Here is a 72,089-nt window from a genome sequence, read left to right on the forward strand (position 1 = left end):
AAATCTCTTTTATCTTGTGATAAAAGTGATTTTCTGTTGTTTGCAACCACAAAACCCTAACTAGTGGTGGCAGCTTGTATTAGTGACTTAAATCCTGCATAATCAGGAAAATTATATTTACACATTTAGATATCATGAGGATCAAACATGAAAACAAACTCAAGGGGTCTAGTATGCAATAGCCACAATAAATCCATGCCCTTTAAACTCAGGTGAACCTCCAACACAGCTCCGCAGTCTTTTTATTTGGTCTGGGCCATCTGCTTCACCAAATCCCCTCAGAGGGTTTTACAAACATTTACAATTTTCTTCAGGCTGCCCATTCTATCTCTACCTCAATCTCAACAGCCTGTCTGGAATGTTACAGGAGAATGTCAAGGAGATAGAGAGACCATGTTTGCAGAATCTCAGAAGACTTTTTTGATCTTGTGATTCATGCCAGGGTCATGATGTCTTAAAACTCGGTTTACAAGAATACACTTTTGAAAAAACACATTAGGACATTGATTAGAATCGCCTTACCAATACCTGCATCCTATAATAAGTGTTTTGCAATACTCAGGGAGTGGCTCAGTGGAGTGAGTGAGGTTGTAATCTGAGCTGCTACTGAAATCCTTCTTTATAATTTGATAGTGTTGGACTTGTTGGACTTGAAGGTCACATCTGGTTACACAGTAACTTACCATCTTACTGTGGGTTCTGGTATGCCAAAGAAGGCAGTACTCTCCAGCCTTTGTTTAAACAACTCTAGGATCAGAATGTTCCTGCTTTGTCCTGGTACCAGAGACACTGTTTGAAATTGTTTGTGTCTTCTTTTCAGTCGATCATTCAAACATTCAAACATCGAGATTACTTGCACTACAAAAAATGTATGTATGTCTTAATTATGAAAGCATTCTCAACATACCAAACTACAAATATATCAGCTATACATTTCTGCAATCTCAATATATATAAAATAGCACTATGAGATGAAGGAACGTTGATCAACTTGAAAAGATAGTTTTGGGGTATATAGAACCCAAGCCTCCAACCTTTCTCACTGATTTCTGGATAAGGAGGCCTCCTTTATGTATTTTTTTCTTTTTACCCTCTTTCTTTCCCTTCCTTCCTCCCTGCCTTTATAAAGCTACCTAAACAATCTAGGACTAGCATTAAGTTTGTTGGACATGGCATTTTTCTCAGTACAAATATTTCAATTTTTTTTCTGCTTAAAAATTAATTTTATATTTATTTTAAAATTAATTAATTTATTTATCTGAGATGGAGCCTAGCTCTGTTGCCCAGGCTGGAGTGCAGTGGTGCAATCTCGGCTCACTGCAACCTCCACCTCCTGGGTTCAAGCTATTCTCCTGCCTCAGCCTCCCAAGTAATTGGGATTACAGGTGCAAGCCACCATGTCTGGCGAATATTTTGTATTTTTAGTAGAGATGGGGGGTGGTCTCACCATGTTGGCCAAGATGGTCTTGAACTCCTGACCTCAAGTGATCTGCCTGCCTCAGCTTCCCAAAGTGCTGGGGTGCTGGGATTACAGGCGTGAGCCACCACGCCTGACCCCTGAAATTTTTTTTTTTTTGAGACAAATTCTTGCTCTTGTCCCCTAGGCTGGAGTGCAATGGCACGATCTTGGCTCACTGCAATCTCTGCTTCCTGGGTTCAAGCGATTTTCCTGTCTCAGCCTCCCGATTAGCTGGGATTACAAGTATCTGCCACCACACCTGGCTAATTTTTGTATTTTCAGTAGAGACGGGGTTTCACCATGTTGGCCAGATTGGTCTCAAACTCCTGACATCAGGTGATCCGCCTGCCTCGGCCTCCCAAAGTGCTCGGATTACAGGTGTGACCCACCACGTATCTTAACATTTAGAAACTCACGTTTCTAGCAGAGCGTGGTGGCACACACCTGTAGTCCCAGCATTTTGGCTGGCTTAAGCTGGTGGATCGCTTGAGCCCAGGAGCTTTATACCAACCTGGGCAATGCAGTGAGACCTCACTCTACAGTTGAAAGAAAAAAAGAAGGGCAGGGTAGGGCAGGGGAGGGGATGCGAGGGGAAGGCAGGGGAAGGGAGGGGAAGGCAGGGGAGGGGAGGGGAAGGCAGGGGAGGGGAGGGGAAGGCAGGGCAGGGAGCTCATGTTTCCTTGGATGAAATGTGTTTCTTCTTGTGGTCCCTGACCAGTTTTAAGCTTTAGAACTGTGGCACTGTGTCTGGAATTGGTGGGTTCTTGGTGTCGCTGACTTCAAGAATGAAGCTGCGGACCCTTGTGGTGAGTGTTATAGTTCTTAAAGATGATGTCTCCGGAGTTTGTTCCTTCTGATGTTCAGATGTGTCCAGAGTTTCTTCCTTCTGGTGGGTTCGTGGTCTCCCTGGCTTCAGGAGTGAAGCTGCAGACCTTTGTGGTGAGTGTTACAGCTCTCAAAGGTGGCACATCTGGAGTTGTTTGTCCCTCTAGTGGGTTTGTGGTCTTAGTGGCTTCAGGAGTGAAGCTGCAGACCTTCACAGTGAGTGTTACAGCTGATAAAGGTGGTACAGACCCAACGAGTGAGCAGCAGCAAGATTTATTGCAAAGAGCAAAAGAACAAAGCTTCCACAGCATGGAAGAGGACCTGAGGCAGCCTGCTTTTATTCTCTTATATGACCCCGCCCACATCCTGCTGATTGGTCCATTTTACAGAGAGCTGATTGGTCAATTTTACAAAGAGCTGTTTGGTCCATTTTGACAGGGTGCTGATTGGTATGTTTACAAACCTTGAGCTAGACACACAGTGCTGATTGGTGCATTTACAATCCTTTAGCTAGATACAGAGTGCTGATTGGTGTATTTATAATCCTCCAGCTAGACATAAAAGTTCTCCAATTCCCCACCCAACTCAGAAACCCAGCTGGCTTTGCCTAGTGGATCCTGTGCTGGGGCTGTGGGTGGAGCTGCCCTCCAGTCCCACACCAGGGCACCCGCATTCCTCAGCCCTTGGGTGGTGGATGGGACTGGCCGCTGAGGAGCAGGGGGCGGTGCCCGTCGGGGAGGCTCATGCTGTGCAGGAGGCCACCAGGTGGGGGGGCCTTGGGCATGGTGGGCTGCAGGTCTCGGGCCCTGCCCCGCAGGGAGGCGGCTGAGGCCCTGAGAGAGTTCCAGGGCAGCGTGGGCAGGCTGGCAGTTCTGGGGGACCTGGTGCACCCTCCACAGCTGCTGGCCCGGGTACTAAGCCCTTCACTGCCTGGGGCCACTCGGAGTGTGGGGCCCGCTGAGCCTGCACTCACCTGGAGCTCACGCTGGCCCACGAGCGCCAGGCACAGCCCCGGTTCTTGCCGGCACCTCCCCCTCCACACCTCCCTGCAAGCAGAGGGAGCTGGCTCCGGCCTCGGCCAGCCCAGAGAGGGGATCCCACAGCGCAGGGGCAGGCTTAAGGGCTCCTCAAGCGCAGCAGGAATGGACGCGGAGGCCAAGGAGGCGCTGAAAGCCAGCGAGGATTGCTAGCATGTTGTCACCTCTCAGCACTACTAACTGGCTTCTAGGCAGCCTCTCCTGCTAGATGGGTTTGAAGTACAGAAATGATTTCATCAGCCTGAGAATGGAGGCTCTAGAGATTCAAGCATGTGGAGAAGTTCTGGGTGCTCAATCTCAATGCCAATCATTTCACTGGTGAAAATAAGGTTCATAGCTTGAATAAGAGGAAACATCCATCCACTTGACATCAGGCTTCGTTCCTGATTAAGGGTACATATTGATACTGGAGTGCTGGAAAGGGAAGAGTGTGGTCCCTTTAAATAATACAAAAGGGAGGAAGGGAAGTGCTGGATAGAGAAAGGCATCGTCTCTGCCTAGGGCTCCACCCCACAGACCTAGATGAGGACAGGCGTTTCCTGCCCAAATCTTGCATTTCCTGCCCAAATGTTGCATTTCCCAAGACCACCCTGGCCTGCCACACCCCCATCCTGGGCCTGTAAAAACCAGAGACCTTAGCAGGCAGACACAGTGGCTGGACATTGTGAGAAACACATTGGTGGAAGAAGACGCAAGTGGCTGGTCGTTGAGAGGAGCACACCAGGAGAAGAGCACACCAGCAGGCACCAGCACACCGGCAGGCCACCAACTGGTGGGACACCACCGGCAGGCAGGATGAGGTGGACGTTGGCCAGGACAGTCGGAGGAGAGCTGGGGCTGCCGAGTGGTCCAACTCCGGGGGAAGACTATCTCCCTTCTGGCTCCTCCATGGGCTGAGAGCTACTTCCACTCAGTAAAACTTTGCACTCATTCTCCAAGCCCACGTGTGATCAGATTCTTCCAGTACACCAAGGCAAGAACCCAGGATACAGAAAGCCTTCTGTCCTTGCAACAAGGTAGAGGGTCTAATTGAGCTGGTTAATACAAGATGACAAACTAAGAGCATCCTGTAACACATGCCCATGGGGGCTTCAGGAGCCGTAAACATTCACCCCTAGACACTGCCATGGGGTCGGAGCCCCACAGCCTACCTGTCCGTATGCTCCCTTAGAGGTTTGAGCAGTGAGGCACTGAAAAAGTGAGCCACACCTCCATTGCATGCTCTGCGAGGGGGACAGGGAACCTTTCCCATTTCAATATCAACTTGCAAGTGAAAACAGTTTCTGATATTGTATGTGTATGAGCAGGCTGCTGCTGCATGTAGCTTGTGATTGGGCCTTATGATGTTATTCCATAATTATAATATTTAGTGCGTAATTATTGCATTATATGCAAATGTTGTATTGCATTATGAACTCTTGCTCACAGCACAGTTACATCATAGAAATGTGGGGACAAGAGCTGCAGGAGGTAGAGTGTCTGTACTAGAGACGTCCTGGGGGACATAGCTCTTAGAACTTGGTTTCATAACATTAGTTTCAGAGAAATTTAGGTCTGAAATCTAGAGCATTCCAGGGAGGAGTTGGTCTTGAACAATTTGTGTAGGAGTGGATTTGGTAAGGTTCTGAGTCTTGGGATAGGCACCATGAAGTACCTGAAGAAGGTGATGGCAGACAGAAGTGGATTATGAGACTGGGCGCAGCTCTTCCTTTTATATTTTCTGCGTAAACTGGTAATTAGGGTGAGCCTTCTGCTTTTAGGATGAGCTAAAACTATAAATAATGGTTTGGTGGACATATCAGTGGCTTCCTCTGAAAAAAAGGGAAGCTTTTGCCATTTCCACATTCCATCTTGCCTTTGCCCTAGGGATTGTACCAAATAGACACAACTCATTTCGGAGTTAAATACTTTTTAAAGTATTTGTTCGTTTATTTATTTGTAGAGATGGGGTCACCCTCTGTTGTCCAGGCTGGTCTGGAACTCCTGGCCCAAAGTGATCCTCCCACCTCAGCCTCCAAAAGTGTTAGGATTATACAGATGAGCCACCACATCCGGCCTGGAATACTGTTATTAAAAAATGTTTCTATTCCTAATCAAAAGCTCCCAGAAGTAATCCCCTCAAATAGAGCCAACACAGCTATCAGTTGGGAAACCTGTGGGACTTTCAGACTCTTGAGCAAGGAGTTGGATATAATAATGGAACTGAAAAAAGAGAACAAACCTAGGAATTTGGATTTGGAAGTCATCAGCATACAGAGATGGCAGCTAAGGGCAATGACAGAAAAAGTTAGAAAGAGAGAGTGTTTAGAATAAGAAAAAAGAGATGAGGACTAAATTGTGAAAAATACTGACATTTATAGAGAACTAAAGGAAGAAGGTCGGCAGTGGATAAAAGCCAGGGAAGAATGGTGTCACACTAGTCAAGGCAAAAGAGAGTCAAGGAAAACAAGAAGGTATAGAGTGAAACCTCAGAATATAGTTTCAGAGTATCCAGAACCAAGATAGGGAAATAATTAGTAAAGAGGAATTAGTCAAATTGTAAGAGCAAGAGGGTAATGGATGCAGCAAAGTTCCTGAAGAAATGGGAGAAGATCATAAAGAATACAAGGGAAGTTTGGTAGTCAGCCTCCAAGATGGCTCCCAATGATCCTTCCTCCTGGTAGTCATGCCCTTTTGTCAGCCCCTCCCACAATTGTCCGAGTGACTAATTGAATATGGCAGAGATAGCATTATGTCATTTCTGAGATTAGGTTATAAAATATACTGTGGCTTCTGTCTTGGTGACTTTCTCTCACTCGCTTTCTCTCTCTTCCCTGATCATTTGCTCTGGGGGAAGCCAGCTGCCATCTGCGGAGAAGCACATATGGTGAGGAACTAGGGGGTTCTTGCCAACAACCATGTGAGGGAGCTTGGAAGGGAATCCTCCAGTTCAGTTAAGTCTTCAGACAATGGTAGCCCTAGCTGACATCTGGCTGTAATTCTCATGAGACATTCTGAGCCAGAACCACTCCACCATGTTGCTCCCAGATTCCTCAAATCCGAAATGGTGTGAGATAATGGACTTTTGTTGTTTTAAGCTGTGAAGTCTGGGTAATTTATTATATAAAAATAGATAACACAGGAGGGATTGGTTTTGAACAGGAGGGTAGACTGCTTCCTCTGAGAAGTTACCATGTATGGTCATTTTTGTAAAATCTTGTTCTTCAAGTTTACCCTTTATTGCTTAGGCTTGGTATCTTAAAATATTTCAAATTCTAAGTTACGACTAGACTTAAGCCATTTTTATTGCTCATCAAAAAATATTTTAGACTGGATGTAGTGGCTCACGCCTAAAATCCCAGCACTTAGGGAGGCTGAGGTGGAAGGATTGCTTGAGGCCAGGAGTTCAAGACCAGCCTGGGCAACATAGCGAAACTCCCTCTCTCCAAATATATATATATATATATTTAAATATATGCCTTTAAATAAATATATGTTGATATGAATGTATACATTTATATATAAATACATATATAAAATTAGAATTTCCTACTTTTTGTAACAGCCTACTCAAAGTTGGCTATAATACCTATTTTCTTAGGTGATATCCATTTAATCATTCATTTGATAAATATTTATTGTATGTGACATTAGTATTAACTTTATAGAAAGCAATGTTGCTTTTAAAGTGATTAGTAGGATGATAAATGAGCTATTTGCTAGTATATCCAAGTTATCTAATAATAAGGGTTTACTGAACAAAGAAGTATGGGTAATAGCATAAAAGTATAAACAAATACCCAAACAGTATACATGAGAAGTTAATCATCTTGGCAGAAGAAAATGATACATACAAAAAACCCAAGAATGTGTGAAGAACAGTGTGAGAATGTATCCAGCCAAAATTATATTCAAAGTGAAAATCATGTTTGCATGATGAACTGTATAGCATGAGTTAAAACAAATGAATACCCCTGATCACAAAACAATGAGAAATTCCTGCAGCAAGTGGGCATAACTGCCAAATGGGATAATATAAAAGAAGTATGAAGGGAAAACTAATTTTGAGGCTGTAACCATGTGGAACTGAAGCTAATTCTTCAAGTTCTGCTTCAGGTTATCAGGAATTGTGCTCTCGTAATTTAACCATTTATGATAAGTATAAGATTTTCACACAGAAAAATTATTCTGCTGGTGGAATGTGAACGATTACGTCAAACTTGTAAAATTTTCTATCATTTTCATTATTTATCTCAGACTTTGACTCTTGTATTCTTTTCAGGAAGGACTTGTGTGCAATGGTGCAAAGTTTGAAATACCAAATGTGCCTTAAAGAAATTAGAGTTGTTAGGCTGGGGGCGGTGGCTCACGCCTGTAATTCCAGCACTTTGGGAGGCTGAGGCGGGTGGATCATGAGGTCAGGAGATCAAGACCTTCCTGGCGAACATGGTGAAACCCCGTCTCTATTAAAAAAAAATACAAAAAATTAGCCAGGCGTGGTGGCGGGTGCCTGTAGTCCCAGGTACTCGGGAGGCTGAGGCAGGAGAATGGCGTGAACCTCAGAGGCCGAGCTTGCAGTGAGCCCAGATCACGCCACTGCACTCCAGACTGGGAGAGAGAGCAAGACTCTGTCTCGAAAAAATAATAATAATAATAAAAAAATAAAAAATAATTTAGAGTTTTAGTCACCTTCTGTTCTCCTTTGTTGTATTTTGGGTTTTACTGGGTGCTGGAGCTGCTGTACCACAGTGATAGCCTGGGGCTTGGCCAGGTCATGGAGCCTGGGCAGAGGTGGTGAGTTGATGAACAGATCCAGCTGTCAGCATAGCAAGGAGGTCCAATCCTGTGGGCCGGGGACAGTCCTCACGGTTTGCAATTCATCATCTGTAAGAAAAATTGTACTACTTGAAAGACCTTGACTTAAATTCTTGCTTTACCATTTAATAACTCTGTGATACTGAACAAGAGACTTTACCTCTGTGAACCTCGATGTCTTCTCCACAAAATACCGTAGAGGACTACGTGCTCACAAACGAGGCGTTCCCGATAAGTCCTGCTCTTGCAAATGAAGCAGGGCATTCCCAATAAGTCCTGCTCCTACAAATGAAGCAGGGCTTTGGGGGCTTGTTTATGTGTAAACATCTTGAAAATCCAGAAAGTCAGGGAAAGGCCAGCAAAACAACAATGTGTCTTGTGACTTGGCAACATTCCACAAACGACTGCATAAAATAAAGCAGAGCCAGCCATTCGAGGTGGCTGCCATGTTTGTCTTGTCTTGTGTTGTCTTGTGTGTTCATTCCTTTGTTTAGGAAACACGCGGACCCCAACATCTGGCGCAGCGAGCAGGGTCCGTGGCTCCACGAGAGCAAGGAACTGGAGAGGGAACACCCTGGGCAGGTAAATAAAGAAAGGGGGACCCACGGGAAAATTATGGGGAATTCCACCTCTCTGGCCTCTGAATATTTGCGGTTACTCCAGGGACTGTTGATGTCTATAGGAGTAGAAGTTAGTTAAGGAACATAGGACTTTGAAGCGATTGTTTGCCCATGTTGAACAACATTGTTATTGGTTTCAATATCAAACCAAAGTGCAGTTAAATCAAAAGGAATGGTTACAAGTGGTTAAAGTCCTGCGTCGAGCTCATCAGGGAGGGCAAACGATGCCTCTGACTTTGTGTAGTTCCATTACTCAGGCATTAGAGTTACTTGAAACGGACTCAGAGCGTGGTGATACGGCCACAGGAGGTGAGGCATCTGAACCTTTAGAGAGGAATGATCCTAGAGAGGAACATATTTAAGCCCCAGTTGTTGAGGACAAGGAATTGGAAAAAGAGCTAATGCCTCCTTCATCTGAAGGAAATTCTGATTTGCAGCGCATTTTAGAGATGTTACAACAGTTGTTAAAATTGCAAGGTACCGCTGCTCCTGTTTCTCCTATCTCTCTACCATGAGCCTTCCCTGTTACCTTCCCTTCTGCTCCTTTGGAAAAGGATTTCCCTTTGCCTCTACCTACAACCTCTTTGCCTATGTCAGATCAGGTTTTCTCTGTGCCTCTTCCTCCTGTAGGAGAAAATAAGGAATTGAAGGAGAAGGATGATTTCGAGGAATTAGATTTATTCCCAATAACACGGGCTGCTTTCAGCCCCAAAGCTCAGTTCCGAAACGGTGGCCAGAATGTGACTTTTACAGCCCAACAATTTAAATTTTTGAAAGAAGTGAAAGCTGCAATTTCTAATTATGGACCTCAGTCACCATTTGTTCTTGGTCTTCTCGATTCCTTCTCTTTAGAACATATGATGATTCCTATTGACTGGGAAACGTTGGGACAGGCTGTCCTTGATCATTTGCAATGGCTTCAATTAAAAAGTTGGTGGTGGGAGGAAGCAAGAGTACAAGCTAGAAAAAATGCTACCCGAAATCCCCCAGAACCTACTGAAGAGCAGCTTAATGGGTTCAGGACAATAGGCCACTCTTAATGCTCAGGCAGGCCTAGATGATATTGCTCTCACTCAGATTAAAGCCTTGTATATAAAAGCGTGGACTAAGGTTGAAATAGCGGGTAAAACTTCTTTATCTTTTGTAAAGATCCTACAAGGAGCCACTGAGCCGTATCCAGATTTTGTAGCCCATCTTCAAGATGCTGTATTAAAGACTGTAGGTTCAGGCCCTGCTGCTAAAATTCTTTTGGATACTCTGGCTTTTGAGAGTGCTAATCTCGAGTGCCAAAAATTGCTGCGTCCTCTAAAAGCTAGTGGAGCTGATTTAGCTGAATACATTTGGGCTTGTGCAGGTGTTGGAGGAGCTATTTACAATGCTCAATTGTTTGCTGGGGCACTTTCTAAGGCTTTAAAAGGCAATTCTAAATAAGGTATATGCTATCAATGTGGGAAACCTGGTCATTTTAAAAAGGAATGCCAGAAAAAATTAGGCTCTTCTGCTCTAAAAGAAAAAAGGTTACCATCTGATATGTGTAAACAATGTGGCAAGGGTCGACATTGGACCAATGAATGCCGTTCAAAAACTGATAAAAGTGGGAATGTATTGTCACCCCTCTCAGGAAACGGGAGCCAGGGCCCACAGGCTTGGGGCCCCAACAACTACAATGCAGGCCTACCCCAGTACCCAGTGAGCAGTGGCTTACAACATCAAGGAATGACCTCGAGTCCTCCTTAAAGACATCTTACCCTACCCCAGTTTCTCAGCTTTATGCTGCCACTAAGCAGAGTGCCGCTGCTGACCTAGCTATTGTCCAACCTTATACTTTATCTCCTAATGGAGGAATATATAAGTTGGCTACCGGAGTGTGTGGTCCTTTGTCAAAGGGACATGTAGGACTTTTACTAGGTTGAAGCAGCAGCGCTATGCGGGGGTTAATGGTAGTCCCAGGAATTATTGATCCTGATTTTACTGATGAAATCCTTATTATGCTACAAGTTTCACAATTTATGCTCCTAGAGGCAGGGGAACGTATTGCACAATTGCTTTTATTGCCTTTTTTTTCCCCTTTCTTATCTAGAGATGTGTCTCGTCAAGGAGGTTTTGGTAGTACTGGGAAAACTGTTTTCTGGGAAACTTTAGTTTCTGATCAAAAATCTTTATGTTCATTGCAAATTAATGGGATACTTTTTGAGGGATTAGTCGACACAGGAGCGGATGTATCTGTTATATGCTTGGCTCAATGGCCTGATCATTGGAAAAAGAAACAAGTATCAGTTACTCTATCCGGCCTAGGTACTGCTTCTATAGTCTACCAAAGTGTCGAGCCCCTGAGCTGTGTAGGACCTGAAGGACAACAAGGAAAAGTGTTCTTTTATGTTGTTCCCAATAATATTAACCTTTGGGGCCGTGATCTTTTACAACAATTTGGTGCCTTTTTAAGCATTCCTCATATTTCTTCAGCTGCCAAAAATATGATGTCCAAAATGGGCTACAGTCCTTTAAACTCTTAGCCACCGTCCACAAGCCTCAAACTTTACAATTGAAGTGGAAAACTACAACTCCTGTTTGGGTGGAACAGTGGCCATTATCTAAAGAAAAACTTAAGGCTTTAAAGAATTTAGTTAAGGAACAATTGGCCGAGGGGCATATTGAACCAAGTACTTCTGCATGGAATTCCCCTGTGTTTGTCTTGTCAAAAAAAAAAAAAAAAAAAAAAAAAAAAAAAAAAAAAAAAGGGAAAATGGCACTTATTAACTGATCTTAGAGCTGTAAATACTTGTATTCAGCCTATGGGGACTTTATCCCCTGTAGCAGAAGAAGAATTGTCAATTGTAGAAAATAGAATTAGTGAAGCTCACCTTGATTATATTGCACCCAATCTTCCACTTTTGTTGTGTCTTTTTCATACTCCCCATTTGCCAACGGCCGTTTTACACCAAGATAATAATATTCTGGAGTGGCTGTTTTTGGCTAATAAAGCCATTAAGAAAATTCACCCATATATTGATAAATTGGCTGAATTAATTATTAAAGGATGACATCAAGCTTGTCAGTTGCTTGCTGCTGACCCTATAAAAATTATTACCCCATTATCTAATCAATACATTGAATCTCTGTTGGAAATTCATAAGGGTTGACAAGTGGCTTGCGCTGAGTATACTGGTTCTTTTTCTCAGCATTATCCTAGTAATAAATTATTTGCTTTTCTGCAACAATATTCTTTACTACCATATAATCCTATCTCTTACACTCCAGTTAAAGGTCCCACCTTTTTTACTGATGCTTCAAGCAATGGAAAGGCTGGATACTGGACTTCAGACAATTCAAAAATTTCTCACTATCCATTTGAATCAGTACAACCAAGGGGAACTTTTTGCCATTCTTATGGTTCTACAAGATTGGTCTCAAACCCCTTGTAATATAGTTAGTGATTCCCAATATGACCATTATTTCCTCAAACTCCTTTACAAAAATTATTTTCTTTATTATTTGTAACTCTTACTTCCCGCACTGCCCCCCTTTTTATCACTCATATTCGTTCTCATTCAGCTTTGCCAGGACCTTTATCTTTTGGCAATAGTCAGATTGATTCTTTACTTGTTGACAGTGTCCAGTGGGCTCAGGATGAGCACCAACTACATCATACTAATAGTTTAGGATTACAACGGTGATTTTCTATAACACGCCATCAAGCCTGAGCTATTGTCAGAGCCTGCCCATCTTGTGCTCCTATTATTGCACCTTTTTTAAGTCCAGGTATTAATCCTTGAGGCACTCAACAAAATCACATTTGGCAAATGGATGTAACTATGTTCCTTCCTTTGGTCGTTTAAAATATGTTCATCATACTATTGATACATGGTCACATTTCCAGTGGGCTATGCCATTACCCTCTGAAAAGGCTGACTCTGTTATTACTCATTTACTTACTTGTTTTGCAGTTATAGGAGTCCCTGCTGAATTAAAAACTGATAATGCCCCTGCTTATTGCTCTTGCAAATTGGCTGCTTTCCCTCTTTATACCATATTCATCATTCCACTGGTATTCCATTTAACAGTCAAGGTCAAGCAATTATTGAAAGAGCCAATACTACCTTAAAATTACAACTTTTAAAACAAAAAGGGAGAGATGGGCGAGATTCCCCAAAACATCAAATTCTGAAAGTCCTTTTTACTTTAAATTTTCTCAACCATTGGCGCCAATTACAGCAGTCTGCAGCGGTGAAACATTTTCAACAGCCTTTAGAAAAGCTGCAAAACAGTAATCTGTGGGTGTATTATCCTTCATTACAAGGGAAATATTTAAAAGAAAAGTTTTACAACGGGGCCGAGGCTATGCTCTTGTCCGTACAGGTGCCGAAGACGAGTGGTTTCCATCTCGACGGTTGAAACAGTGCCATGGCGAAGAGGAGCTGATCCGAAGAGTTCCTGAAGGAATTCCAGGAGCTAAATATGAGCGCTCAGAGAACATTCACCTTTGGAACTCGACGTGCGGAGGCCCCGACATGGGGACAACTGAAAAGGTTAAGAAGCTGAAGGGGTTGTTCAACAAGTTGGGCAGCCCAAAACCCCACTGACTTTATTCCTGGCTATGCTGACTGTAGTAAATTGTCAGGTAACAGCTGGAGAATTTACATACTGGGCTTATATTCCTTTTCCACCCTTATATCAAGGTGTGGCCTGGGGAGACAGAGAAGTCCCAGTATTTACTAATGATACTGCTTGGATGCCATTGCCTTTTTAAAACCAGGATCCTGAATTAAACACTGGCACAGTAAATAGTTCATATCAATTTGGGGTTGAAGGGTTACCTATATGTCTTGGGGGTAGTCCACATTGTCTGCATCTTTCTCATGAGGCTTGGGCTGTTCGCTATAACCATAGTCATATCTCTGCCTTTCCTATGATTATTGTGGCTCAAAGTTTTAAGTATAATCATACTGCAGTACTTAATGATACTCTGCCAAGTACATTATCTTTATGCCCCATCCCTGATGTGTCCGGAGGTGTTTCCCAACTAGAGTGGACTAGATGTAGAGGTAGTGGGCCACGATTGTTGTTAGAAGTAAAAGGGAAGAGTTGTAAATACCTTGTTACAGATTGGAGTGTACATGGAGATTTTCAGACTAAATTCAGCCATGTCAACCTGCGTTGGCATAAAGGTAATCATAGCATTTCTGCAGATGACAATGAAACTATTATTTGGCATGATGGTGGTCTATCACCCCCTATGCCACATTTGGCTAATACCTCACAAATACAAGGTCATATTTGGAACTTGCTAGCTGCTGGTAAACCAATGTTCACTTTCATGGGAAACATGTCCTTAAATCTTACTAATATTGCTAACCCTTTCCATATATCTTTGCATCGAAATAGTTCTAGATATGTTATTGCATGTGTAAGAAAGCCTTACTTGTTGTTGACAGGAATTTTTAAATGGGATAATAATACAGGAGTAGTTAACTGTACGGACAATTGTACATTCTTAAGTTGTATAAATACTACTTGGTGGAATAATAATTGGAATGAGTCTCATTCCGATTTATATATACTAAGAGCCAGAAAAGAAACCTGGCTACCTGTAAACTTAACACATACTTGGAGTGAATCTGCTGGGGTTACTCAAATTTACAAGGTTATGCAAGATCTTGTCTACTGCAGTCGGAGGATGGTTGGAATCCTCGTGACTGCGGTGATAGGACTTGTAGCAATTGCTTCCACTGCCGCTGTTGCTGGATTAGCTCTACACCAGAGTATACAAAATGCAGAATTTGTGCAACAATGGCATGAACAATCACATTTGTTGTGGCAGCAGCAACGAGACAGATGCTCATTTGACTGAATGAGTGGATAATCTGGAGCAAGTGGTTTCTTGGTTGGGAGATCAGCTAACAGTGTTGAATACCCGAGCTTTGTTGAAATGTGATTGGAACACTACCCAATTTTGTATTACTCCTGTTCCTTTTAACAGCACTGTACATAACTGGACTGAGATAAAGAGACTTTTAATTGGTCATAATAATCTTTCCCTAGAAATACAAGAATTAACACAGAACATTTCTGAAACATTTTGCAATCAGTTACCATTGCTGACTGGTGCAGATTTGATGACTGGTATTGCACAAAGTTTGACATCTTTGAACCCTATAAGCCCTGTAAAAACTTTGCTGACCTCTCTTTCTAGTAATGTATTGATTGTTGTTCTTGCCTTTGTCATTTTCACAGTCTGCTGGAGATGGTGCCAAAGGGCAAACACCGAATCCCAGTGAGCCCAATATGTAATGATGGTTTTAAAAGAAATTGAAACTTGTAAATAAGGAAAGGGGAAATGTAGAGGACTACATGCTTGCAAACGAGGCGTTCCTGATAAGTCCTGCTCTTGCAAACGAAGCAGGGCATTCCCAATAAGTCCTGCTCTTGCAAACGAAGCAGTGCGTTGGGGGCTTGTTTATGTGTAAACATCTTGAAAATCCAGAAAGTCAGGGAAAGGTCAGCAAAACAACAATGTGTCTTGTGACTTGGCAACATTCCACAAACGACTGTATAAAATAAAGCAGAGCGCACCATTCAAGGTGGCCGCCATGTTTGTCTTGTCTTGTGTTGTCTTGTGTGTTCATTCCTTTGTTTAGGAAATACGTGGACCCCAACAAAATACAGCTGAAAAAAATCAGCTGTAATTATATCCTGTTTTTCTTCTTAAAGGTCAAATGAGCCTGGCATCAAATATTTGTGAAGTCTTTTTTTTTTTTTTTTTTTTTAAAGATGCAGTTTGGCTATTGTTGCCCAGGCTGGAGTGCAATGGCACGATTTTGGCTTACTGCAACCTCCACCTCCCGGGTTCAAGCAATTCTGCCTCAGCCTCCTGAGTATCTGGGATTACAGGCATGCGTCATCATGCCCAACTAATTTTGTATTTTTAGTAGAGATGGGGTTTCACCATGTTGGTCAGCCTGGTGACCTGACCTCAGGTGATCCACTTGCCTCAGCCTCCCAAAGCGCTGGGATTACAGGCATGAGCCACTGTGCCAGGCCTATGTGAAGCCATTTTTTAAAACTTAACACTCCTATAAGAAGAATTTTTTTTTTTTTTTTTGAGACAGAATCTCACTCTGCCACCCAGACTGGAGTGCAGTGGTACGATCTTGGCTCGCTGCAACCTCTGCCTCCTGGGTTCAAGTGATTCTCATGTCTCAGCCTCCGGAGTAGCTGGTATTACAGGCATGTGCCACCATGCCCAGCTAATTTTTATATTTTAGTAGCGATGGGGTTTCACCATGTTGGCCAGGCTGGTCTCAAACTCCTGACCTCAGATGATCCACCCACATCGGCCTCCCAAAGTGCTGGGATTACAGTTGTGAGCCACCTCACCCGACCTTAAACAGAATAATACTGTTATCATTCCTTTATGCTTGAATCTTTATGTTCTTGACAAAAGCTCATATAGGCTTTAAGCTATGAATACAACTTGGGAAAGGCTAATAGCTAATTCTAAAAAAAGAGTCCTGGCACAGTGGCTCATACCTGTAATCCCAGAACTTTGGGAGGCCGAGGAGGGTAGATCACGAGGTCAGAAGTTCAAGACCAGCCTGGCCAAGATGGTGAAACCCATCTCTACTAAAAATACAAAAATTAGCTGGGCATGGTGGCAGGCACCTGTAATCCCAGCTACTTGGGAGGCTGAGGCAGAGAATTGCTTGAACCCAGGAGGTAGAGGTTGCAGTGAGCTGAGATCCCGCCACTGCACTCCATCCTGGGTGACAGAGTGAGACTCCATCTCAAAAAAAAAAAAAAAGGAAAACCATCTTTTCTAAAAATCATTAAAACAATTGAAGTTAGTTTTTGAATAAGAAAATAATGGCTATAACAACTCTATATCACTAGGCAACATTAAATCTTTATCTCCTTAAGATTACAAAGACTTTCTATTTAGTATACCAGAAAAGGACCAATTTTTCCAAAACCAAAAAGCCAAGCCTGTTAGCACTTACTATCACAAATGGTTGCCACAAAAACAAAATAATGAAGGTTGAATTTATGGCTTAAAAGGGAAGCCTCTAGGATCTTTAAAAATATTTTTTCTATTTTTAAATATAACATATTCATTGTAGTAATTTTGGAAACATAGTACAAGTATAAAGAAAATTTTTGTAACTTATAATCACATTGCTGAGAGATAACATTTTGTTAATGTTTTTGCATAGTTTTTTTTTTTCCAATTTTTATCTTCATCTTGTCAGCTTTTTTCCCACATATTTTTTATTATGAGCAGTACCATAGCATTACATAAGCTTTTTTCTTTTTTTTAAGATGGCTTCTCACTTTGTTGCCCAGGCTGAAGTGAAGTGGCTCAATCTCTGCTCACTATAGCCTCTGCCTCCTGGGTTCAAGCAATTCTCCTGCCTCAGCCTCCCCAGTAGCTAGGATTACAGGCGCCCGCTACAAAGCCTGGGTAATTTTTGTATTTTTAGTAGAGATGAGGTTTCGCCATGTTGGCCAGGCTGGTCTCGAACTCCTGACCTCGAGTGATCTGCCTGCCTTGGCCTCTCAAAGTGCGTGAGCCACCATGCCCAGCCAGCATTACATAAGCTTTCAAAACATGATTTTTACTATCATATTCTAACAGGTTTTTTTTTTTTTTTTTTTTTCTTTTTTGAGATGGAGTCTCGCTCTGTCGACCAGGCTGGAGTGCAGTGGCGTGATTTTGGCTCACTGTAAGCTCCGCCTCCCAGGTTCACGCCATTCTCCTGCCTCAGCCCCCTGAGTAGCTGGGACTACAGGTGCCCAACACCATGCCCGGCTAATTTTTTGTGTTTTTAGTAGAGACAGGGTTTCACCGTGTTAGCCAGGATGGGCTCGATTTCCTGACCTCGTGATCCACCCATCTCGGCCTCCCAAAGTGCTGGGATTACAGGCGTGAGCCACCGTGCCCAGCCAAAAGATTATTTTTTTAATCTGAAATTATTTCCAAGGTAAATATTTTTCTTCCAGGTATTTTCCTAAGGACCCAAGTTCAAAACCTTGCATTACTCTGGTCCCCCTTTCTTTTTATTTTGTCTTATGAGAAATCAAGTCTGAATTGATTCGGTTCAGAATTAAACCTGAATCTGATCACTAAATTCTATTAATTCTTTTCTTTCTATGTCTATCCACATAGCTCTGGCCCGGCCAGGCCCCTGTTTCCTCAACCCAGATTATTGAAGTACTTTTCTGATTTTTTTATTTCTTTGTAGCCTCTTTTCTCTATGGTAATCTATTTTACATATCTCTTTGCATCATTGCCCTGCACAAAAATATTGACTGCCTCTACCTTATACAGCAGAGGTCCCAAACTTGAGCTCCAAGGCTGAACGTAGTCTACAAATTTGTTTTACTACAACTCCACAGTGCTCTGACCATTATTTTTAAATTTGTTGGAATCCTTTCAGTGGGCCGTAGGTTTCACTGATTTGTGTTACCTGCCTGGCCTCTAGGCTTCCAGGTATGGTTGAGTAGACTTTCCTTTCTTTTTTTTCCCCCCTGAGATGGAGTCTCCCTCTGTTGCCCAGGCTGGAGTACAATGGCACAATCTTGGCTCACTGCAACCTCCACCTCCTGGGTTCAAACGATTCTCCTGCCTCAGCCTCCTGAGTAGCTGGGATGACAGTTGCACACCACCATGCCCAGCTAATTTTTGTATTTTTAGTAGAGATGGGGTTTCACCATGTTGGCCAGGCTGGTCTTGAACTCCTGACCTCAGGTGATCCACCCGCCTCAGCCTCCCAAAGTGCTGGGATTACAGGCATGAGCCACTGCGTCCAGCCGACTTTGCATTTTATAACTGTGCACATAACATCTAAAGTTGTGCAGTGCACAACCTATATAATCTGTACAACTCTACCCGGTGGCCCTATGGAAGCCTATGGACGTTTAGTGTGAACTCTAGTTTGTAAAACTAATGTCCTATCTAGCCCTGCCCACCATATCGACTAATCAAGCCCATCCTGTACCATAGTCTGGAAAAGGCTGACATTCCTAAAAATTTTGCACTCTAAGATAAGCCACGAAAACCAGAAATATTTGGAAAGCCTTGAATTCCAAGATAAACCATAAAGTTATTTTTTATGCAAAAGACAGAAACATTTTATTTTTCTTTTTATCAAAACTGACCCCAAAGTTATCCAATCAGAATTATTGACTAATATATAACAATCTGAGCTATCTCCTGACTTTGTGATTTTTTTTTTTTTAGACAGAGTCTTGCTCTTGATGCCCAGGCTGGAGTGCAATGGTGCGATTTCAGCTCACTGCAACCTCCACTTTCTGGGTTCAAGCGATTCTCCTGCCTCAGCCTTGAGAGTAGCTGGGATTACAGGCACCCACCACCATGTCCAGCTAATTTGTGTATTTTTAGTAGAGATGGGGTTTCACCATGTTATAATTCAAATACTTTTTTAAAAATTAGATGTGCTAGTTCTGTACCAACTTGTCTTTTTTTGCAAGTTAAAGTGCTAGTCGGTTCTCAAATTTGTCTCTGAATTTTGCAGGATAGAGTATAACATTCCTTAAATCCTAATTCCAAGCTCTTTACAATATGTGCCCTACATCTCTAAAGTTTTCTCCTTTGCATAAATACTACACTTGAGACAGACTAATTGTTTTCCCCCAACATAAACTTTACAATTCTCTGTTGCATTTCTACTCTCCAATACTTCTGATTCTTTCTCTCTCTCTTTTATCTGCATCCCTTCCGTTCTTCAAAGCCCATTTTGGTGGGTTTTTTTTTTTTTCCTTTTTGAGACGGAGTCTCGCTCTGTTTCCCAGGCTGGAGTGCAGTAGTGTGATCTTGGTTCACTACAACCTTCACCTCCCAGGTTCAAGTGATTCTCTTGCCTCAGCCTCCAGAGTAGCTGGGATTACAGGCACCTGCCACCACACCTGGCTAATTTTTGTGTTTTTAGTAGAGATGGGGTTTCACCATGTTGGCCAGGCTGGTCTCAAACTCCTACCTCAGGTGATCCGCACGCCTCAGCCTCCCAATTTGCTGAGATTACAGGTGTGAGCCGCCCCACCCGGCCTTTCAAGGCACATTTCAATCCCACCTCCTTCACAACGTGTTCTTCAGCCACCTTCGTTTTAATCTTTTTTTTTCTCTGCACTCTTTCTAACCTTATCATTTACTTGACACTATGCAAATTCTATATGTATATGTATTTCTCATTCATTTTTAGTAATTATCTTTTTTCTTATAAAAGTAATACTTGTCCAATTTAAAATACAAAAAGTATTGAGAAACAAACTGAAATGTTGAATCACATGTGATACACACACACACACACACACACACACACACACAAGTTGGCTGAATATCTGTTACTCTTGGGATGGGGAAACAATCATCTAGTCATCTGCCAAAAGGTATAAACCTAAAGTTTAGAAACAGAAATCTGACTTTATAAATGTTACAGTTCTATATGATATTTGTTCCATGGAGTAAATCACAAAGTTTCTCTGTCTCTGTTTTTTGTTTGTTTATTTTTTTGAGATGGAGTTTTACTCTCCTCACCCAGGCTGGAGTGCAATGGCACGATCTTGTCTCACTGCAACCTCCACCTCCCAGGTTCAAGCAATTCTCCTGTCTCAGCCTCCCAAGTAGCTGGGATTACAGGTGCCTGCCACCACACCTGGCTAATTTTTGTATTTTTAGTAGAGACGGGGGTTTCACCATGTTGGCCAGGCTGGTCTCGAACTCCTGACGTCAAGTGATCCCACCCACTTTGGCCTCCCAAAGTGCTGGGATTACAGGAGTGAGCCACCGTGCTTGGCCACAAAGTATCTCTTTTGTCAGGTGAGTTTTTTAACTTTTAAAAACAGGTCACAAAGTGAGCCAAGGATGGTGGCTCAGCCTGTTATCCTAGCACTTCAGGAGGCTGAGGCGGGTGGATCATGAGGTCAGGAGTTTGAGACCAGCCTGGCCAACATGACAAAACCTCATCTCTACTAAAAATACAAAAATTAGCCAAGCATGGTGGCGCACGCCTGTAGTCCCAGCTACTCGGGAAGCTGAGACAGGAGACTCACTTGAACCCCAGGAGGGAGATGTTGCAATGAGCCCAGATTGCACCACTGTACTCCAGCCAGGGTAACAGACAGAGTGAGACTCTGCCTCCAAAAATAAAAAAATAAAATAATGAAAAGCTATCAGATTGGTTATTGATACTTTCCACATCTGAAGAAATCTACCTTATTTTCAAAAGGCCAAAAAAGGAAGGGTTCCCTACCCCAGGTTAAAATATAGTAAAATCTCTGAGTAATTCATAACAAATAAAGCACCTTCACACTACCATAAATCTCCACGCTGTGTTCCAATCTGTTGAGTGCCTGAAGCCAACGACAGCTTTGGGGGTCCCCTCCCTCCATAATCTCTGTGCAGACCTCCACTTCACCCCAGATGCCTTTTGGAGTTTTCATTCTTTATTACAAACAATTGATAGTTTCTCAAAGTTTTATACACACAGCATAAAGAAAATCCGAACCCTTACTACTACACTGGGGGCACAGGGTGGGGAAGAGACTCAAAGAATAAGAGCCACTGTTTGCTGAACATCTGTGTACTGAGAACATTCCATCCTCAGAACCACCCTTATAAACTGTTACCATCCTCATTTTACAGATGAGGAAAACGAGGCTCGGAAGAGTTAACTAACCTAAGAGACCCTGAAGTCCTAGCATTTTCCACATGGAACCTGCAGGTCCCCTTTGCCTGCAGTTGTTCCTTCCACCTCTTCCTGCGCAGGACCTTAGCCCCTAACAGTTCATCCTGTCCAGGCTGATAAATCCAAAGTGCCCAATGGCTGCTCATCTGCAACCACGATTCCTCCCTCTTTCAAGAATCTCTTTGCCCAACTCGTCCCCAAACTAGCTGCATTCTGGCTGACAACCCCCTCTCCCACTCCAGCTAAAGTTTCATAAAATTCTTGCTGTTTCCTCCCCAAGACAGGCCATATTTTAGCTCCTTCTCAGGCCTGACATTTTGAATAATGTCTATGCTGATGGTGCTCTGGCTGGTTTTTTTTTTTCCACATTAATTTCGCCAAAGCCACGCAACTTCCCACACAGTGAAGAGATTGAGACCCTGATCTCTTCACTGCCGTACTATATCGGTAGTTTTCAACTTTAAAATCACTGGTTGAATTGTTTGTTTGCAACTTGAAATGTCCTTTCTTATAGAAGCGATACCATGGTCTGAAGCCAGCCTTTTCAGCTGTTATAATCATCCTGAAGCTGCCATAAGTGGAGGAAATAAGGCAGTAATGAAATAAAAGATTGCATTTAAGTGAATGAAAGAAACAGATTTTGGTAGAGTGACCATATAATTTACTATCCAACCAGGATACTCCGGAGAGTGAGAAGGTGCTATTAATAATTACACCAGGACGACAGGCATAAACTGAGGGCTGTCCTGGACGCATCAGGACATATGTTCACTCTAGGTTTAGGTCACAGCAGAATGGCTTTGAGCAATCCACCCTAACCTCCTTGAGCCTCAATTTCTTCTTCTTCTTTATTTTTTTTCTTTTGAGACATAGTCTCATTCTGTCATGCAGGCTAAAGTACAATGGTGTGATCTCAGCTCACTCAGCCCCAAACTCCTGGGCCCAAACAATCCTCCTGCCTCAGCCTCCCTCATACCTGGGACTAGAATTGCCCCACCAAGCCCAACTAATGAAAAACAATTTTTTTTTTTTTTTTTTTTTTTTGAGATGGAGTCTCACTATGTCGCCCAGGCTGGAGTGTGGTGGTGCAGTCTCGGCTCACTGCAAGCTCCGCCTCCCAGGTTCATGCCATTCTCCTGCCTCAGTCTCCCGAGTAGCTGGGACTACAGGTGCCCACCACCATGCCTGGCTAATTTTTTGTATTTTTAATAGAGATGGGGTTTCACCATGTTAGCCAGGATGGTCTTGATCTCCTGACCTCGTGATCCACCCGCCTCGGCCTCCCAAAGTGCTGGAATTACAGGCGTGAGCCACCGTGCCTGGCCAAAAACTTTTATTTATTTTTTTGTAGAACTGGAATCTCATTATTTTGCCCATGCTGGTTTCAAACTCCAATCCTCAAATGATCCCACTGCCTCAGCCTCCCAAAGTGCTGGGATTATAGGTGTGGGCCACCATCTCCAGCCTGAGCCTCAGTTTTTTTATTGTGAAATGGAAGGATTAACATTATGGGGTGATTGTGAGAATGACATGGGTCAGAGTCTATCATGCACAATTGAATTTGTAAAGTGCCATATAAATATACTTTTTCAGATAATAGTTATGACTAATACTATTACAGGAAAGGGGTCCTGATCCAGACCCCAAGAGAAGGTTCTGGATCTTGCACAAGAAAGAATTTGGGGTGAGTTCATAAAGTAGAGTGAAAGTAAGTTTATTAGAGAAGTAAAAGAATAAAAGAATGGCTACTCCCATAGGCAGAGCAGTGGCATAGGATGTTCGACTGAGTACACGTATAGTTATTTCTTGATTATATATTAAACAAGGGGTGGATTATTCATGAGTTTTCCAGGAAAGGGGCAGGGATTTACCCTAACTGAGGGTTCCTCCCCTTTTAGACCATATAGGGTAACTTCCTGATGTTGCCATGGCGTTTGTAAACTGTCGTGGTGCTGCTGGGAGTGTCTTTGAGCATGCTAATGCATTATAATTAGCGTTTAATGAGCAGTGAGGACAACCAGAGGTCACTTTCATCACCACCTTGGTTTTGGTGAGTTTTGGCTGCCTTCTTTGTTGCCTTGTTTTATCAGCAGGGTCTTTATGACCTCTATCTTGTCCTGTGACTAAGAATGCCTAACCTCCTGGGAATGCAGCCCAGTAAGTGTCAGCCTCATTTTACCCAGACCTTATTCAAGATGGAGTCCCTCTTGTTCCAATGCCTCTGACAATACTGCTGCCCTGAGGTGCCTGGTGCTAATTAGACCGCGATCACATGCATATTCGCTGTTGATTGATGTTGCTCTCCTCTGTGCCACTCTCCCTATGTGGGCAGTCTCCTCTACCTGTGGGAACAGCAAACCAACCAGTGAGAAAGGCCATCATCATTGCATTCTTTTGTGTGCCAAAGCACACAAACCACTTAGAGAATATTAGAGAATATGTTCTATTTCCTTCCAGAAAAAAAAAAAAAAAAAAAAACACAATTTTTTTTTTTTTTTTTTTTTTTTTTTTGAGACAGAGTCTGGGTGGAGTGCAGTGGCGCGATCTTAGCTCACTGTACCCTGCGCCTCCTGGGCTCAGGCAGTCCTCCTACCTTAGCCTCCGGAGTAGCTGGTACTACAGGCACATGCCACCATACCTGGCTAATTTTTTTGTATTTTTGGTAAAGATGGGGTTTCACTGTGTTGCCCAGGCTGGTCTCCAACGCCTGAGCTCAAGCCAGCTGCCTGCTTTGGCCTCCCAAAGTGCTGGGATTACAGGCATGAGCCACCGAGCCTGGATTCACACATTCCGTTTTGATTGAAATATAAAATGAGTTAGTGTTGGTGAGTGAAACATGAGATTTATAAACCCAAACCCCCATCAGCAAGCTAGTGAGAGACAGTGCTCGGCACGGGTGCTCAGCACACAGGAAGTCCTTGAGCACAGGCTCAGCTCACTTTTCACTTACAGTGGAAAATCTGCACTCAGGTTATGTCATCTTTGGATACTCCCTCCTCAGACTTCTCCCCAGATCTCTGTGCAAGGGGGCACTAATTAGACCAACATGCTTTGCAGCCCTTGTTGACTATTTCCCTCACTTCTCATCATAACATTGCCTTGAGGAGGAGACACTTCTACAGTAACCAGGACATGCTCGGGAAGTCCCACTTGTCTAATAGATAATGTGTCTATTAGACAAATGATAATAGGTGTTATGGGAGAAAATTATTGCGGCGTAAGGAGGACAGGTAGTCCAGAGGCAGGGGTGTGGAAATACTGCTTTACACACGGGTAGTCTGGACAGCTCCACCGTCAAGGTGATATCTGAATAGAAGTGAGAGAGCAAGCCATATGGATATGTGATTAAAGTGTCCCGAGTAAAGGGATGAGTAAGTTCAAAGGTCCTGAGGTGGAAGCATGCTACGCTCAGGGAACGGAAAGGAAGCCCATGTGTCTGGAGCTGAGGGACCAAGAGGGAGAACATAAGGAGAGGAGGTCAGGGAGGCCAGCGATGGGTGTGGGTAGTAAAATCATGAGTGAGATGGGAAGTCACTGGAGGTTTTGAGCCAAAATGTGACCTAATCTTACTTGCATTTTCATAAGATCCCTCAGAATACCATAGGAAGAACAGACACAGAGAAGTATAGCATTAGGAAGTTATCGCAATCGTTGAGGTGAGAAATGATGATGGTTTAGGCCACAGTAGTAGAAGTGAAGTGGTAAGAAGTGGTCAGTTATATACCATCATGAAGAATAAATGGAAAAAGAAAAGAAGTAAATTACTAATTAAAAAAAGAAGTGGTCATATTATGAGTATTTTGTTTTGAATTTAAAGTTAATCAAGTTTGTTAAATGATTCATGTAGAGTATGAGAGAAAGAGAGAAGCTGAAGATGACTCCAAGAGTTTTACCCTTAGCATGTAAAAGAAAAGCTTTTCTCCACTGAGATGGGGAACGCTTTAGGAAGAAAATTAGGAGGCTTTTTTTTTTTCTTTTAGATAAATTGAGTTTGGCCGGGCACAGTGGCTCATGCCTATAATCCCAGCACTTTGGGAGGCTGGGGCAGGTGGATCACTTGAGCCCAGGAGTTGTGACCAGCCTGGGCAACATAGTGAGACTACATCTCTACAGAAAAAAATTTTTTTAAAATTAGCTGGGCAGGCATGATGGCACACATATGTGGTCCCAGCTGCTCTGGAGACCGAGAGGGGAGGATCACTTAAGCCTGAGAGGTCGAGGCTGCAGTGAGCTATGATGGAGCCACTGCATCCCAGCCTGGGTAACAGAGCGAGATCCTGTCTCAAAAAAAAAAAAAAAAAAAGAGTTAGAGATACCTATCTAACATCCAAGTGGAGATGCTGAATCCACAGGAGTTCAGAGGAGAGACCCAGGCTGGAGGTCTAAATTGGATTATCAGCTTGTAGATGATCTTTAAAGCCATATGACTAGTTAAATCCACCTAAGGAGCAAGAGTAGACAGAGAAGGGAAGAGGTCCAGAGAGTGAGTTCTGGGCCTCCCCAGAAAAGAGTTGGGAGTGATGTGGAAGAATTAGCAAAGGATATTGAGAAGCAGCAGCCGGGGAAGTAGGAGGAGAATCAAGAGACAACGATGGGCTAGGCGTGGTAGCTCACGCCTGTAATCCCAGTACTTTGGGAGGCTGAGGCAGGCAGATCAGCTAAGGTCAAGAGTTCAACACCAGCCTGACCAACATGGAGAAACCCTGTCTCTACTAAAAACTCAAAATTAGTCAGATGTGGTATTGTGTGCCTGCAGTCCCAGCTACTCAGGAGGCTGAGGCAGGAGAATTGCTTGAACCCGGGAAGTGGAGGTTGCGGTGAGCCGAGATCGCAACATTGCACTCCAGCCTGGGCAACAAGAGCGAGACTCCATCTCAAAAATAAAAAAATGAAAATAAATTAAAAAATAAAAAGAGACGGCCAGGAGCGGTGGCTCACACCTGTAATCCCAGCACTTTGGGAGGCTGAGGCGGGCGGATTACCTAGGGTCAGGAGTTTGAGACCAGCCTGACCAACATGGAGAAACCCCGTCTCTACTAAAAATACAAAATTAGCCGGGCGTGGTGGCACATGCCTGTAATCCCAGCTACTCTGGAGGCTGAGGCAGGAGAACTCGGGAGGCGGAGGTTGCCGTAAGCCAAGATCACGCCATTGCACTCCAGCCTGGGCAACCAGAGCAAAATTCCATCTCAATAAATAAATAAATAAATGAAAAGAGACGATGATGTTGCAGAGGCCAAGTGAAGAAAACGTTCATAATCATACTCTAAAATAATAGGCTTCCTTGGCAGGGCACGGTGGCTCACACCTGTAATCCCAGCACTTTGGGAGGCCAAGCGGGCAGATCATGAGGTCAAGAGATGGAGACCATCCTGGCCAACATGGAGAAATCCCGTCTCTACTAAAAATACAAAAATTTGCTAGGTGTGGTGGCGGGTGCCTGTAGTCCCAGCTACTCAGGAGGCTGAGGCAGGAGAATCCCTTAAACCCAGGAGGTGGAGGTTGCAGTGAGCCGAGATCATGCCACTGCACTCTAGCCTGGCAACAGAGCAAGACTCTGTCTTTAAAAAAAAAAAAAAAAAAAAAAAAAAAAAAAAAAGCCTTCCCTTTTTTTTTTTATTTTGTCACATGATATTAATTTACTTGTATATCTCCTTATATCTCCTTCACTAGACTGTTAGGTTTTGTGGCCTGGTAATATATCACATCCATTACTCATCTCTAGAGCTTATGCTTAGCTCAGTGCCTGACACATGTTAGACTTTTCTCCTTTTATTTATTTATTTATTTATTTTTGAGATGGAGTCTTGCTCTGTCACCCAGGCTGGAGTGCAATGGCATTATCTTGGCTCACTGCAACCTCTGCCTCCTGGGCTCAAGCAATTCTCCTGCCTCAGCCTCCAGAGTAGCTGGGATTACAGGCGCCCACCACCACGCCCAACTAATTTTTTATTTTATTTTATTATTTTATTAATTTATTTTTAAGACAGGGTCTCACTCTGTCACCCAGGCTGGAGTGCAGTGGCATGATCTCGGCTCACTGTAACCTCTGCCTCCCGGGTTCAAGCGATTCTCCTGCCTCAGCCTCCCAAGTAGCTGGGATTATAGGTGCCTGCCACCATGCCTGGCTAATTTTTGTATTTTTAGTAGAGATGGGGTTTCTCCATGTTGTCCAGGCTGGTCTCAAGCTCCTGACCTCAGGTGAGCCACCCACCTCAGCCTCCCAAAGTGCTGGGATTATAGGCGTGAGCCACTGTGCCTGGCCTAATTTTTGTAGTTTAGTTAAGACCAGGTTTCACCATGTTGGCCAGGCTGGTGTTGAACTCCTGGCCTCAAGTATTCTGCCTGCCTCGGCCTCTCAAATTGCTGGAATTACAGATGTGAGCCATAGCGTCAGACCTAGGCTTTTCTCGATGGGAACGTTTCTCCTTCTTTCACAAAACCTTTTATTTTGAAAACAATATAAACTAGAGAAAAGTTGCAAGAATAGTAGCGCAATGAACTGAAACGCCCTTCACCTAGATCACTAATTGTTAGTAAACATTTTGCTACAATTGCTTTTTTTCTCTTTCTCTCCATTTGAAATTAAGTTATAGATATCACGACCCGACGTGCCTAAATAATTTATTGTCTATCCTTGAAGAAAGACATTCTCTTACAAAACCACTGTACAATCACCAAATTCAGGACATTTAACATTGATACACTATGATTATCAATATAGAGTCCATATTCAAATTTTGCCAATTGTCCCAATAATGCCTTCTGTAACAATCCTTCTCCCTTCACACCTTTCATTTAGTTCCCGTGTCTATTTAGGTTCCTTTAATCTGGAACAGTTCCTCAAACTTTGTTTTCTATGACACGAACATTTTTGAAGTGCACAGTGTTGACAAAAAGAGTCAAACTCTGTAAAATATTTGAAGAAATTTATTCTGAGCCAAATATAAGTGACTACGGTCTGTGACACAGCCCTCAGGAGGTCCTGAGAACATGTGCCCAAGGTGGTTGGGTGCAGCTTGGTTTTATACATTTTAGGGAGGGCATGAGACATCAATAAATATGTTTAAGAAATACATTGGTAGGCCGGGCGCGGTGGCTCAAGCCTGTAATCCCAGCACTTTGGGAGGCCGAGACGGGCGGATCACGAGGTCAGGAGATCGAGACCATCCTGGCTAATACGGTGAAACCCCGTCTCTACTAAAAATACAAAAAACTAGCCGGGCGAGGTGGCGGGCGCCTGTGGTCCCAGCTACTCGGGAGGCTGAGGCAGGAGAATGGCGGGAACCCGGGAGGCGGAGCTTGCAGTGAGCTGAGGTCCGGCCACTGCACTCCAGCCCGGCGACAGAGTGAGACTCCGTCTCAGAAAAAAAAAAAAAAAAAAAAAAAAAAAAAAAAAGAAATACATTGGTTTGGTCCAGAAAGGCGGGACAACTCAAAGCAGATAGGGTGGGTGGGGGGCAGTCAGGGGCCTTACAGGCTATAGGTAAATTTAAACATTTTCTGATGACAATTGGATGAGTTTGTCTAAAGACCTGGGATCCATAGAAAGGAAATGTTAAGGTTAAGATAAAAGATTATGGGGACCAGGCACGGTGGCTCACGCCTATAATCACAGCACTTTGGGAGGCTGAGGTGGGCAGATCACGAGGTCAAGAGATGGAGACCATCCTGGCCAACATGTAGAAACCCTGTCTCTACTAAAAATGCAAAAATTAGCTGGGCGTGGTGGCGTGCGCCTGTAGTCCCAGCTACTCAGGAGGTTGAGGCAGGAGAATTGCTTGAACCTGGGAGGCAGAGGTTGCAGTGAGCCGAGAGCAGCACTGCACTCCAGCCTGGCGACAGAGAGAGATTCTGCCTCAAAAAAAAAAGATTGTGGAGACTTGGCCAGGGCCGGTGGCTCACGCCTGTAATCCCAGCCCTTAGAACGGGAGCAGCAGCTCATGCCTGTAATCCCAGAACTTTGGGAGGCCAAGGCAGGTGGATCGCCTGAGGTCAGGAGTTCGAGACCAGCCTGGCCAGCATGGTGACCATTCTCTGCTAAAAGTACAAAAATTAGCTGGGCGTGGTGGCAGGCACCTGTAATCCCAGCTACTCAGGAAGTTGAGACAGGAGAATGGCTTGAACCCAGGAGGTAGAGGTTGCAATGAGCCAAGATCGCACCACTGCACTCCAGCCTGCGCAACAGCGTGAAACTCCGTCTCAAAACAAACAAAATTAGCCGGGTATGGTGATGCATGCCTGTAATCCCAGCTACTAGGGGGCCTGAGGCAGGAGGATCAGTTAAACCTGGGAGGTGGAGGTTGCAGTGAGCCTTTGGAAGGAGACCACTACTACTCCTGCTGCCCTCCTCCCCTCACCTTGCCTAGTTCACAAGACAGAAGAAAAAAGAGAAGGCAAAAAGTTAAAAAGAAACAAAAGTAAAATAAATAGCCAGACAACCTTGACACCACCACTCAGCCCTAGAAGTTAAAAAAAGTAATAATAATAACATCAAACCCTGACCTAAACTACTTGTGTTATCTGTAAATTCCAGACACTGTATGAAAAAAGCATTGTAAAACTTTTTGTTCTGTTAGCTGATGCATGTAGCTCCCAGTCACGTTTCCCACGCTTGCTTGATTTATCACGACCCTTTCACATGGACCCCTTAAAGTTGTAAGCTTTTAAAAAAGCCAAGAATTTTTTCTCGGGGAGCTCGGCTCTTAACACGCGAGTCTGCTGATGCTCCTGGCCGAATAAAAAACCTCTTCCTTCTTTAATCCGGTGTCTGAGGAGTTTTCTCTGTGGCTCATCCCGCTACAAGCCGAGATGGTATCACTCTACTCTAGCCTGGGCAACAGAGTGAGACTCCATCTCAATTAAAAAAAAAAAAGATTGCGGCAACCAAGGTTCTTTTGAAGTCTTTTTTTTTTTTTTTTGAGACAGAGTCTCGCTCTGTCGCCCAGGCTGGAGTGCAGTGGCGCAATCTCGGCTCACTGCAAGCTCCGCCTCCCGGCTTCACGCCATTCTCCTGCCTCAGCCTCCTGAGTAGCTGGGACTACAGGCGCCCGCCACCGCGCCCGGCTAATTTTTTGTATTTTTAGTAGAAACGGGGTTTCACCGTGGTCTCGATCTCCTGACCTTGTGATCCGCCCGCCTCGGCCTCCCAAAGTGCTGGGATTACAGGCGTGAGCCACCGCGCCCGGCCCTTTTGAAGTCTTATAGTGGCTACCCTTAGAGAGAATAAATGACAGATGTTTCCTATTCAGACCTTAAAAGGTGCTAGAGTCTTAGTTAATCTCTTCTGGAGTGCTCCATTCGGCAGCACATATATATAACAATCTCTTCAGGATTGGGAGAGCCTGGAAGAAAAAGATCTAGCTTTGTTAATAGAGATTCTTTACAGATGCGAATCTTCCCCTTCAAAGGACAGCTTTGCAGGGCCATTTCAAAATATGGCAAAGAAACATGTTTTGGGGTAAAATATTTTGCCTTTCTTCTTTGTCACGTAATGTTATGCCAGAGTCAGATTGGAAAGTAAGTCACAATATACAGGGTTAAATCACACCTCTGATGAGAATTTATAGTTTGTAGGACATGACTCTCCAGACCCTTAAGATAGGAATTTGGGCAAGAGAAAATAAATAAATAAATAAATAAAAATAAAAATAAAAATCAGAAGTTAGTCTTTACAGACAAATATATTTTTAGAATGTTCATCAATTTAGGTTTTCTAAATGTCTCTTTGTGATGAGGTTTCTTCCATTTTGGGCAGTAAACTACATAAATGATCTTGTATGTATATATTAGAAATACAGGCCCACAGCGGTGGCTTATGCCTGTAGTCCCAGCCCTTTGGGAGGCTGAGGTGAGCCTCACTTGAGGCCAGGAGTTCAAGACCAGCCTGGGCAACATGACAAAGCCACATCTCTACTAAAAATACAAAAATTAGTTGGGTGTGGTGGCATGTGCCTGTAATCCCAGCTACTCAGGTGGCTGAGGCAGGAGAATTGCTTGAACCCAGGAGGTGGAGGTTGCAGTGAGCCAAGATCATGCCATTGCACTCCAGCCTGAGAGACAGTGAGGCTCTGTCTCAAAACAAAAACAAAAACAAAAAACCCCACAATGTTGGGTAATTCACTATTAAAGAGTAATTTATCAATTAAGAAAAAATATGGAGCACGAATTTCCATTTCAGCATGTCATCCTCTCACAGGAGGCATGCTAATCTACTTTGTATCATCCAATTTTAATATATATGCTAGGCCGTGTGCGGTGGCTCACGCCCGTAATCCCAGTACTTTGGGAGGCCAAGGCGGGCAGATCATGAGGTCAGGAGATCGGGACCATCCTGGCTAACACGGTGAAACCCTGTCTCTACTAAAAATACAAAAAATTAGCTGGGCGTGGTGGCAGGCGCCTGTAGTCCCAGTTACTGAGGCAGGAGAATGGTGTGAACCCAGGAGGCGGAGCTTGCAGTGAGCCAAGATCGCGCCACTGCACTCCAGCCTGGGCGACAGAGTGAGATTCTGTCTCAAAAAAAAAAAAAAAAAAAAAAATTATATATATGTATATGTATATATATGCTGAAGCAAGCACAATTTACCAATTTTTTAAAGGAGAATTATGTCAAATCAAAAACTGTGATGGGACCAGGCAAGGTATCTCATGCCTGTAATACCAACACTTTGGGAGGTCAATGTGGGAAGATTGCTAGAGGCCAGGAGTTTCAGACCAGCCTGGGCAGTATAGCAAGATCCTGTCTCTTAAAAAAAAAAAAAAAAGGAAATTGTGATGGGTGTGAGACCTTATCCTACTTGTATAGTCATAAATAAGCACATAGAGATGATAAATAAATAGATACTAGCCGAAACATCAGGTCTCGGAGTCAAAGATCAGAGCTTTACTCCCAGCAATAAGAGTAGCCACAGTGACTTTGCTGAGTTGTCCTCAAGCCTGAGAGTTCATATGGGAAAGAGACTCTCCTCAAAGGAGAGGGAAAAAGCTTTGTTCCCTAAGGTAAACATATTTTCCTTAGGAACAGATTCTCACCTTTTGGAATCTAAATCTCTATCTCTACTGGGAAGATAAAACCAGCCTCTTTGAGGCTTTTCTCCACTTTTGACATGAAAAGTCATGGAGAGAGAGTTCTCTACATTCTTTCAGAAGTCTTTCTAGGGAGGAGGGGAAGTTCCCTATCCTGGAATGTAAGGCTCTGCCTCCAGGTAAGATAAGAGAAGTTTTATTATCCTTTAAGTGGAAGCCAATGGCTCCATAATGAAGGTTGTAGAGAACAAATATTTATGGGGGAAATGAAAGTAAGCATTCTTATTTTAATAGTAGATCAGTATCTGTGGTTCAAGAGGCTGAAGTTTTGCAGGAACACTGAGTAATACAGGGAAAATGTATTTCCCACAGACTACAGGGCAAAACTTCAGAATAGATAAAAGTTGACTTTCGTAACACACGGACATCCCTTCTGCCCTCCTTCCCCCACATTTACTGCATCTTTTCTTTGATCTTTGGTGCTCTCACGGGACTCTACCCTGTACTTCTATTTTGGGGTATGGATCCCCTCCCAAAGACTCTGTTACAAGATTACTTTTCCCATATTTTAAATCCCATACTTTTAGAGTAGCTCATCTCAGCTAGTTGTTAGAAGGAAAGCAAACTAAGTCAAAATTAGTCATCAGTGAATTATTAGCTTTTACTACTGCAGGAGATATATTTTTTTCAAGAGTACCAATACTTGTCATGTGGATGGGAGATACTGTAAAAATAAAGTGAGGTGGAAAAAAAAAGTTTGTGAAAGTATACTTGTAATACATAAAATACCGTATAAATGAAAGTAGATTTGTGTAATAATTCTAAACCAAAAATAAAATTCTAAGGCCCCCCAACCATCTGAATGGACTTTCTCCTGGCCAGGGCACTTTTTTTTTTTTTTTTTTTTTTTTTTTTTTTTTGAGACGGAGTCTCGCTCTGCCACCCAGCCTGGAGTGCAGTGGCCGGATCTCAGCTCACTGCAAGCTCCGCCTCCCGGGTTCACGCCATTCTCCTGCCTCAGCCTCCCGAGTAGCTGGGACTACAGGCGCCCGCCACCTCGCCCGGCTAGTTTTTTGTAGTTTTTAGTAGAGACGGGGTTTCACAGTGTCAGCCAGGATGGTCTCGATCTCCTGACCTCGTGATCCGCCTGTCTCGGCCTCCCAAAATGCTGGGATTACAGGCTTGAGCCACCGCACCCGGCCTTGAGCCACCGCGCCCGGCCTGCACTTTTAAAATTTAACCGGGAAGACTGGTTTAGGCCATAATGGAAAAGTGGGGGCGGGGGTCAGACATGCCTTGTTATACCTCTCTGGCATTAACATCAACACATAATTCAGTCCGATAAGAAATATTTTACAGCCTATTCTCTCTGAAGCCCACTAACTGAAGGCCTCCTCTGCAAATCAGAACTTTGGTCTCCATAATCCTTCATCTTAACCCAGACATTTCCTTTCTATTCATCCCAGGTCTTTAGATAAACTCAACCAATTGTCAAGCAGAAAACTTTTAAATCTACCTGCAGCCTGGCAGCCTCTCCTCTAACCCCCTTCCAGTGGTCTCGCCCTTCTGAACCGAACCAATGTATTTCCTAAATGTATTTGATGGAAGTCTCATGTCTCCTTAAAGTGTGTAAAACTAAGCTGCGCCCCATTAGCCTTGGGCACACATTCTCAGGATGTCCTGAGTGCTGTGTCACGGGCCATGATCACTCAAGTTTGGCAGAATAAATTTCTTCAAATATTTTACAGTTTGACTCTTTTCATTGACATAATTATGCACCCAGACCTGGGAAAGAGAAGACACTTATTGCAGTGTATTTTAATACAAATTGTGTTGACTTCCTGCGTTTTAGGGCATAGGTCTTCATTTTCCTGCCTCTGTTTCATGACCACAAGATAGCTGCTGCACCCACATGTCAGGCCTCTGAGCCCAAGCTAAGCCATCATATCCCCTGTGACCTGCACGTATACATCCAGATCACCTGAAGTAACTGAAGAATCATGAAAGAAGTGAAAATGGCCCATTCCTGCCTTAACTGATGACATTCCACCATTGTGATTTGTTCCTGCTCCACCTTAACTGAGCGATTAACCTTGTAAAATTCCTTCTCCTGGCTCAGAAGCTCCCCCACTGAGCACCTTGTGACCCCTGCCCCTGCCCACCAGAGAACAACCCCCTTTAACTGTAATTTTCCACTACCCACCCAAATCCTATAAAATGGCCCCACCCCATCTCCCTTCTCTGACTCTCTTTTTGGACTCAGCCCACCTGCACCCAGGTGAAATAAACAGCCTTGTTGCTCACACAAAGCCTGTCTGGTGGTCTTTTCACACGGACGTGCGTGATACCACAGACTCACATTTACATTCCTGGCAGAAAGAGGAATATAAAGTAAAGGATGAAGAGGCAAAAAAGCTTGTCTTTTTATTCTGAAAAGGACACTACCCTCAGAAACCACCACCTTCATCTTACTGCTAAGCGCGGCGCCACATGACTAGCACAAGTGCAAATAGGATGGGAAAGTGAGTTTTTAAATTGAACACATGGCTATTTCAAATAAAAGCAGGGTTGTATTATGAAAAATGGTGTCTCTCTCTCTCTCTCTCTGTGTGTGTGTGTGTGTGTGTGTGTGTGTGTAGAGGGGATATTTTTTAAATAGGAAACTAATAGCGTTAGCTCCATCCAGCAATTTTACCTCCAGGCATTTATCCTATAGTGATATTTGAGGACTAAGCTCTGATTTTTTTCCCCCAAATTCCTACCTAAGGGGTCTGGGGAGTCATGCCCTACAAATGATCAATTCTCATCAGATGGGTTTTATTTAATCCTGTATGTTGTGACTTACTTTCCAATCTGACTCTGGCATAACAAGGAAGAAAATCAAAATATTTTTACCACAATACGTGTTTCTCTGGCATGCCTTGAAATTGCCCTGCAAAGCCTCTTGTGGGAAAAATCCACATTCCGTAGAGAATCCCCTTCCTCCTTTGTTTTCCTTCCTTCCTTTCCAGATCCAGGAGATAATCAGCTAAGAGCCAGGCACCCTTCTAAGTGCAATAAGAAACATTTTGCAAACTGCTCTCCCTGAAGTCTGCTATCTGAGAGCTTCCTCTGCACAATAAAACCTGGTCTCCACAATCCTTTATCTTAATCTGAACATTTTCTTTCCATTGATCCCAGGTCTTCAGATAAACTCAACCAACTATCAACCAGAAAGTGTTTAAATTTACCTGTAGCGTGGAAGCCCCGGCTTTGCGTTGTCCTGCCTTTCTGAACCAAACCAATGTATTTCTTAAATGTATTTGATTGGTGTCTCACGTATCCCTAAAATGTATAAACCCAAGCTGTGCCCCAACCACCTTGAGCACATGTTCTCAGGACCTCCTGCAGGCTGTGTCATGGGCCATGGTCACCCATATTTGGCTCAGAATAAATCTCTTCAAATAGTTAACAGAGTTTGACGCTTTTCATCAACATATCCACCGTGGCAGAATCTGTTGGTGTCCCCACCTCAATCCCTGGGGATCCCTGGTACCATTTTGTGGTGCCCATTCCCCCAGGAGCTGTGGGCACTGCTGGTAATGGTTTCTACCTACAACCCCAGGGGATTGGACTTGCATGATTAGAGCCATCTGGACATGAGGTTCATGGGAGTCATGTGCTGCTTTAACCAGTGACTGTCTATGGTGGGGTACAAATGTTCTGGTCTCTTGCCTAAGGACAGACAGATTCTGCTTGCACTTTATGCTTCAGGGCTCCCGGTAGGAACAGGCTGAGTCTAGACTTCCCCTGAAACCATCCTTGCGTTCCTTCTTCCCCTCCCCTGGCCTGCTTCCCTCCCTCAGTCTCCTAGATTTCTACCTAGACTACTTTCCTAATAAATCACTTGCCTACTAAGCTCCACCAGTCTCAGCTTCTAGGGAAATAGACTGAAGACACTCACGCATGCACAAAATAACATATACAAGGTTATCCATTGCTTCATTATTCATAATAGGAAAAGACTGTTAACAAGCAGATGTTCATCACTAGGCTCCTGGTTAAATAAAATACAGCTGCCCCAGGAAGGAAACTAGGGGTTCAGGAATAGGGTGAAAAGTAAACTTTCACTGAACTTTTAGTTCTTTCTGAATTTTTTTTTTTTGAAACAGAGTGTCCCCCTCGCCCAGGATGGAGTGTAGTGGTACGATCTCGGCTCACCACAACCTCCACCTTCTGTTTTCAAGTGATTCTCATGCCTCAGCTTCCTGAGTAGCTGGGATTACAGGTGTGCATCGCCACGCCCGGCTAATTTTTGTATTTTTAGTAGAGATGGGGTTTCACCATGTTGGCCAGGCTGGTCTCGAACTCCTGACTTCAGGTGATCCACCTGCCTTTGCCTCCCAAAGTGCTGGGATTACAGGCGTGAGCCACTGTGCCCGGCCTCTTTCTGAATTTTGAAGCATTTGGATGTATGGCATTTTTTTTTTTTAAGATGGAGTCTCGCTCTGTCACCAGGCTGGAGTACAGTGGCGAGATCTCGGCTCACTGTAACCTCCGCTTCCCGGGTTCGAGCGATTCTCTTGCCTCAGCCTCCTGAGTAGCTGGGACTACAGGCGTGTGCCACCATGCCCGGCTGATTTTTTTATTTTCAGTAGAGACGCGGTTTCACCATGTTGGCCAGGATGGTCTCAAACTCCCGACCTCAGGTGATCCTTCCGCCTTGGCCTCCCAAAGTGCTGGGATTATAGGCGTGACCCACCACGCCTGGCCTGCTTTTTTTTTTTTTTTTGAGACAGAGTCTCACTCTGTCGCCCAGGCTGGAGTGCAGTGGCACAATCTCAGCTCACTGCAAGCTCCGCATCCCGGGTTCATACCATTCTCCTGCCTCAGCCTCCCGAGTAGCTGGGACTACAGGCGCCTGCCACTACGCTTGGCTAATTTTTTGTATTTTTAGTAGAGACGAGGTTTCACCATGTTAGCCAATATGTTCTCAATCTCCTGACGTGATCCGCCCGCCTCAGCCTCCCAAAGTGCTGGGATTACAGGTGTGAGCCACTGCGCCCGGCCTGGCCTGCTTATTTTTTTAAAAAAATAAAATTAATGTTAAAATAATTAATTAAGGCTGGACACAGTGGCTCACACCTGTAATCCTAGCACTTTGGGAGGCCGAAGCAGGTGAATCACTTACGCTCAGGAGTTCAAGAACCAGACTGGGCAATATGGTGAAACCCCATCTCTACAAAAAGTAAAAAAAATTAAGCGGTGTGGTTGTGCATGCCTGTATTCCCAGCTACTTGAGAGGTTAAGGTGGGAGGATCACTTGAGCCTGGGAGAGCAAGGCTGCAGTGAGCTATGATTGTACCACTGCACTCCAGCCTGGGTGACAGTGAGATTCTGTTTCCAAAAAAAAAAAAAAAATTAATCAAAAAATCCACTAAACAAGTAAGTTGGATACTCAGGTGAAAATCTTAAGTGTAAGTACCTAAACAGTCTATTGAATGACCTGTGAAGCCAAGGGCTCTTAATGCTATGACCAAAGAGGGAAGCTCCCTATAAGATGCCAGCCCCTCAATAGTGCACTTTTTCTGAGAAGATATAAGACAGCCACTCAGAATTATGATGTAATAATTGACTGGTAAGGTGGGGAAGTAAATGTGTCTCAAAGTTTTGCTTTTTAAAAATGACAAGTAAATAGTAATAACAAAACTGTTATTTATGGAGGGATGAGTCTGTGGCCTATCTCTCTTCCCTTGTGTGTCTATGTTTCTCACAGTCATCTACACTCCCTGTCACCTTGTACTTATTCCTCTGACACTGCAATCTAGCTTCATCCTCTTCCCCAAAATGACTCTTCCCAAGGCTATCAATGACTCCTTTGTCTTTCCCTCCAGTGGCTGTTTTTTAATCCTCGTATTCCTCAACTCTCAGCAGCATTCTGTGACATGATGCTCTCCTGGTGTTCTGCCTACATCTTTTTTTATTTTATTTATTTTTTTTTTTTGAGACAGAATCTTGAGAAACTTGGACATGTGAAGACTGGCAGAAGCTATAATCCCAGCACTTTGGGAGGCTGGGATTATAGCCTCTGTCTCTCTGTCCCCCAGGCTGGAGTGCAGTGGGGCCATCTCGGCTCACTGCAAGCTCCGCCTCCCGGGTTCATGCCATTCTCCTGCCTCAGCCTCCAGAGCAGCTGGGACTACAGGCGCCCGCCACCGTGCCCGGCTAATTTTTGTATTTTTAGTGGAGACGGGGTTTCACTGTGTTAGACAGGATGGTCTCGATCTCCTGACCTCATGATCCGCCTGTCTCAGCCTCCCAAAATGCTGGGATTACAGGCGTGAGCCACGGTGCTCTGGCCTTTTTTTTTTTTTTGATACAGAGTTTCGATTAGTCCAAGCTGGAGTGCAGTGGTGCGATCTCAGTTCACTGCAATCTCTGCCTCCTGGGTTCAAGCGATTCTCCTGCCTCAGCCTCTCCAGTAGCTGGGATTACAGGCACCTGCCACCAGGCCCAGCTAATTCTTTTTTTTTTTTTTTTTGAGACAGAGTCTCTCTCTCTATCCCCCAGGCTGGAGTGCAGTGTCGCAATCTTGGCTCACTGCAACCTCCCCCGCCCAGGTTCAAGTTATTCTCCTGCCTCAGCCTCCTGAGAAGTTGGGTTAGAGGCGTGTGCCACCATGCCTGGCTAATTTTTTATTTTTGAGATGGAGTCTTGCTCTGTCGCCCAGATTGGAGTATAGTGTCATGATCTCAGCTCACTGCAACCTCTGCCTCCTGGGTTCAAGCAATTCTCCTGATTCAGCCTCCCCAGTAGCTGGGACTACAGCTGTGCGCCACCGTGCCCAGTTAATTTTTGTATTTTTAGCAGAGACAGGTTTCACCATGTTGGTCAGGCTGATCTCGAACTTCTGACTTCAGGTAATCTGCCCGCCTCAGCCTCCCAAAGTGCTGGAATTACAGGTGTGAGCCACCACGCCCAGACAATTTTTGTGTTTTTTTAGTAGCTACGGGGTTTGACCACGTTGGCCAGGCTGGTCTCAAACTCCTGACCTCAGGTGATCCGCCCGCCTCAGCCTCCCAAAGTGCTGGGATTATAGCTTCTGTCAGTCTTTACACGTCCACATTTCTCAAGATTCAGACTTAGGCAGGCTTTTCTTATCTCCTCTCTCTTTAACCATATCCATGGCTCTGATTACCACATGTGGATAAATACATCCCCAGTTCTCCTCTGAGCTCCTATTTTCTTTTTCTTTTCCGTTTTCTTTCTTTCTTTTTTTTTTTTTTTTTTTTAGAAGGTCTCACTCTGTCACCCAGGCTGGAGTATAGTGGTGCCATCGTGGCTCATTGCAGCCTTGACTTTCAGTGCTCAAGTCATTCTCCTGCCTCAGCCTCCCAAGTAGCTGGGACTGCAGAGATGAGCCACCAAGCACCAGCTAATTTTTGTATTTTTTTGTAGAGAAAGGGTTTTGCCATGTTGCCCAGGCTGGTCTCAAACTTCCGAGTTCAAGCAATCCACCTGCCTTGGCTTCCCAAAGTGCTGGGATTACAGGCACAAGCCACAGTGCCCACCCTCCGAGCTCCTATTTTCCTTTCCTTTTTTTTTTTGAGACGGAGTCTCACTTTGTCACCTAGGCTGTGGTGCAGTGGCGCGATCTCGGCTCCTGGGTTCAAGCCTCCTGGGTTCAAGCCATTCTCTAGCCTCAGCCTCCCAAGTAGCTGGGGCTACAGGCATGTACCACCATGCCCGGCTAGTTTTTTTTATTTTTAGTAGCGATGGGGTTTCATCATGTTAGCCAGACTCATCTCAAACTCCTGACCTCACATGATCCACCCACCTCAGCCTCCCAAAGTGCTGGGATTACAGGTGTGAGACACCGCGTCCGGCCTGAGCGCCTATTTTCAACTGCACATTTAACATTTCCACTTGGATATCCCAGTGAATGGCACCAACATTCACCCAATTTCTCCTTTCAGGAGCTTGGGGACCATCTTTCTCTTTTAGTACTCATATCTAACAAATCACCAAGTTCCATCAGTTTTATCATTTAAGTATCTTTCTAAACTGTTCATTTCCTTCCATCTTTACTGTCACCACCCTCATTTTAACTACCTCATAGTTTCTCACCTGGATTAGTCCAAAAGCCTTTTAACTTCTTTCCGCTGTCAATCTTGTTTTTTCTCCATTGCATTCATCACACTGCACCCAGAATAATCTTTTTAAAATGTCATGTCACTCCCTTCAGTAAAATCTTGCCATTGATTTTCAGTGCATTTCAAATGAAGTCCAAAGTTCTCACCGTGGACTCCAAGGCTGTGTGATCTGGCCTTTGCCTGCCTCTCCCATCTTGTTTCACAGCCCTCTCCCTTTGGCTGCCTGTAGGTTTCTTCCTCAGTAGTGGTTCTTTATTGTCTCAGGGCATCTGCTTTTGTCGTTTCACAGTTGTTAACATTCTTCTTTCTGCTTTCATGTATTTGGCCTTTTCTCAGTGTTCAAGGGGAGGGGGGAGGGATTGCATTGGGAGTTATACCTGATGTAAATGACGAGTTGATGGGTGCTGACGAGTTGATGGGTGCAGCACAGCAACATGGCACAAGTATACATATGTAACAAACCTGCACGTTATGCACATGTACCCTAGAACTTAAAGTATAATAATAAAAAAAAAAAAATCACTTTCTCAAAAAGCCCTCTCCAGGCTGGGCACAGTGGTTCACACCTGTAATCCCAACAATTTAGGAAACCAAGGTGGGAGGATCACTTGAGCCCAGGAATTCAAGACCAGCCTGGGCAACATGGTGAAACTCCATCTTTACAAAATTTTTTAAAATTAGCTGGATGTGGTAGCGTGCACCTGTAGTCTCAGCTACTCAAAAGGCTGAGGTGGGAGGATTGCCTGAGAGGTTGAGGCTGCAGTGAGCTAGGATTGCAGTACGGCACTTCAGCCTGGGTGACAGAGCAAGACCCTGTTTCAAAGAACAAAAAGCATCTTATTCTTGGTACTTGTAATCTGTAAACACATTTATTTACACATGCACATACGTCTATACGATTACATATTAAACATGTAATTATGTATTCATGTGTTTATTATCCATCTCCAACACCCACCTCTATCCCAAATGTCAACTTCATAGAGGCAGGGACCTTATTAGTCTTGTTTACCAGTGTATTCCTTTTAGCTAGAATAATGCCTAGCACGCAGCAAGAAAAGTAAGAAAAATGATGTGGGGAATCTTTTAACAAATGTTTATTCATTCAAAGATTCCCACATCATTTTTCTTTCTTTTTTGCCTTCTAGTTACATTGGCTTTCAATTCTTTTTTTTTTTTTGAGACTGAGTCTGGCTCTGTCGCCCAGGCTAGAGTGCAGTGGCACCATCTCGGCTCACTGCAATCTCCGCATCCCAGGTTCAAGCGATTCTCTTGCCTCAGCCTCCCGAGTAGCTGGGACTACAGGCACCCGCCACCACGCCCAGCTAATTTTTTGTATTTTTAGTAGAGACAACGTTGCAGCGTGTTGGCCAGGGTGGTCTTGGTCTCCTGACCTCGTGATCCGCCCACCTTGGCCTCCCCAAGTGCTGGGGATTACAGGTGTGAGCCTCCGCGTCTGGCCTCAGCTGAAAATTTTTTAAGAATTCAAAGCTTGCCCGGTGCGGTGGCTCACACCTGTAATCCCAGCACTTTGGGAGGCCGAGGTGGGCAATCACAAGGTCAAGAGATTGAGACCATCCTGGCCAACATGGTGAAACCCCGTCTCTACTAAAAATGTAAAAATTAACTGGGTGTGGTGGTGGGCACCTGTAATCCCAGCTACCCAGGAGGCTGAGACAGGAGATCACTTAAACCTGGGAGGCAGAGATTGCAGTGAGCGGAGATCTCGCCACTGCACTCCAGCCTGGCAACAGAGCCAGACTCCATCTCAAAAAAAAAAAAAAAGTTCAGCTGTTACGGTGGCTTATATCTATAATCCCAGCATTTTGGGAGGGTGAAGCAGGAGGCTCACTTGAGTCCAGGAGTTCAAGATAAGCCTGGGCAACATAGTGAGAGCTCCATCTCTACAAAAAAATACAAAAATAGCTGGGCATGATGGAGCACACCTGTGGTCCCAGCTACTCAGGAGGTTGAGGTGGGAGGATTGCTTGAGCCCAGGAGTTTAAGGCTCCAGTGGGCCATGATTGCGCCACTGCCCTCCAAGCTGGACAACAGAATGAGACCCTGTCTCGAAAAAAAAGAAAAGAAAAAGTTATGTAACTTTCTCTTTCACTTCCTTAGAATATGCTATTTGCTCTGCCTGATAAGCTCCCTGCCACCACATATTTAGTTAATGACTACCTACTTTCTAGGTCTCAGTGTAAATGCTACTGCTTTAGCTTTGCTACTCCTAACATTGTAGAGAAGGTGAGGTCACTGTTATGTAATCCTCTAAAACCCATCTTTTTCCTTCATAGCACTTATGATTTGTAATTATTTTTATTTATTTTTGTTTGGCTGGGTTTTTTTGTTTGTTTGTTTGTAATTATATTTTCTTGTTGGTCTGTTTGCTCTAGACCAGAGATCAGCAAACTCCAGCCCATGGGCCAAGTCCAGCCTACCACTTGTTATATAAATAAAGTTTTATTGGAATACAGTAAAATTCATTCATTTATGTATTGCCCATATGGCTCCTAAAATATTTACCATCTGCATTTTTTTTTTGTTTTGAGATGGAATTTCGCTCTTTTTGCCCAAGCTGGTGTGCAATGGCGCGGTCTCAGCTCACTGCAACCTCTGACTCCCAGGTTCAAGCGATTCTCATGCCTCAGCCTCCTGAGTAGCTGGGGTTACAGATGTGCACCACCACACCCAGCTAATGTTTATATTTCTAGTAGACATGGGGTTTTGCTATGTTGGCCAAGTTGGTCTTGAACTCCTAACCTCAGCTGATCTGCCTGCCTTGGCCTCCCAAAATGCTGGGATTACAGGCGCGAGCCACTGTGCCCAGCCACCAGCTGCTCTTTACAGGAAAAAGTTTGCTGACCTCTACTCTAGACTAGACTATAATCTCTGTTAGGACAAAGATGATCTTTTCTTACACACTACTAAAATTGAAAGAATTTCAGTAAAAACTAGTGAAATAAAATGAATAGTAATCACTCTGCTAAGTACTTTACATGTATTACCCACATTAATTTTATGAGAAAAGTATTATTATCTACAATCTACACATGAGGAAACTGAGGCTCAGAGCCATCTGGTGAGTTGCCCTAAGGTCACACAGCTGATAAGTAGCAAACTGATGTTTGAATCTAAGTTTAAAACAATGTTTCTTTTTAAATTTTTTTCTTTTTTTTGAGACAAGAGTCTTACTCTTGTCGCCCAGGGTGAAGTACAGGTGTGAGCCACCACGCCTGGCACTTCTTTAAATTTTTAGACGTAATTAATTGATACTACAACTAGTCAGTGAAAGTTCGATAAGGAGCATCTTATCAGAACACAATTAATTACTATTAATTAACTACAAAAGAAAAATAGTAATTGACAGTGAAAGCACCAATTAATCAAAGTTAATAGCACCAATACTGGGGCAAGCCGACATCATTTTCTCCTGCTGTACTGCAGTGAGATGGTCGTAATAGCTCTTATATAGTTTTTCTGCCAAAAATGAAAAATCTGAATCTAATCAAAAGGAAATATCCAACAAAGCCAAATTGAGGGACCTGTTACAAAATTCAAAATGTCACATAATCCAAAAGACAAAATTTTAAACTGTCAACATCATGAAGGAGAAAGAAGAGCTAAGGAATTTTTGCAGATTAATGGAGACCAAAGAGACATGACAACTAAATGTACTGTATGAACCTAGATTGGATCCCAGACCAGAGAATCTTCTTTTTCTATAAAGAACATTATTGGGACTATTGTGAATCAGTGTTACAAATTGTGGGTAATTAAATATAGCTACAGGGAACTGGGCAAGATGGCTCATGCCTGTAATCCCAACACTTTGGGTGGCCGAGGTGGGCAGGTCACCTGAGGACAGGAGTTTGAGACCAGCCTGGCCACCATGCTGAAACCCCGTCTCTACTAAAGATACAAAAATCAGCCACGCATGGTGGCAGGCTAATCCCAGCTTGGGAGGCTGAGGCGGGAGAATCGCTTGAACTCAGGAGGTGGAGGTTGCAGTGAGCCGAGATCGCGTCACTGCACTCCAGCCTGGGCAACAGAGTGAGACTCTGTCTTCTAAATAAATAAATAAATAAATAAATAAAGCTACAGATTATTTGTATCTCCTCCTGAAAAGAGGTGAAATCTATTTACCCACCTCTTGAATCTTGGGCTGGTCTTGTGACTTACTTTGACCAATAAAATGGAGAAGTGATGAATTCTGAATTTCAATTTGAAAAGGTCTTCTGGCTCCTGCTCTCGCTCTTAGAATTCTGCCCTGAGACTATTGTATAAAAAAGCTCGATATAGCATACTGAAGATGAGGCCATGACCTGAATTATACAAGTTGTAGACAGTATACAAGTATGTACGTTGACCAAGCGCTAGGTATGTAAAAAAAAGACCGTCTTATAGAGATGACTAGTCAAGTGGTTCCAGGGAAGATCAGCAGAATCTCCACTCAGCTGATTCCAGTCCAAATTTCAATCCACAGAAATATGAGAAATAAATAGAAGCTGTTATAGGCTACTAATTTTAGAGGTGAATTGTTTTTTGTTTTTTTGGGGTTTTTTTGTTTTGTTTTGTTTTGTTTTGAGATGAAGTCTCGCTGTGTCGCCCAGGCTGGAGTGCATGGTGCGATCTCGGCTCACTGTAACCTCCACCTCTTGGGTTCAAGCAATTCTCTGCCTCAGCCTCCCAAGTAGCTGGGATTACAGGCACCCACCACCAGGCCCAGCTAATTTAAAAAATATTTTTAGTAGAGATAGGGTTTCACCATGTTGGCCAGGCTGGTCTTGAACTCCTGACCTTGTGATCCACCCACTTTGGCCTCCCAAAGTGTTGGGATTACAGATGTGAGCCACTGGGCCTGGTTAGAGGTGATCTGTTATACAACAAAGGCTAACTGAAACAGACATACCTTGAGATCATTTGGCTACTTGAGTAAGGGCTCATAGGTGAAAATGTTAGAGTCATCAACTTATAGTCTGGTCCCAGTTCCCAGGCGTGAAAAGTCAAAATTGTGAATGAATCCAGAATTGATGAGATTCCATGAATACCAAGATAATCAAAGAATTAATGATAACCAAACTCTTAGGAAACTATGTAAACCAGGATGTCTACCAGAAAAATTTATAGTGAAAATTACATATATTTTTCATGTTCGCTTTTTGGTAACTGGTATCTGCTTTTTTTTTTTTTTTTTTTTTTTTTTTTTTTTTTTTTTTTTTTTTTGAGATAGAGTCTCTCTCTCACCCAGGCTAGAGTGCAGTGATGCGATCTTGGTTCACTGCAACCTTCACCTCTTGGGCTCAAGCAATTCTCCTGTCTCAGCCTCCCTAGTAGCTGGGATTACAGGTGCCTGCCACCACGCTCAGCTAATCTGTGTATTTTTGGTAGAGGCGGGTTTTCACCATGTTGGCCAGGCTGGTCTCCAACTCCTGACCTCAGGTGATTCACCCACCTCAACCTCCCAAAGTGTTGGGATACAAGTGTGAGCTGCTGTGCCTGGCCAGTAACTGGTAAGTATTGACAGAATCAGTTTACTTAAAGGAGAATGAAACTGGAATAACAGGAGTTAAATATAGTTTTAAGAGATACTTTATCCAAACTAAAATAAAGCATTATTATCCCAAAATAGTATATAACTATAGAACAACTAGAGTATTTGTGTCCACTATAGTAAATTTCTCTGGGCTCTGGATAGTGAGAGCTAATCACTGCAAAATCTTGCTCTCTGGCTGGCCTTTACTTATCTCTTCTGATCTTTGTTTTGATTGCAAAATTTCTTTGGACAGTATAAAAATCAGTGTTTTAGGATTAAAACCCAATCAGTATATTGAGTTCAGTTACATTCTAGTTCTTTCTCCCTGATATTACACTCCAATTACCTTAATGGATCTTGAGTGCTTCCAGATATTCTTATTAAATATTTGTCTCATTTTTCTTTTGACTTTGTTAATTGTGACTTATGCCATGCATAATTTTTTGCTTAGTAGTCAAATTTATCATTTAAAAAAATGTCTTCTGGGTTTTGCATTATATTTGGAAGATCAAGGACCTTAGAGATATACCTCTGTACCTCTGGCTATTGGATATAGACTTTATTTCTTTCTTTTCTTTTCCTTTTTTTTTTTTTTTTTTTTTGAGATGGAGTCTCACTCTGTCACCCAGGCTGGAGTGCAGTGGTGCCATCTCGGCTCACTGCAACCTTTGCCTCAGTTTACGCCATTCTCCTGCCTCAGCCTCCCAAGTAGCTGGGACTACAGGCGCCCACCACCATGCCTGGCTAATTTTTTGTATTTTTAGTAGAGACAGGGTTTCACTATGTTAGCCAGGATAGTCTCGATCTCCTGACCTTGTGATCTGCCCACCTTGGCCTCCCAAAGTGCTGGGATTACAAGCGTGAATCGGCCTTTTTTTTTTTTTGAGTCAGTGTTTTGCTCTGTCCCCAAGGCTGGAGTGCAGTGGTACAATCACAGCTCACTGCCACCTCCACCTTCAGGGCTCAAGCAATCCTCCCACCTCAGCTTCCCAAGTAGATGAGATTACACCCAGTTAATTTTTCATTTTTTGTAGAGATGGGGTCTCACTATGTTACCCAGGCTTGTCTTAAACTCCTGGGCTCAAGGGATCCTTTTGCCTCAGCCTCCCAAAGTGCTGGGATTACAGGTGTGAGCCACCATTCCTGGCTGGAAACAGACTTTCAGTAAAAAAACTTTCATTCTAGGATTAGCAGTGCAGGAGTAAGCTAATTGACCTGGTAAAAAAAAAAAAAAAAAAAACACATGACCTCAATAATAAACAGGAACTCCTAAAGACAATAAGAGGTAAGACCTTGGGAAAAAAAAAAAGTTTTCCTCGTTCTTGACCTGTGAAACAATTTCCTAGCTTGTATTAGAAACAATCGTTTTGCCAGTTCTTGTTTTGTTTCATTTTGGCAGGATCTGGTGCTGGCGCTCTCTTCTATGTAATAAATAAAGTGCCAGATACGTACCTACTTACAAGAGAGATTATTTGTGTTTTCAAAGCAGGTTTACTTTTGTGCATAAAGCAAAATAAAATAGCATACTAGTCATCTTCCATTTATTTTAATTTATGGTTGTTTGTGTTTACACAAGAAAGAGGACCTTTTGTAAAAAGTAAATGATTTACATATCAGAGATATTAAGATAACTCTATGCCTCTGATGAGCAACCTCAAATTTTAACTATCTTGCTATAAATATATATAGATCAACTGGAATTTATAGTCCTTGGTCACACCCAAATTTATTATCTTTAACTTCAATGTCAATTATCTCTTGTCGCATCAACGTAAAATTGTCTGTTACAGAAACATATATGTGAGCATGTGACTGTGTAAAAATAAAGCAGCTTTTAGAGTATTTTGTGTGTATTGCCATAAATTTGTACAGAGTGATATTCTAATGATATTTCTTTCATTTTCAGATTTATAAATATGTGAATACCTACTGTGGAAAAATAATGCTATAGGCTCTGTATTTCACTGTTATTATTATATCTTATTCATTCTTTACTGCATTTATGCCAGTAAAATTGATCTCACAAGCCTGCTTTTTGATTACAACGCTAACTAATGAAAATCCAGAGCTTGGCTTATCAATGTCAGTCTTTGTAATTAACAGAAGTCTTGGGAATAAGTAAAGGGTATGCTCATCTCCCCTATAGCACAGAGAGGAGGATATCTTTCTGAGATGTAAAACATATTCAAAATATCTGATTTTACAAAGTGTTAACTGGTTGATATTCACAAAAATATCAATCTTTTTTCTCTTTTGTGCCATATGGAGAGTGGTATGAATCTTCAGTTTCTTATTATAAGTCTGTTTTTTTTAAAAAAGAGTTTTATAAAACCAAGACTTAGAAACTTAGTTGCCCTGGCCCTGAAAATTACCTTTGGAAAAATGCTTGTGCTTTACGGGTCCTGAGAATATACTACTTTTGAGATTTGTCAGGACACATTTGGCTGAGTAATAGGTTATTCTCATGGCTAAAAGCCTGTTACAGCAAAGGATATTATACAGGATCAGCAGAAAAAAGTTATGCCTACATGAAGGCCGGAAAGATTAGGTGCAGACTTCTAGGTTTTCCCTCCATGCAGGTCACGCTTTTGGCATGACTGCAAATTACGCGAACATATATGAGATGTCTGTCTCTGCCCAGGTAAGTCCATCTGGGTCTCAGGACACAGAGTTCTTACAGGAGTCTGGTTGCACAAGGCACATTACTCCCACGTCACAATCTATGGTGCAGATCTTTACCCAGGAGGCGGGTGCTCGTGGCACATCTTGATATTTGTGTGAGGCAATGCTGGCAATTGAGCATATCATGCCTCAGTGCCTCAGGAGCACAAAACAACTTCATTGGTGACTATGTTAACTCCAAGGACTTAGCCCCCAGTGTTTGGCTAAGCGTTGGTACCATGACTCCAGGTCCTCCTGGAAATAAGCTGACTGAACTCCTTTCTCATAGTTTATAATAATTCTGATTGGTAGCTTTACTTGATGATTTGTTGCCCTGATAGTAATGTTGTATGTAATGTTGTAAGTAATGCCCTGATAGTAATTGACATTTCTGCATGTGTAAATAGAATAAATTCTTGTAAGATTGCTCTGCAAATCTGATCATTTGTTTCTCTTCTCTTTGTTTATATATTTTATTTTATTTTGTTTTATTTTATTTTATTTTTTTGAGACAGATCTCGCTCTGTCACCCAGGATGGAGTGCAGGGGTTGCTCACTGCCACCTCCACTTCCGAGTTCAAGCGATTCTCGTGCCTCACCCTCCCAAGTAACTGGGATTATAGGCATGGGCCACCATGCCCGGCTAATATTTGTGTTTTAGTAAAGACGAGAATTCACCATATTGGCCAGGATGATCTCAAACTCCAGGCCTCAAGTGATCTGCCCAACTCCACCTTCCAAAGTACTGGGATTACATGTGTCAGCCACCGCACCGGGACTATTCCTCTTCTCTTTTGTGTATAATGGGGTTGGGGTGGGGTGGTAAGGAGAAAAATCTGACTTTGCTAGATTTCTTATTTTAACAAAGAATCTGTGAGTCTTTTCTAGGTAAAATTAACAACTAGCAAGGGATTCTAGTAGCATGTAATTTCAAAATACTCTATTATGCTTATAAAATAAACTACTCACAATACATAGTATGATATGATAATAACAAATGTTTTTGTCAGCCTAAAAATAATGAGTTGAAGGTTCTAACAGTTGCCTTTATAGAAAGTAATATCTTTGGCTGGGCACGGTGGCTCACGCCTGTAATCCCAGCGCTTTGGAAGGCCGAGGCGGGATGATAGCCTAAGGTCAGGAGTTTGAGACCAGCCTGGCCAACATGGTGAAACCCCGTCTCTACTAAAAATACAAAAATTAGCTGGGCATGGTGGCAGGCACCTATAATCCCAGCTACTGGGGAAGCTGAGGCAGGAGAATCGCTTGAACCCAGGAAGCAGAGGTTGCAGTGAGTCAAGATCACACCATCGCACTCTAGCCTGGGCAACAAGAGCGAAACTCCGTCTCAAAAACAAAAAAGCAAATAACATCTTTGTCCAGGCGTGGTGGCTCACACCTGTAACCCCAGTACTTTGGGAGGCTAAGGTGGGCGGATCATTTGAGGTCAGAAGTTTGAGACCAGCCTGACCAACATGGTGAAACCCCGTCTCTATTAAAAATACAAAAAAAAAAAAAAAAAAAAAAGAAATAGCCTGGCATGGTGGCGCATGCCTGTAGTCCCAGCTACTTGGGAGGCTGAGGCAGGAGAATCTTTTGAACCCGGGAGGTGGAGGTTGCAGTAAGTGCAGATTGTGCCACTGCATTCCAGCCTGGGTGACAGAGTGAGACTCCGTCTCAAATAAATAAATAAATCATAACATCTTCACTGAGATACAGATATACTTCAGAGACAAGCCTGTATATCAGAAATATCAGGTTTTGTTATATCAGGTTTTGTTCCAGACCACCACAATAAAGTGAATATTGTAATAAAGCAAGTCACACAAATGTTTTGGTTTCCCAATGCATGTAAAAGTTATGCTCATACTATACTGTAACCTACTAGGTGTGCAATAACATTATGTCATAAACATACAACATAAATACTCTAATTCTAAAATACTTTATTGCTGAAAAAATACTAACAATCATCTGAGCCTTAAGTGAGTTGTCATCTTATGTCACTAGCAAAAAGCTGGTGGAGAGTCTTGCTTCAACATGGATGGCTTCTGACCGATCTGAGTGGTGGTTGCTGAAGGCTGGAGTGGGTGTGGCAACTTCTTCAAATAAGACAACAATAAAGTTTGCTGCATTGATGGACTCATTTTTAAAATATTTTATTTTATTTCAGTAGTTCTTGGGGAACAGGTGGTTTTGCTTACATGGATACTTTCTTTAATGGTGATTTCTGAGATTTTGGTGCAACTGTCACCTGAGCATTGTACACAGTGCCCAATGTATAGTCTTTTATCCCTCACTCCCCTCCCATCTTTTCCCCTGAGTCTCCAAAGTCCAAAGTCTATTGTATCATTCTTATGCTTTTGCATCCTCATAGCTTAGCTCCCATTTATAAATGAGAACATACAATATTTGGTTTTCCATTCCTAAGTTACTTCACTTAGAATAATGGCCTCCAGCTCCATCCAAGTTGCTGCAAATGCCATTATTTCGTTCCTTTTTATGGTTGAGTAGTATTCCATGATGTATATAGACCACATTTTCTTTATCCAGTCGTTGGTTGATGGGCACTTAGGTTGGTTCCATAACTTTACAATTGTGAATTGTGCTGCTGTAACCATGCACATGCAGGTGTCTTTTTCATATAAATTTGAGTAGATACCCAGTAGTGGGATTGCTAGATGGAATGGTAGTTCTGCTTTTAATTCTTTAAGGAATTGCCATACTGTTTTCCATAGTGGTTGTACTAGTTTACACTTCCACCAGCAGTGTAGAAGTGTTCCCTTTTCACCACCTCCATGCCAACATCTATTAGTTTTTGATTTTTTAATTAAGGGCATTCTTAATTAAGTTGGTATCTGATTGTGGTTTTAATTTGCATTTCCGTGATAATTAGTGATGTTGAGCATTTTTTCCATGTTTCTTGGCCATTTGTATATTTCTTTTGAGAATTGTCTATTCATGTCTTTTTCCTTCTTTTGGATGGGGTTGTTTTTTTCTTGCTGATTTGTTTGAGTTACTTGTAGATTCCCAATACTAGTCCTTTGTTAGATGCATAGTTTGTGAATATTTTCTCTCACTCTGTGGGTTGTCTGTTTACTCTGTTAATTCTTTCTTTTGCTGTGCAGAGCTTTTTTGTTTAATTAGGTCCCATCTATTTATTTTTGTTTTTGTTGCATTTACTTTTGGGTTCTTGGTCATGAACTCTTTGCCTAAACCAATGTCTGCAAGAGTTTTTCCAATGTTATCTTCTAGGACATTTTTATGGTTTCAGGTCTTAGAGTGAAGTCTGTGATCCATCTTGAGTTGATTTTTGTGTGAGATGAGAGATGAGGATCCAGTTTCATTCTTCTACATGTGGCTTGCCAATTATCTCAGCACCATTTGTTGAATAGGATGTCCATTCCCCACTTTACGGTTTTGTTTTTTGTCAAAGATGAATTAGCTGTAAGTATTTGGCTTTATTTCTGGGTTCTCTATTTTGTTCCATAGGTCCTATGTCCCTATCTTCATAGCAGTACCATGCTGTTTTGGTAACCACAGGCTTGGAGTATACCTTGAAGTTGGGTAATCTGATGCCTCCAGATTTATTCTTTCTATGTAGTATTGCTTTGGCTATGCGGGCTCTTTTTTGGTTCCATATGAATTTTAGAATTTTTTTTTCTAGCTTTGTGAAGAATGATTATGGTATTTTGATGGGAATTGCATTGAGTCTGTAGATTGCTTTTGGCAGTATGTTCATTTTCACAATATTGTTTCTACTGATCCATGAGCATGGGATATGTTTCCATTTGTTTGCGTCATCTATTATTTCTTTCAGCATGTTTTGTAGTTTTCCTTACAGAGAGCTTTCACCTGCTTTGGTAAGTATATTCTTAAGTATTTTGTGTTGGGTTTTTTTGGTGGTGGTTGTTTTGTTTTGTTTTTTTTCCAGCAACGTTGCAAAAGGGATTGAGTTCTTGATTTGATTCTCAGCTTGGTTGCTGTTGGTGTGTAGCAGTGCTATGGATTTGTGTATGGTGATTTTGTACTCTGAAACTTTACTGAACAGGGACAGTTTGACTTCCACTTTACTGATTTGGATGCCCTTTGTTTCTTTTTCTTGTCTAGTTGCTCTGGCTAGGACTTCCAGTATTATGTTGAATAGAAGCAATAAAAGTGGATATCCTTGTCTTGTTCCAGTTCTCAGGGAGACTGCTTTTAACTTTTCCCCATTCAGTATAATGCTGGCTGTGGTGGACTCTTCCTTTCACAAAAGATTTCTCTAGGATGTGATGCTGTTTGATAGCATTTTACTCATAGGATAACTTCTTTCAAAATTGTAATAAATCCTTTTAAAGGTGCTTTATCAACTAAATGTATGGAATATTCTAAATCCTTCATTATCATTTCAACAATATCCACAGCATCTTCACCAGGAATAGATTCCCTCTCAAGAAACCATTTCTTTGCTCATTCATAAAAAGCAACTCTTCATCCATTAAAGTTTTTTTATCATGTGATTAAAGAAATTCAGTCACATCTTTAGACTCCACTTATAATTCCAGTTCTCTTGCTATTTCCACATCTTTAGTTACTTCCTCTACTTAACTCTTGAACTCTTCAAAGTCATCCATGAGGATTAAAATCAAATTTCTTCCAAACTCCAGTTCATGTTGATATTTTGACCTACTTACATGAATCAAAGATGTTCTCAATAGCACCTAAAATGGTGAATGCTTTCCAAAAGGTTTTCAATCCATTTTTCCCGGATTCATCAGAGGAATCACTATCTATAACAGCTATCTATAACAGCTATCATCTTACAAAATGTATCTATTAAATAAGAAGGCTTGAAAGTCAGAATTTCCCCCTTAATTCATGGGCTGCCAAGTGGATATGCTAGGAGGCATGAAAACAAAATTAACCTTCTTGTACCTCTCCATCAGAGCTCTTGGGTAACCAGGAACATTGTCCATGAGCAGTAATATTTTGAAAGGAAGCTTTTTTTTTTTTTTTTTTTTGGAGCAGTAGGTCTCAACAGTGGGATTAAAATATTCAGTCAGTTGGCCAGGTGTGGTGGTTCATGCCTGTAATCCCAGCACTTGAGAGGCTGAGGCAGGTGGATTGCTTGAGCTCAGGAGTTCAAGACCAGCCTGGACAACATGGCAAAACCCTGACTCTACCAAAAATATAAAAAAATTAACCAGGCATGGTGGTATGCACCTGTAGTCCCAGTTACTCAGGTGGCTGAGGTGGGAGGATCACTTGAGCCCAGGAGGTAGAGGTTGCAGTGAGCCAAGATCATATCACTGCACTCCAGCCTAGATGACAAAGGGAGACCCTGTCTCCAAAAATAATAATAATAATAATAATAATAATAATTCAGTAAATCATGCTGTAAACAGATGTGCTATCATCCAGACTTTAGCATTACAATTATAGAGCAATAGAGTAGATTTAGAATAATTCTTTTTTTTTTTTTTCTGAGATGTAGTCTTGCTCTATTGCCAAGGCTGGAGTGCACTGCCACAATCTCGGCTCACTGCATCCTCTGCCTCCTGAGTTCAAGCAATTCCCCAGCTTCAGCCTCCCTATTAGCTGGGATTATGGGTGCACGCCACCATACCCGGCTACTTTTTATATTTTTAGTAGAGACAGGGTCTCACCATATTGGCCAGGCTGGTCTCAAACTCCTGACCTCAAGTGATCTGCCCGCCACAGCCTCCCAAAGTACTGAGATTATAGGTATGAGCCACCGCGCCTGGCCTGATTTAGCATAATTCTTAAGAACCCTAGGATTTTCAGAATGCTCAGTGAGCACAGGCTTCAACTTAAAGTCATTGGTTGCATTAGTCCCTAACAAGAATCATCCTGGGCCAGGCACAGTGGCTCACACAGTAGATAGCGGGGAGTTATGCAGGCAACTTTACAGATAAGTTACTCAACAATTAAATAGATAAGAGGAGTTTCTTATAAAAACTTTTAAAATCAGGTCGGGCATGGTACCTCACGCCTGTAATCCCAGCACTTTGGGAGGCTGAGGCAGGTGGATCACCTGAGGTCAGGAGTTCGAGACCAGCCTGACCAACAAAGTGAAACCCTGTCTCTACTAAAAAGACAAAAATTAGCTGGGCATGGTGGCAGGCACCTGCAGTCCCAGCTACTCAGGAGGCTGGGACAGAAGAATTGCTTGAACCTGGGAGGTGAAGGTTGCAGTGAGCCAAGATTGCGCCACTGCACTCCAGCCTGGGTGACAGAGCGAGACTCCATCTCCAAAACAAACAAATAAGCAAACAAAAACAAACAAACACACAAAAATTTCTGGCCAGGCACGGTGGCTCACGCCTATAATCCCAGCACTTTGGGAGGCCAAGGCAGGTGGATCACCTGAGGTCAGGAGTTTGAGGCCAGCCTGGCCAACAAAGTGAAACCCCATCTCTACTAAAAATACAAAAATTAGCCAGGTGTGGTGGCAGGTGCCTGTAATCCCAGCTACTTGGGAGGCCGAGGCAGAAGGATTGCTTGAACCTGGGAAGTGGAGGTTGCAGTGAGCCAACATCACACCATTGTACTCCAGCCTGGGGGACAAGAGCAAGACTTTGTCTCAACAAACAAACAAACAAACAAACAAAAAACAACTTTTAAATTAAACTGTAAAAACGGCAACCCACTTGGGCTCCCCTCTCCACTACAGAGAGCTTTCTTCTTTCATTTACTAAACTTTCACTCCAACCTCACCCGTTGCATCCACACTCCTTAATTTTCTTGGTCATAAGACAAAGAACTCCCAGTGATACCACACAATAAGAGACTACTACATTATGATACATTGATGAGACTGTAGCAGTATTTAGAGATTCAACACGTATTTCAAGTCTTTTTTCATCTGAAGTCACACAATATTTTCTCTCTCAAAGTGAACATATGTGAAATGTCTCTGCTCAGGGAAGCCCATTCAGGTTTCAGAGTCTAAGGCTTTTATCAGGGACCGATCACAAAGACATATCCTGTTACGCGTTTAGCCATAGCAACCAAAACTCACGATCACAACAATGACATCAGGGTACATCATCAATCTCAATGTTTGTGCAGAGCAAATTAGCAAGCCGGTATGGCATGGTACATTGCTCCAAGTGTACACAACAAAATCATCAATTAATGACGTAAAGAACATCCTAAGAACATTTCCGAGGGTTTGCCAAGGGTCAATCATGATTCCAGGCTCCCTTGGAGATGTGAGGACTGAGCAACTGGACCTACTTGCTATGTTGATTTATTGCACAAATGGTCTCTTAAAGAGAATTCTCATCATTCTAGAACCTCATTTGTTAGCAGGATTTATGCACTAAAATTTAATCTTCCTAAAGAATTGAGAACAAATTTAATAAGGAGTAAACTCAGATTGCAAAGATAATTGTAAAGAAGTTAATGGAGGAAGTCCTAGCCAGAGCAATCAGACAAGAGAAAGAAAGAAAGGACATCCAAACTGGAAAAGAGGGAGTCGAACTGTTACTATCCACCCGTTATATGATTGTATACCTACAAAACCCTAAAGGCTCATCCAAAAAGCTCCTAGATCCGATAAATGAATTCAGTAAAGTTTCAGGCTACAAAATCAATGTACACAAATCAATACCACTGCTATACACCAACAGCGACCAAACTGAGAATCAAATCAAGAACTCAATCCTTTTTACAACAGGTACAAAAAATATATACATAAAATAAAATACTTAGGAATATACTTAACCAAGGAGGTGAAAGACCTCTGCAAGGAAAACTACACGACACTGCTGAAAGAAATCATAGGCTGCGTGTGGTGGCTCATGCCTGTAATCCTAGCACTTTGGGAGGCCGAGGCGGATGAATCACCTGAAGTCAGGAGTTCAAGTTAAGCCTGGTCAGCATCGCGAAACCCCATCTCTATTAAAAATACAAAAAGTAGCTGGGCATGGTAGCACATGCCAATAATCCCAGCTACTCGGGAGGCTGAGGTAGGAGAATTGCTTGAACCCAGGAGGTAGAGGTTGCAGTGAGCCAAGATTGTGCCACTGCAGTCCAGCCAGGGAGACAGAGCAAGACTCTGTCTCAAAGACAAACAAACAAACAAGCAAAAAAGAAATCATAGATGACAGAAACAAATAGAAACACATTCCATGCTCATGGATCAGTAGAATCAATATTGCAGAAATGAACATACTGCCAAAAGCAATCTACAGACTCAATGCAATTCCCATCAAAATATCGCCATCATTCTTCACAGAACTAGATAAAAAAGATCCTAAAATTCATATGGAACCAAAAAAGAGCCCACACAGTCAAAGCAATACTACACAAAAAGAATAAATCTGGAGGCATCACATTACCCAACTTCAAGCTATACTCCAAGACTGTGGTTACCAAAACAGCATGGTACTGGTATGAAGATAGGAACATAGGATCAATGAAACAGAATAGAGAACCCAGAAATAAAGCCAAATACTTACAACCAATTGATCTTTGACAAAGCAAACAAAAACATAAAGTGGGGAAAGGACACCCTATTCAACCAATGGTGCTGATATAATTGGCAAGCCACATGTAGAAGAATGAAACTGGATCCTCATCTCTCTCCTCACACAAAAATCAACTCAAGATGGATTAAAGACTTAAACCTGACAGGCGTGGTGGCTCATGCCTGTAATTCCAGCACTTTGGGAGGCTGAGGCGGGCAGATCACAAGGTCAGGAGATTGAGACCATCTTGGCCAACGTAGTGAAACCCCATCTCTACTAAAAATATAAAAATTAGCTGAGCGCAGTGGCACATGCCTGTAGTCCCAGCTACTTGGAGGGCTGAGGCAGGAGAATCACTTGAGCCTGGGAGCAGAAGTTGCAGTGAACCGAGATTATGCCACTGCACTCCAGCCTGGGGACAGAGTGAGCCTCTGTCAAAAAAACAAAACAAAACAAAAAAAACCTTAAATCTAAGACCTGAAAGCACAAAAATGCTAGAAGAGGCCAGGCACAGTGGCTCATGACTGTAATCCCAGCACTTTGGGAGGCTGAGGTGGGTGAATCACGAGATCAAGAGTTCAAGACCAGCCTGGTCAAGATGGTGCAATCCCGTCTCTACTAAAAATACAAAAATTAGCCGGGCCCAGTGGCAGGAGCTTGTAATGTCAGCTACTCAGGAGGCTGAGGCAGGAGAATCGCTTGAATTCAGGGGGCAGAGGTTGTAGTGAGTCAAGATCACACCACTGCACTCCAGCCTGGGCGACAGAGTTAGACTCTGTCTCGAAAAAAAAAAAAGAATGCTAGAAGATACCATCAGGAAAACTCTTCTAGACATTGGCTTAGGCAAAGAGTTTATGACCAAGAACCCAAAAGTAAATGCAACAAAAACAAAAATAAATAGATGGGACCTAATTAAACAAAAAAGCTCTGCACAGCAAAAGAAAGAATTAACAGAGTAAACAGACAACCCACAGAGTGGGAGAAAATATTCGCAAACTTTGCATCCAACAAAGGACTAGTTTTGGGAATCTACAAGTAACTCAAACAAATCAGCAAGAAAAAAACAAATAACCCCATCCAAAAGAGGGAAAAAGACATGAATAGACAGTTCTCAAAAGAAATATACAAATGGCCAACAAACATATGAAAAAATGCTCAACATCACTAATTATCACGGAAATGCAAATTAAAACCACAATGAGATACCAGCTTACTCCTGTAAGAATGCCCATAATTAAAAAATCAAAAACTAATAGATGTCGGCATGGAGGTGGTGAAAAGGGAACACTTCTACACTGCTAGTGGGAGTATAAAGTAGTACAGCCACTATGGAAAACAGTATGGAGATTCCTTAAAGAACTGAAAGTAGAACTACCATTCCATCTAGCAATCCCACTACTGGGTATCTACCCAAAGGAAAAGAAGTCATTATATGAAAAAGACACCTGCATGTGCATGGTTACAGCAGCACAATTCACAATTGTAAAGATATGGAACCAACCTAAGTGCCCATCAACCAACGACTGGATAAAGAAAATGTGGTCTATATACATCATGGAATACTACTCAACCATAAAAAGGAACGAAATAATGGCATTTGCAGCAACTTGGATGGAGCGTGAGGCCCTAAGTGAAGTAACTTAGGAATGGAAAACCATATATTGTATGTCCTCACTTATAAATGGGAGCTAAGCTATGAAGATGCAAAAGTACAAGAATGATAAAATGGACTTTGGAATTTGGGGACTCAGGGGAAAGGATAGGAGGGGAGTGAGGGATAAAAGACTACACATTGGGCACTGTGTACAATGCTCAGGTGATAGTTGCACCAATATCTCAGAAATTGCCATTAAAGAACTTATCCATGTAACCAAAAACCACCTGTTCCCTCAAAGCTATTGAAATAAAAGAAAAAAAGAAGAAGTTGCCAGGCATGGTGGCTCATGCCTATAATCCCAGCACTTTGGGAGGCCAAGGCAGATTGATCACTTAAAGCCAACAGTCTGAGACCAGCCTGGCCAACATGAGGAAACCCATCTCTACTAAAAAAAAAAAAAAAAAAAAAAAAAAAAAAAAAAATTAGCTGGGTATGGTGGCGCGCGCCTGTAATCCCAGTTACTTGGGAGGCTGAGGTATGAGAATCACTTAATCCTGGGAGGCAGAGGTTGCAGTGAGCCAATATCGTGCTGCTGCACTCTAACCTGGGCAACAGAGTGAGACTCTGTCTCAAAAAAAAAAAAAAAAGAAAGAAAGAAGTGAATGGCATCAATCGTGAAAGGTATCACATAATTATGAAAGGTTACACAGCTGTTTTAACCTATTTGCTTAGAAAAAAGAGTGGTAAGTAGGCCTTATGCACAATGAGTTGTTTTATTTTATTTTACTTTTTATTATTCATTTGTTTGTTAATTTATTCTTGGGTGACAGAGTCTCGTTCTGTTGTCAAGGCTGGAGTGCAGTGGCATGATCTCGCCTCCTAGGTTCAAACAATTCTTATGCCTCAGCTTCCCAAGTAGCTGGGATTACAGGCATGTGCCACCATGCTTGGCTAATTCTTTTTGTATTTTTAATAGAGAGAGGGTTTCACCATGTTGGCCAAACTGGTCTCAAACTCCTGACGTCACGTGATCCACCCATCTCAGCTTCCCAAAGTGCTGGGATTATAGGCATGAGCCACCGCGTCCAGCTACTTTTTATATTTTTAGTAGAGTTGAGGTTTCACCATGTTGGCCAGGCTTGTCTCGAATTTGTGGCCTCAAGTGATCTGCTGGCCTCAGCCTCCCAAAGTGCTGGGATTATAGGCATAATTTACCATGCTCGACTATTGTCATTTATTTTGAATTTGGGAGAAGATATCATGCCCATTTCTATGTTCTGGAGAAGGAAGTCCATCTTTTGGAGCAGTGTTTCAGTCTAAATCACTCCTTAGTTCAGCTACATCCGAGTTCTTATCCCAGGACCAAGAAGAATAAGGCACACAGACACCATAGGGTAAGTAGAGTAGTATTTATTAAGCAAAAGGAAAGTTCTCAGCAAAGAGAGGTGCCCTGAAAGCAAGTTTTCAGAAATGGGGCTGAGTTCTGGGTCTTTTATGTGGCAAGAAGAAGGAAGGAAATCTTCTGTGGGTTCTGCCCAAAATGGGAGGGGTAAAGTTCCCTCCTAAGGGTGTTGCATCTGCACATGCCTGGGATTGGCCAGAGTGACTCTATCTTGGTTGTTACCCATGAGTGCCTAAGTGAAACCCACCAGGGGGCTAAAACCACAAAAATGTCACGTTAATGACACTATGATGAGCTGGGCCAAGGACACTTAGGTTGATTTATTGCTCCTGTGCCTAAGTTAGGACAGTCCCTTCTGAGCATAAGGAGAAGTTCTTAACCACATTTCTTCCCATTAGCTGCAGAAGGTACTGCTAGTGTTCCTGTGAACACTAGGTACGGTACTGCTAGTGTTCCTGTGAACACTGCCCTTCTCCGGAGACCCTCCCTCTCTATCTGCCTAACCAGCCTCTAACTGCCTTCTCTCTCAGCAGGAAGTCTATCTTCTATCTTGGGATGACTTGAAAGATAACCCAATAGGAGACCAGAACCTAGGTATCCAAGAATAAGGAAATGAACATGTGTCAGATGGAGAAAACAGAAACTATGGACATCAAAAGGCTAAATTAGGGCTAGATATCAAAGTCACACTGGTGCTTTTAGGAAAGGGAAGTGTAAACAGCTGAGAGTAGAACTACAATGTAGATGAGGAAGCAAAAATGCTTAGTATAGGGAAAGCACAGAGGCAGAAAGGAAAATAGAACCCACAAGGGTTGTATTTTTTTCTTCTTCCCTCTTCTTTCCTATTTCTCAATAAGTACTTACAGAATACCTATAAGGCTTCATCAAGTATGCAAGCACTGAGAATACTTAATATGTGTCATGAACGAGTGATCTTCAAGTAAGCATGACTCATCTAGTGATCTTCCTAATCTGTGTAAAACCCTGCCATTTGTTGAATTTGGCACCAAAGGCTCTTAAAGGCCATTTGTTGAGAATGTGTGGATAATAGGCTGACTTATATCTGTACTAGAAAAACTCTATCTTTGCCTTTGGGGAATTATGGATGTTTGTTTTTTTACCCTTAGCCGATAGAAGGGCAGTGAGATTTCTCATGTGCTGTTTAAAATCTGAATCTGGGCCAAGTACAGTCATTCACGCCTGTGATCTCAGCACTTTGGGAGGCCGAGGCAGGTGGATCTCCTGCCAGGCCTCTGTCCAGGTCAGGAGTTTGAGACCAGCCTGGCCAACATGGTGAAACTCTGTCTCCACTAAAAATACAAAAACTAGCCAGGCGTAGTGGCTCACGCTTGTAGTCCTAGCTACTCAGGAGGCTGAGGCAGGAGAATCGCTTGAATCTGGGAGGTGAAGGTTGCAGTGAGCCGAGATGGCACCACTGCACTCCAGCCTGGGTGATAGAGTGAGACCATCTCAAAAAAATAAATAAATAAAATAAATAAAAATAAAATCAGAATCTGGGAAACCCCAGGGTCAATTTCTTTACCAATGGTTTTAACAAGTTAGATCGCCTGACTTGACTATGTGGCCAGAGGGACAGAAAACCCAGCTGGAAACTTCTGCTTTACCGCGCACGCGCGTGTGTGTTTTCTCTTTTCCCCCTACACTACACAGAAGTAAGTTAGCCTCTCCTGAAGCCAAGATTCCTTGCACTTGATAGTTCAATCTGGTTATGAAGTATATCCCACCATAATGACCCTGGGGAATTTGCCTTTATTGTTGTTTTAAGCTACTATGTTACTGGCTAATTTTTTTATTTTTTAATTTTTATTTATTTATTTTTTTGAAACAGAGTCTCTCTCTGTTGCCAGGCCGGAGTTTAGTGATGCGATCTCGGCTCACTGCAATATCCGCCTCCTGGGTTCAAACGAGTCTCCTGCCTCAGCCTCCCAAGTAGCTGGGATTACAGGCGCGTACCACCATGCCCAGCTAATTTTTTTTTATTTTTTATTTTTTGAGATGAAGTCTTCCTCTGTTGCCCAGGCTGGAGAGCAGTGGCGCAGTCTTGGCTCACTGCAAGTTCCACCTCCCGGGTTCACGCCATTCTCCTGCCTCAGCCTCCCAAGTAGCTGGGACCACAGGCACGTGCTACCACGCCCAGCTAATTTTGTATTTTTAGTAGAGACGGGGTTTCACCATGTTAGCCAGGATGGTCTTGATCTCCTGACCTCGTGATCCACCCGCCTCAGCCTCCCAAAGTGCTAGGATTACAGGTGTGAGCCACCGTGCCCAGCTGTTCTGGGCTAATTTTCTATGCAGTATGCAGCAATAGATAGATAGCTAATTAGTCAAGGCATGAATCTGGGTATCTGGATGAAATAAGGCTGAATAGTACCTTTATTTTGTGTTTCAGAGACTTTGTATAGCCCCTCACCCCTGCACCCTACACATGGGTGAGAAGTCTGCCTTATTTTGTATGCTGGGAGAAGTGTGACTGTTGGAATACTAGCAGACCATAGACACATTCCATAGGAGGTCAGTTTTACAGAGTGAAGATGGAAGCTGAGACTAAGAAATTGGTCCTTTCAAGCTGTTTTTGCCCATATCCGTCATAGAAATTCTTCAAGTTCCCCCAAGGGTACGTATCGCAATTTGACCACCATTGGAGAGGAGGTACTATGCCATTTTGGGAAACGCTTTAAAGCAGGAAACAGTGCATGTGATGAAATAAACCCTACTCAGAAAGGTTCCAGTAGATTCACAGTTTCTGCTTCTTAGGCTACACTCAACACGGAAAGCCATCAGAAACTAGGGTCAAGCCTCAGTCAGGTCTCCTTGGGACAATAGAATACATCCATGCATTGGCCCTGCCTCCTGCCTTTGAAGTTTCTCTTCCCTGAGAGGTGGAAGACAGATGTCAGATTGCATGGTTTGTTTTAGAGAATGTTATTTTTTCTGGAATAACTTCCTGGTAGTGTGTAGATTGTATGACAGAGAACTTTTAATTGTTTCTCTCTTCCTCATACACATTTACCAAACACAGAACATCTTGTCCTTCATACATTTCACATGGCAATTCTGGATACATTTAGTCAACATAGGACATTTCAAGACATGATTCTACAATGGCTATTTCACCAGTGCATAATCACATTTTTTAATCTTCTTTTTTTTTTTTTTTTTTTGAGACGGAGTCTTGCTCTGTTGCCCAGGCTAGAGTACAGTGGCTCCATCTCGGCTCACTGCAATCTCTGCTTCTCAGGTTCAAGCAATTCTCATGCCTCAGCCTCCTGAGTAGCTGGGATTACAGGCATGCACCACCACATCCAGCTAATTTTTGTATTTTTAGTCGAGACAGGGTTTCACCTTGTTGGCCAGACTGGCCTCGAATTCCTGACCTCAGGTGATCTGCTCACCTCAGCCTCCCAAGGTGCTAATAACTGACTCTATTTTTTTTTTTTTTGAGATGGAGTCTCACTCTGTCACCAGGCTGGAGTGCAGTGGCGCAATCTCGGCTCACTGCAACCTCCACCTCCCGGGTTCAAGTGATTCTCCTGCCTCAGCCTCCTGAATAGCTGGGACTACAGGTGCATGCCACCACGCCCAGCTAATTTTTTGTACTTTTAGTAGAGACGGGATTTCACGATGTTGTTCAGGATCTCTTGACCTAGTGATTTGCCCACCTTGGTCTCCCAAATTGCTGGGATTACAGGCGTGAGCCACCGCGCGTGGCCAATAGCTGACTCTTAATAAAGGACGAAGATAGCACTCCTTCTCAGCCGTCTGTAGTTCTTTATATTTTGGTCAACTCTCATGGCTTCAATTACCACCTGTGCCTCTATAACGAGATGCCGAAAGCGGCTGCTTCTGTTGAATCAAAATCAAGGACTAATGTCAAAAGCCGAGGCAAAGAAGAACCAAGAAAGAGATGTTCTAAAGAGAGCCACCCATCACTGGAGCTAGATTCTACCCCTGGGTTTACTAACAAACAGCAGAATGAGCCTTATTCATGTCAGCTTTCACCCTGTCCTCAACTCCCATCTATAGAAAAGAGGCTGGGGAGAGGTGGAGTAGACAGAGGAAATGAGAGTTGCCCTTGGCCATGTGGTATTTCTTTCCTTCATAAAACTAAGTGAGGGTGGCCAGATGTGATGGCTCATGCCTATAATCCCAGCACTTTGAGAGGCTGAGCTGGGTGGATCATTTCAGGCCAGGAGTTCAAGACCAGAATCAGATCATGAAATCTGGCTAAGATGATGAAATCCCGTCTCTACTAAAAATAGAAAACATAAAATAAAAAATAAAAATAAATAAATAAGTAAAATAAATAAATAAATAAAAATTAGCTGGGAATAGTGGTACATGCCTGTAATCCCAGCTACTTGGGAGGCTGAGGCAGGAGAATTGCTTGAACCTGGGAGACAGAGCTTGCAGTGAGTCCAGATCTCACCACTGCAGTCCATCCAGCCTGGGCTACACAAGTCTCAAAGGAAAAAAAAAAAAAAACAAGTGAGGGAGAAGGCTCCAGTAGAGACTGGGGGTGCCTGCAACAAGTGGACAGGCATTTTTTTTTTTTTTTTTGAGATGGAGTATCGCTCTGTCGTGCTGGCTGGAATGCAGTGGCGCGATCTCTGCTCACTGCAAGCTCCGCCTCCCAGATTCAAGCCATTCTCCTGCCTCAGCCTCCCGAGTAGCTGGGACTACAGGCGCCCGCTACCACACCCTGCTAATTTTTTGTATTTTTAGTAGAGACGGGGTTTCACTGTGTTAGCCAGGATGGTCTCAATCTCCTGACCTCGTGATCCACCAGCCTCGGCCTCCCAAAGTGCTGGGATTACAGGCGTGAGCCACCGCACCCGGCTGCATTTCTTTTTTTTTTTTTTTTTCTTTCTTTCTTTCTCTTTTTTTTTTGAGACGGAGTCTTGCTCTTTCACCTAGGCTGGAGTGCAGGTGCAGTGGCACGATCTCGGCTCACAGCAACCTGCAGCCTCTGCCTCCCGCGTTCAAGCGATTCTTCTGCCTCTGCCTCAGCCTCCCGAATAGCTGGAATTACAAGTGCCTGCCACCACGCCCAGGTAATTTTTTATATTTTTAGTAGAGACGGGGTTTCAGCATGTTGGCCAGGCTGGTCTTTAACTCCTGAGCTTAAGTGATCTGACCCCCAACCCCCCAGCCTCCCAAAGTGCTGGGATTACAGGTGTGAGCTACCACACCCGGCCAGACAGGCATTTCCTGCCTCAACTGAACCTTGGCTTCAAGATGGCAGCACAAGACAGCGGGCAACCTTGGAGTAGTTGCTGCTGCTTGCTGGTTGGCATGGCAGGGATACATATGTTTTCTTGGACCTTAGCTGGCCCCAAGACATAGTTGGTCAGGTAAGGGAACTCCAGTAGTAAGAGTCAGAGGCTAGGCAGGGTGTGGGTGGGGTGGAATGGGAGTCAAGAATATGAAAACCAGATTTCACCTCAGTGTGGCAGAGGAAATAATGAAGCTGATTCTATCCCTGCCTCCTGACCGCCACCTCGTTTGGTTCCTCAAGCTGTAGCTCTAAGCAAGGAATGAAGGATAGTGTCTTAGTCCATTCAGGCTGCTGTAACAAAATATCGTAAACAGAGTAGCTTGTAAACAACAGAAATTTGTTCCTCACAATTCTCCAGAAAAGTTGAAGATCAAGGCGCCAGCAGATTCTGTCTGGTGAGGGCCCACTCCCTGGTCCACGAACCCTCACATGGCAGAAAAGGCCAGGGTCTCTCTGAGGCCTCTTTCATAAGGGCACAAATCCCATCCATGAGTGCCCCACCATCATAACCTAATCACCTTCCAAAGTTCTCACCTCCTAACACCATCACCCTGGCAGTTAGGATTTCAACATACGAATTTTGGAGGGACATCAACATTCAGGTCATAGTAGATATTTTGAATTAGGTATGCGATTGTGGTTTTCCGCTGGACTGAACTCAGTTTTCACAACTGAAAGTGAGGAATCCAAATGGCAAATCATGAAATCTGTCCAGGATGTTGTTAAAGTATAGGAAAAGGGGATTTAGTAGAATATAGTTGAAAGCACTGATTTGAGGAAAAATAATATTTTCATATATACTCCCCACTGAGTTGAGACTCATAAAATGGTTGCTGGCTGAGGACACCAATGTTTTCTAGCTACAGATTCTCAGTGGCTTCCTGGGCATCTCCATTGGGATACCAGGCCAGGCTCTGTATGGAAGAGCAGAGATAGTAGTCATTGGTGTGCGCCCAGGAGCCAGGCTGACTGCGTGATTTCTCAGCTCTACACTTAACTAGCTCTAGAACCCTTGGCAGGTTGTTTAAGTTCTCTTTGCTTCGGTTTTTTCATTTGTGAAGTTAGGATAATAATAATTCTTTATGATATCATTGTAAGGGATAAATGATTTAAGTTGGTGGGCCCTTGATGGAGCATAGCAAATGATGAACCAGGGATTTGAAACCAGTTTTATGTGACTCTAGAGTCTGTGCTGTCAATCACTGAGATATACCCATTTTAAAAATTGATTATAGGCCAGGTGGGGTGGTTCATGTCTGTAATCCCAGCATGTTGGGAGACTGATGCAGAAGGATTGTTTGAGCCCAGGAGTTCAAGATCAACCTGCGTAACATAGTGGGACTTGGTCTCCACAAAAAGAAAAGAAAAAAAAAATTAGCCAGGCATGGTGGCCTGCACCTGTAGTTCCAGCTAGCTACTTAGGAGGCTGAGGTGGGAGGCTCACTTGAGCCCGGGAGGTCAATGCTGCAGTGGGCCGTGATTGTTCCACTGCACTCCAGCCTGGGTAACAGAGCAAGAACCTGTCTCAAAAAATAAATAAAATAGAGTACATGTTAAAAGCATATTTTGTGTGTATACATACATATATATACACATATATATAATATGAAAATAAATTATTAAAATTATTTCCAACTAATTTTATGTTTCTTTTTCCTTATTTATTGTATTTTATTATTATTTTTGAGACAAAGTCTCAATCTGTCACCCAGGATGGAGTGCAGTGGCACGATCATGGCTCACTGCAGCATTGACCTCCTGGGCTCAGGTGATCCTCCCACCTTAGCCTCCCAAGTAGCTGGGACTACAGCTGCATGTCACCACACCTGGCTATTTTTTTTTTCTTTCATTTTCTTTACTTTTTTTTTTTTTTTTTTTGTAGAGACTGGGTCCCAGTATATTGCCTAGGCTCATCTTGAAGCCCTGGACTCAAGCAATCTTCCCACCACAGCCTCCCGAAGTACTGGGATTAGAAGCATGAGCCATCCTGCCTAGATTTTTCACTTTTTTTTTTTTTTTTAAGAAAATGTGGCTATTAGAAAATTCAGAATTACAAATGTAGTTCACATTCTGTTTCTGCTGGACAGTGCAACTTTGGGCTTTGTCATCCCTCAAAGTGTTCTAAAATTAACGTTAAACATCTCACCTCCAATTTTTTTTTTTTTTTTTTTTTTTTGAGACGGAGTCTCGCCCTGTTGTCCAGGCTGGAGTGCAATGGCATGATCTCGGCTCACTGCAACCTCTGCCTCCCCGGTTCAAACGATTTTCCTGCCTCACCCTCCCAAGTAGCTGCGATTACAGGCGCCCGCCACCACGCCCAGCTAATTTTTTTGTGTTTTTTGTAGAGACGAGGTTTCACCAGGTTGGCCAGGCTGGTCTCGAACTCCTGATCTCGTGATCTGTCCACTTCGGCTTCCCAAAGTGCTGGGATTACAGTCATGGGCCATCGCGCCCGGCCAAACCTCCAAAATCTGTTTTTTTTTTGTTTTGTTTTGTTTTTTTTTGAGATGGAGTCTCACTCTGTCGCCCAGGCTGGAGTGCAGTGGCGCGATCTCGGCTCACTGCAAGCTCTGCCTCCCAGGTTCACACCATTCTCCTGCCTCAGCCTCCCTAGCAGCTGGGAATACAGGCACCTGCCATAATCATGCCACTGCACTCCAGCCTGGGCAACAGAGTGAGACCCTGTCTAAAAAAAAAAAAAAAGAAAAGAAAGAAAGAAAATAAACTGGCCAGGCTCATGCTTGTAATCCCAGCACTTTAGGAGGCCAAGGTAGGAAGACTGCACAACACTAGGAGTTCAAGATCAACCTGGTCAATATAGCAAGATCCATTCTCTACACAGACGTGAAAAATTGGCCAGGCATGATGGTGCATGCTGTAGTCTTAACTACTTGGGAGGCAGAGGCAGGAGGAGTGTTTGAGCCCAGGAGTTTGAGGCTGCTGTGAACTATAATTGCACCACCAATCTGGAGTGTACACTATAATCTTTATAGTGTATATGTATTTCTCAACAATACATTGAACTCCTGACCTTCTGATCCACCCGCCTTAGCCTCCCAAAGTGCTGGGATTACAGTCGTAAGCCACCGCACCCCACCTGAACTTTTAAAAATATATTTGTGAGTCCTATCTATGAATTGCCTTTTGCCCCTTTTTCTGTGTATTTACTTTTCCATTTTTCTTGAAGTTAAATAAAATATATTCTGGATAATAATCCTTCCAGTGATATGATATGCAGACATCTTCTTTTTGTTTGTCATTTCATTTTCTTTGGCATCGTCTTTCATTTACTTTATGGTATCTTTTGATAAATAGATGCTCTTCAGTTATTGCAGTGCTATTTCTCAGTCCTTTCCTTTGTCCTGTGTTTTTCACACATTGTTTAATAAATATTTTCCCCCTCTAGCATCTTAAAATATTTTCCTATTTTGGCTTCTAAAAGTTGTTATAATTTTGCCTTTTACATTTAGGGTTTTAATTCTCTCAAACTCTGTTTTTGTTGCTGTTGTTGCAGAACCATTTTCCCAAGAGCCATCCTTTCTCCTCTGATCTGTGGTGGCGTTCCACCCCAGTCATGTTTCTGTGTATGCGTGGGACTTCATTCTCAGTTTTCATTTCTGTTTCATAGACCTACTTTTTAAAAAAAAAAAACTCCAACAGCTAATACAATTTTTTTTTTTTGAGACAGAGTCTTGCACTGTCATCCAGACTGGAGTGGAGTGGCCCGATCTCGGCTCACTGCAACCTCCACCTCCCAGGTTCAAGCAATTCTCCTGCCTCAGCCTCCCGAGTAGCTGGGGCTACAGGCACACGCCACCCCGCCCAGCTAATTTTTGTATTTTTAGTAGAGACGGGGTTTCACAGTGTTGGCTAGGATGGTCTTGATCTCTTGACCTCGTGATCCACCCACCTCAGCCTCCCAAAGTGCTGGGATTACAGGCGTGAGCCACCGGCACCCGGCCTACTAAATTTTGCAAACAGAGTATTTGACTGTGCTTGGCCCTTTATTCTTGTATAACAATTTTTATTATTTATTTAGGTGGTTTTATAACTTTGACAATCAGTAGTTTGTTCTCATTCACATTGACTGTAGATTTTTTAAAGTGGTGATAGGTACATGAGTAACCAAAGTGGAGAGCTTGTTTGGTGAATCTTCATCCTCATAACATTTCTGGACAATGCATATGGGGACAGTCTGGGACACTCCTTATTCCTGTGGCCCAGACAGCTTCCTTGAGCTTGCTGTCCATCCACACATTTGGAGTCCCCATCACCCTATGGCAAATTTCTGAATATCTTAGACAGCTTGAGGGGTATGCTTCTTGGAGCTCACTGCATGGATGCAATTGTCAATGCTGATGGCAGTATTCTTAGGTCACCATCTGTGGATGGCAAAATGGCCCTTCTTCATCCTTCCTTTCTTTGCCAGTGCCATTCTGCCAGGTTCAAGTTGAAAAGAAAGACTGTGAGCAATTCCACAATACTTTTAGAATCAGCTGGAGATGTTGATCCTTCTTATCCAAAAATAGGGTATGTCTCTCAACTTATTTAGGTTTTCTTTAATGCAGCTCAATAAGGTTTTATAATTTTATCCAAAAAAGGGTTTATATGCCTTTTGTTAGGTTTATTCCTAAGCACTTGACATTTCTTGTAAAATATGTCTTTTCTGTGTGTATATTCCTCCAACATTTTATTTTTATAAACTTTCAAATGCAAGGAAAAATTTTAAAAGTACAATGGAAGCCAGGCACAGTGGTGCACTCTTGTAATCCCAGAATTTTGCAGGGCTGAGGTGAGAGGATGACTTAAGCCCAGGAGTTCAAGGTTGTAGTGAGCTATGATTGTGCCACTGCACTCCAGCCTGGGGGATGCAGCAAGACCCTCATTTAAAAAAAATAAATAAATGAAATAATAATACAATGAATTAGCTACATGTCCTTCACCTAGACTCAATCACTGTTAATTTCATAGTATTTGTCTTAACATCTGTCTATGTGTATGTAATTTTAGGGGACTCATTTTAACAAACTGCAAGTGGTAGAGTCATCATTTGTAACTAGAAAATCTAATTTTAGGGACACAACAAGATGTTCCAGGCATACCTTATATTTTCTTTTCTTTTTTTTTGTTTTGTTTTTTTTTCTTTGAGATGGTGTCTTGCTCTGTCGCCCAGGCTGGAGTGCAGTGGCACCATCTCGGCTCACTGCAACCTCCGCCTCCCAGATTCAAGCGATTCTCCTGCCTCAGCCTCCAGAGTGGCTGGGATTACAGGCACATGTCACCATGCCCAGCTAATTTCTTGTATTTTTAGTAGAGACGAGGTTTCACCACGTTAGCCAGGATGATCTCGATCTCCTTACTTCATGATCCACCCACTTTGGCCTCCCAAAGTGCTGGGATTACAGGTGTGAGCCACTGTGCCCAGCCTGTATTTTCTAACTAAGCATTCACAATTGCCCATTTCCTACCCTCTGCTTTGTCTTAACCAAAGCCTTCTCTTTTTCCTATGGGCTCCTGAACTCTGCTTGCCTCCAGATCTAAGCAAAAAGAAGTAGAACATGCCCCTTTATCAGCTTCTCCTGGGAGTCAGCTGATCACATCGAGCCCACTTTCCTGTCAGATCTACTGGTCATTTCTTCTTACTTATCTAGCTTCCCCTTAAAAGAGGCTTTTATATCTGCTTCCTCTCCTCTACCCTAAAAAGAAACTTTTTTCTGTTTGAGTTTGAGATGCTTATACATTTCTGAGTTCAGCGTGCTCTCCCCATTTGATATGGTTAGGCTTTGTGTCCCCACCCAAATCTCATCTTGAATTGTCATCCCCATAATCCCCATGTGTCAAGGCAGAGACCAGGTGGAGGTAACTGGATCATGGGAGTGGTTCCCCCATGCTGTTCCCATGATAATGAGTGAGTTCTCACGAGATCTCCCTTTGCTCAGCACTTCTCCTTCCTGCCTCCCTGTGAAGAGGTGCCTTCTGCCGTGATTGTAAGTTTCCTGAGGCCTGCCCAGCCATGCAGAAGTGTGAGTCAATTAAACCTCTTTTCTTTATAAATTACCCAGTCTCGGGCAGTTCTTCATAGCAGTATGAGAACGGACTAATACACTATTACAATAGTCTTTCTCTCTAGTTAAATTATTTCCCTAGGCTGGTTGCAGTGGCTCACGTCTCTAATCCCAATGCTTTGGGAGGCGAAGGTAGGTGGATCATCTGAGGCCAGGAGTTCAAGATCAGCCTGGGCAATATGGTGAAACCCCATCTCTACCAAAAATACAAAAATTAGCCAGTCTCATAACCCAGTCTTAAAAATAAATAAATAAATAAAACTTTAAAAATAGGCCGGGTGTGATGACTCATACCTGTAATTCCAACACTTTGGGAGGTCAAGGCGGGTGGCTCACCTGAGATCAGGAGTTTGAGACAAGCTTGGCCAACATGGTGAAACCCTGTCTCTACTAAAAATATAAAAATTAGCCAGGCTTGGTGGCACGTACCTGTAGTCCAAGTTACTTGGGAGGCTGAGGCAG

At 43.0% G+C, this 72,089-nt stretch overlaps 1 long non-coding RNA gene and 1 other non-coding gene across 2 annotated transcripts; both read right to left on the reverse strand.

Annotated features, from left to right (window-relative positions):
* Nucleotides 1-370: 370 nt before the first annotated feature.
* Nucleotides 371-16,062, reverse strand: LOC126931814 (uncharacterized). The gene is made up of 3 exons (XR_007717933.1): nt 8,276-16,062; nt 7,990-8,184; nt 371-858 (listed from the first exon to the last, which is right to left on the reverse strand). It is a non-coding gene; the product is annotated as an uncharacterized LOC126931814 (long non-coding RNA).
* Nucleotides 16,063-31,583: 15,521 nt separating this feature from the next.
* On the reverse strand, nt 31,584-31,689 carry LOC126931870 (U6 spliceosomal RNA). The gene has a single exon (XR_007717979.1). It is a non-coding gene; the product is annotated as a U6 spliceosomal RNA (small nuclear RNA).
* Between the last annotated feature and the right edge of the window lie 40,400 nt (nt 31,690-72,089).

The sequence above is a fragment of the Macaca thibetana genome, chromosome 11 (genome assembly GCF_024542745.1).
Source record: "Macaca thibetana thibetana isolate TM-01 chromosome 11, ASM2454274v1, whole genome shotgun sequence".
NCBI lineage: Eukaryota > Metazoa > Chordata > Mammalia > Primates > Cercopithecidae > Macaca > Macaca thibetana.